Here is a 72,089-nt window from a genome sequence, read left to right as displayed (position 1 = left end):
TTGACAGACAAAAACAGAATATCCCACCCAACAACTTCAGAATATATATTCTTTTCATCAGTGCATTGAATGTTCCCTAGAGTAGAGCATATGTTAGGTCACAGAACAAGCTTCAGTAAATGAAAATATTTAAATCATATCCTTTATATCTTCTGACAACCATGGAATAAAGCTAAAACCATCACTAAGAGAAACCACAGACACTGCACGAAAACATGAAGACTGACTAACGACTTTTGAAAAAATAGTGGGTCATTGAGAAAATCAAAAGTAAATTAAAAATTCTTTGAAACAAATGAAAATAGTAACATGCTATACCAACTTGTGAGTACAACAAAAACAATACTAAGAAGGAAGCTTATAGCCAAGACTTCTTAAGTTTAAAAGACATAAAAATTTTAGTAACAAAGCCCAGTGATTCATTCAAAGACAGGGAAGCAAGAAAAGTCAAACCCACAATAGAGGAAAAAATAATATCAAAGGGGCAATAAATAAAGTAGCCACAATAAAAAATAAAATATAGGTGATCAATAAAACAAGATTAGCTATTTTAAAAGATAAATAAAATTGTCAAACTTTTAGGTAAAGGACACAAATTCTTAATAAATGAATTTACAGGCCTGTAGCATCAGTTAGTGGGATAGCACTTGCCTGGTTTGTGGGAAATCCTGGGTTTAATCACTAGAATTAATAAGGAAAATTGCTAATAAAATTATAGGTGAAAAGGAAGATATTACAACTGATGTCTTAGAAACGAAAAATATCACTATATATTGTTTGTAAACTGCATGTTACATTTTAAAATGTAGAACTGTGCATATTCTGTGTCCTGTCAAAACTAAACAAAGGGTTGGAGAGATGGCTCAGAGGTTAAGAGCACTGACTGCTCTTCCAGAGGTCCTGAGTTCAATTCCCAGCAACCACATGGTGGCTCACAACCATCTGTAATGAGATGTGGTGCCCTCTTCTGGCCTGTAGTCATATGTGCTATATACATAAAAAAATAAATAAATCTTAAAAAAAATAAAAAAAAACTGAACAAAAAGATATTTTTAAAACTTTGTAAAAACCAATAACATGTAATGAGACTGGATCAGATTTAAAAACTCACCCAATGGAAATAAAAGCTCATGGACAGGTGGCTTCATTATTGAAATTTACCTTACTTCTGAACTAACACCAATCCCATAAATTGAAAGAGAACCTTTTCAAACTTGTAAGTTCAGCATTATCCTGCTACTAAAACATGACAAAGACATACACACAAAATACAATATTGTAAATCAATATCCTGATGATCACAGATGCAAAAAATCATCAGAAAAAAATACTCCAAATTAAATCCAACAACACATTGAAAAGACCACATCCATGACTAATGAGAAGTTTAATATCTAGAAATCAATTAAAATAATAAACCATGTCAACTGAATGAATGACAAAATCAGATGAACATCTCAATAGGTGAAGGAAAAGTAATTGATAACAATTTACCACTCTTTAATGATTTTAAAAACTATGCAAATTAAGTATGGAAGAAGCTTATTTCAACCAAATGGACTCTATGTGACAAGGAGGCAACATCATACTGAATAGAAAAAAAAAATTGAAGCATTTTCTCTAAGATTAGGAGCAAGTCAAGAATGTCTGTTCTCAGTGCTTTTATTCCTTGAAGTATTAGAAAATATAGCCAGAGTAATGAGGCAAGAGAAAGAAATAAAATGAGTATGAAAAGGAAAGGGAGAAGTAAAATTTTACCTATTTGCCAATGATGCAATTCTATATATCCAAAACCTAAAATCTCCACCAAAACTTACCAGAGTTGGTCAATGAATTCAGCAAATCTAGACTCAAAATTAATGTACAGAAATCTATATTTTTTCTTTATACCATTAATTACTTTGGTAGGAAAGAAATAAAGTAATCCTCATTCATAAAGTCCTGGGGCTGAAGAAAGAACAACTAAGTCTAAATTAAGGAAGTGAGAGAATTCTGCCCCCAAAACCTGCAAAATCTGAAAAAGAAGTTGGAGAAAACACAAAATGCCAGAAAGAACTGGTGTATTCATAGATAGGAAGGGTTAATATTGTAAAAATAGCTATAATTCTCAAAGCATCCTATAGATTGAAATGCTAATGTCACTCTTCACAGAAATAGAAAAGACAATCTAAGCATGCATATACCATAAATGGCCACAGACCTCAAGTAGTGAAAGTGATCTTTAACAGACAGAACTAAACTGAGGACATCACAATGTCTAATTTGGTGATAGTACAGAGCCACAGTAGCAACATGCCATGCTATTAGCAAAAACAACAATGTGGAGCACACGAAGAGAACCTAGAAATAGAACTGTTAACTGATGTCAAGTGATTCTCAACAGTTTCCACAAGTACAGGATGAATGGTGGCCTTTTCAGCAGATGGCCCTGGGAAAACTGAAGGCTGATCACTCTCTCCCTGTACCAAAGTCTACTCAAAATGGGCCAGACTTTACTTTAATATCTGAGACTATAGAATTAATAAAGGAAAACATAGGAGGACAAATGCCTGAATATATGGACACAGGCAGTAGCTTTCTGAAGAGAATTTGAAAAGCATAGGAAACAGAAGTAAGTATGACTAAAGTCTTTCTACATAGGAAAGCAAAAAGCAAGGGAGTTTATACAAATTGCAAAACGAAAGAAAACATTTGCCAGATATTTATTTATATAGCAGAGAATTAATATCCAAAATGCAAAAAAAAACTCAAGAAACTTAACAAAACACAAATGAAACAATATAAAATTTAACAGGGAACATCTGAATAACCCTTCTCAAAAGTAGAAATTAAAGTGGTCGATAAATATAACTTGTATAAATACTATTATTGCAATGTTCAATATCATTAGTCATCAGGAAAAGGTAATCCAAAACTATGATGAAATTCTATTTCACTACACCTAGAAAGGTTATTATTAAAAGCTAAAAAAAATGTCTGTAAAGATTGCTCAGCTGTTAAGAGCACCTGCTGCTCTTGCAGAGGACTCAGGTTCTAGTCTTAGGACTCCATGGTGTCTTACAACTGTCTATAACTCCAGTTCCAGGAGATCCTATGCCCTCTCTTGGCCTTCACAGGCATAAGGTACGGTCCACAGACAAAACACCCACACATAAAATAATAATAATAATAATAATAAAGGAATAATAGCAACAAATTTGAAAACTCAGAAACTAACAAGCACTGCCAAGGTAGGTAGGTATGCAAATTAGTGCCAACACCATAGACAGCAGCATAGTGAGTCCTCTGGATCCTAAAAATAGAAGTGGTATATAATCCAATTTTTCCATGCACTGCTAGGTATAAATCCAAAGAAAACGAAGGCAGCATATGACAGAGGTGCTTGTTTATTGTGACACTATTCACAGTGGCTAAGGCATAGAATTAGTCTGGGTGCCTGCTGATAGATGAGCATGAAAAGAAATATGGTTATTTGCATAACTATTCTTCAGACATAATGAATGAAATCCTGTTATGTCCAGCAAAATGTATGTAACTGGATGATGTCATGGTAAGCAAATTAAGAGTGGCCCCAAAAGAGAAATATCTTCTGGGTATTTTTTTTTCTCTTTTATATGAGGAACTGAAAAGATCATGAAAGTAGAACTATTAAAGAGAAGGACCAGCAGCAAGTGGGAGAGAGGTAGGTTTAGTTAATGGGGACAGTGTAAATATAACCAAAGTATGTATGTGTACAGATGTGAGTACTGACATGTCAAAAAGAAATCCAGTAGTTTGTACAACTAATATATTCTGATTTGATTTTAAATAAAAATATGATCATTACTGCAAAATAAGATGAAGACAGCAGAAGAAAAAGTCAATGTTTTCAAAAGCAACTACAGAGCTGGGAAATTCCTTTTAAGAAGGCACAAATGTCAGTCCCAAGAGTGAATGTAAATACATTTCTTTCTACAACATGTCATCTTAACTTAGTAGTTAAGTGCTAAAGGCTATCATTCCCTCAATCATTCACTAAATCACTAATCCACTTATTCACTTCAGAAATAAATAATATTTATATATAAATATTCTAGGAATATTTCTAAATATTTAGAAATAAGTGAACAAATCTAACAAAATTCTTTACAGTGTAGCTTACTCATCACTGAGAAGAAACATTAATTTAATAATAGATATATAATATCAGGTGATACGTGATAAGAAACAAGAGTAAGCAATTAGAGAACAGTAACAACAAATATATAATGAATAAATGGGTAATACTGGATGCACATAATATTATCAAAATAATGAAAGAATTTCAAAGATACAGCTGCAGTCCCACCTCACAGGAAATGGAAGCTGGAGGATCAGAAGTTTAAGGTCATTCCTGCCTACATGTTCCAAGCTAGCCTGGAAGACAAGACACCCTGTCTCAAAAATTAACAAATAAAAAGAGTATGAAGAAATGTTTTGTGTGTGTGTGTGTGTGTGTGTGTGTGTATGTGTGTGTGTGTGTGTGTATAATTTGTGAGAACATTCACTAGTACAACCTTTGTGAAGGAAATCTATCAAAATCTGTATATATTTAACACAAAATCTACTCTAAAGTGTTTACAAACACATTTGTGTGGAATTCAGATATGGGTACGTAAAGGACTATTTTTACAGCCATTTTATATCAAAATGGAGAAACGAACCTGCAAACAACTTTAATGTTTCTTAATAGGCAACTTGTTAAATATAATATAAATATTCAAAGAAAGTGAAGACTATATGCATTTGATACAGAAAATGAAGTGAATGTGCTATGCCAATCAGAAAAATTTTCCAAGACACAAAGCACATGAAGGAGCAGTTTCTAAGTATTATTTAAAAAAAAAAAGATGTAGACACATATTTTCACATATGTTTATTATAGCTCTAAAAGGATACACAGCTTAATTCCAAAGAGCAAGATCATTTCATTTCAAGTTCCACAGTCAGTTTCCACTGTACAATTCTAAAATTTTACTGCCTACATTTTATTTTCAAACAAGTGAAAAGCACTGAGGCAGACACTGTTCGTTTTACACGAATGTGAAGTTCCTTTGTGCATTAGCTTAGTGATCAAAATAAATATTGACCACGTCCTGTGAGAATGGACAGTGCAAATATATTATGCCAAAAAATTCTCAATGGATTCCAAATTATATTGGCTGGATGTCTAAAGCAATCACATTAGAGTCATAATTAGCAAACTGCTGTTTCAGATCCTTATTTAAAGATAGAACGCACAAAGAAACTAGTGTTGCTGTTCAATGATAGAAATATTTAGGACACGACATGGGTATTTAATCTCTGGCTTGGTTATATCTGAAAAGTTAACTTTCACATAGCATGTTTAGGTATTTACTTCTTTCTTAGTGTACGTAATACATAATTACCAAAAGCACGAAAAAGTGGAGCAAGGTGCAGTGGCCCATATCTGTAATTTCAACACTTAAGAAATGGAGGCAGGGGGAACAGAAAATCAAGGTAATCCTCTCTCTCTCTCTCTCTCTCTCTCTCTCTCTCTCTCTCTCTCTCTCTCTCTCTCTCTCTCTCAAATTGTTCTTTTAAAGCTGCTCAAATAGGAGCTCCTATAATTCTTACGAGAGCTCTGTTTTGTCTGCCACCAAAGAGCTGTGCTCATGTAGCCTTGCAACAGTAACCAATTTTTACTCCAGTATATAGCTGTTGTACTCCTGAGAAAGCAATTTTTTGAAAATGACAGCAGTTTGGTGTATACTAGAATGTCCATGGACTGAGAAAACCACTGCTCTAAAGTTGTTTTGACAAAAAGCATTATTTTCCCAGGGCTGTACTATAATCTGATTAATAATGAGGAATCTGAGTGATTTGGAATCAAATAAAGTTGACATGCATCTCTGGCAACATAGCACTGCAAGGGCCTGTTCCATTGCAGGTGGCAATAAAGCCTATACAGCAACACATAAACTTAATACCCCAGCTTGATTCCATCCAATTTTTGATAAAGCTACACAAATGCTTTGTGTGTTGTTCTTACTTATTCAGCAGGGTGAACGAAGAAAAAAATTTTAAAGGTATGATAGACAGAAGATTATCTGATCATTTGAATATTCCTATAAAGACTTTGATAAGAAAGGTAAAGCATATGTTGGCAATTTTAATATCCTGTGACTGAGACTCATTTAAAGATAATATTCACATAAAAATTTTACCCAGACTGATCAATCAAATGATAAAAATATACATAAATTACATAACAAGTGTATGGAGAATTATGATTGCCATGAAGTGAAATATTCTACCTTGATAAAAATGGTATTATGTATTCATTACAGAATATTTTATGAGACCTGAGAGCAAGAGCAGACTTGTGAATGTTAAGAAATATGCCATGCAATATATTATTATTATATGCCATGCAACATATTATTAAACCGTTGGTTTATCCTCCTTATGACTCTCTACATTTACATTTACATGGTATTTTACCCTGATTTGTATTTGAGTCCCTTATGGGTATTTTTGCAGCTTTCAAAATTAACATTTACCTATAGTGATCTTATAAAAATTCCTCATTGATCATTAGTTACTATTCACAGATAGGATGAAGTGCTTGTGTGTTCTTTCAGACCACAGCAACCTCAAGCAGGATTTAGGCACATATGACCAAGGAGACAGATTATATGATAAAAACTCAAGACTCAAGTTTCTAACAATCTTCTATTTTATAGTGGGACTCCAGTCTATTATACAAATTTGGGCTATAGCAATTTACCTCTCCCTAATAGGAGGAGTTTTACCGGAATTTAGTACTGTTGGAAGATGTTAGAAAACTAAATTGTATTCCAGAATTTTAAGTATAAATTTTAAATTTTAATTTTAAGAAGGTGAGATATTCATCTGAATAACTAAGAAATTTCTATGTGAAGTTTTGAAGTTTGAGTCAGGTCTAGCATCATGGTTTGCTAAAACAGCATGGAAAGATGTATTCTGATATGACTGTGAGTTCCCAGTGGGCCCAAATGCACACATCAGGCAGATACAAATCTGGTTGGCAACAGAGTAAGGTTCCACATCAAATTTTGGTGAAAAAGTGCTGATAGACTCTCTCTGCTGGTTAGGGTTGAGTCTGGAGCATTACCTGGTACATGATGCTACCCTAGGAAGCTCGTAAAATCAAGAGCCAAATGATGATTCAAATGTGTTATAGTTTTCACAGTCCAAACTTTAGGGTCTAGAAATTGAAGCCAGGCAAGATGTGATGTCAACCTATCTTTTGGAAACTGCCTTGTATGAACCCTCTATAAATTAGTCCAGTAAATTTTGAAGCACATGTTTTTATGGCTTATCATTTTATGTGATTGTTTTCTCTAACATTTATCAGAGTATTAAATATCCTTCATCACCTCCCCATCTAATCACAATGTGTTCAGATAAAATGGTATATTTGAAGACCCTACTATAAGTTATCACTGTTTTCACAAAACATTCATTATGTACTGTTTTCAGTTACATTCCTTTCTTTGCAATCAATGATACATCAATTTATGACAAGTTTAATTTTTTTAATTATACTTTTTTCCTCTCAAGTGTTTGAAGAAAATTTCCACAATTTTAATTCACTTACTTATATGGGCTCTATGTTTAATATATTCCAAAAACATGTTTATTAAGTAACAGTTTTCAACTTTACATTATCAACAAACTAGTCCCACATTAATCCACAGATAACAGAAGCAATGAATTTCTTCTTACCATCATAATCATGGAATACATTGTAGCTTTCTTAATATACAGCCCATAAACAGAAAAATTTTTTAATTCCTTTTCTTCAAAACTGAAATAAGCCCTGCTAAGATTTTTAATTTATTTGAATGCCAGATTAGAATATTAATTAAAATACTAATTACATGAGAATTTAACTTAGCAGGTCTCTGTCCTTTTCTGTTATTATTGCTTTAATTAATGTTTCCATTGACAATATTGGAAATGGCTTGTAAATTAGGAAATAGTGGATATATTAGGGTCAGTTTACGATAGATGCCATGTCGGGGTAAATTAGTATTCACAGAAACAATTTCTCCGAAGTCCTTAGCTGTACATTAAACAAGTCTTCCTTGTGTTTAGAGGTGCTGTGTGGAAAACTAAGATTATTCCCTAAAGCTTCACACAGTGTTACTAGTTCCCAAGGGTTAACCGCAGGCATATATATTATCAAAGGTCGTGTGCTACAGGTAGCAAGCTTGCATTTCTTACAAGTATTTGTCATGTTTTCTGCGTTCTGATTTTCCTTCACATGTATTTTTCTCTCAGTGAGAAACAGATCCTCCTGGGCCTTTAAAAATGATTTAATTCTTAATGCTAAAATCTCAGCAGTTGTGAGCTGTTATTCAACACACACCATAGTATAGGAGTCAAGGCTAGAAGTACAGAAGTGAGAAATCTGAATTCCAAAGAGAGACTCTGGTGAAGAAGATACTATAAAATGAGAATCATTGTAAATGACAAGTTGGTAGTATCCCCTTTTGATATTCATTTCTCTCTTTCAGGAATGGACTGTTCCCTAGAGAAACAAACACATGTTTTGCAAGCTAAGCAGTAAGAACGCTGCAATTTTACAGGAGATAATAAATCTAGACTTATGTTGTTGGTATCCAGATTTAACAACCCAGACAGTAGTTTGGATTGCCTTTGTTGCCTTGGAACCATATTTAAATGACAACTTATAAAGACATTCAGGGCATATATATTCCAAGAGGTCATAAACATTCCCTGAGTGGCAACACCCTAACCCATGGAAAGAATTTCCTGGTCCTGTGAAGATCAAAACCATTTGAACATCTTTACTACCTAACAGACAAATTACACCTTCAAGTCACTTCTCCATAAGTCCTTGTAAATACAAGAGAAGGACACAGATGTTTCAGAAGCAAGATGATCAGAAAGTATTATCTAAAAATGAACACATTCATCACTCATAGTAGAAAGGGTTCTCATTTTTCAGAGATCAAAATTTTCCACAACCTTTTTTACCTGGAAGATTTGAATTTATTTCATAAGAAGTATTGCAGAGACTGAGTTGCCATTATGTAGCATGGGACACAGAGACAGTGTTTCCCAGTGCACAGGGCTGCCTGCTCCTTAAATCTGCGTTTCACTGATAAACCAACAGTTCTCCTCTTTATGGACTTTGCTTGTTCTTCTATAAAGCTGAGCAAGCACAAAAAAGCTACCCAGACTAGTGTTCTTGATATTTGTTTAAATTGTTTTCTCTCATCTTTTTTTATTTATGTTTTTGTAATTCTTTAAGAATTTCATATAGTATATTTCCACCATATTCTTTCCTGTCCTCTAAGTCCTCCTTCCTCACTTATCTAATTTCATGGGGTTTTTTTCTTTGAAAGAAGGGAAAGAGAGGAAGGAATGAAGTAAGAGAGTGGGAGAGAAAGAGGAAGAGGGAGGAAGAAAGGGAAGGAGGAAGGAAGGGAGGAAAGGAGGGAAGGAAGGAAGAAGGGAGGGAAGAAAGAGAGGAAGGGAAGGAAAAAGCCATTATAAAATATGGAGTCCCATTTGTATTTGCCAGCTACTCAGGAGCATGGAGCCTGGCCTGGAATTTGGTTTTTATACCCAGTATCTCTTGATTGAAGAAAATTAATTTTCCTTCTCCCAGTGATGATCATTTGTCAAAAGCTTCTTGGTTAGGGGTGGGACCCTGTGACTACTTTCCTTTCTCCATATGGGATTTTGTCTGAGTAAAGTTTGTGCAGGTCTTGTGCATGCACTGACAGTATCTGTGAGTTCATACACACACATCTGTCCTACTGTGTCTGGAAAATGCTGTGTCCTTAAAATTGTCTACCACCTCTTACCCCTATAATTTTTCTGTCCCCTCTTCGCATAGATCCCTACAGGGGTGTGATAAACACATACCATTCAAGGATAAGTACTCCAAAGACTCTGCACATTGTCCAGTTTTGGGGTCTCTGTGATAATTACTGTCTACCACAAGGAGAAACCTCTTTGATGAGGGTTGAACAATGCACTTGATGTTCAGAATTTTTTTAATCTTCCCAAAGTCATCTACTTTTTCTGTTTTGCATTAAGTATTATAACATGATTTCTAGCTTTAAGAATATGTTAAAAATAGGATACCAAAGATGGGCAATGGTGGTACACATCTTTAATCCCAGCACTCTGGTAGCAGAGTCAGGCAGATCTCTGTGAGTTCGAGGCCAGCCTGGTCTACAGAGCAAGATCCAGGACAGGCACCAAAACTACACTGAGAAACCCTGTCTCAAAACCGCCCCCGCAAAAAAAAAATAGGATACCAAAAGACCAGCACAGTTTCAATGAAATACAATTATTTTAGAGCAAATAGAAGGAACAGGAACACATTTTCATGTTATGTTTAAGCAAGAAGAAATGAAATTGGGGAATGGTAATAAAAAGGTGTATCAGTCAAGTTTTTAAGATATAAGAAATTGCGTGGCGATGTGAAAGAAGGCTGACAATAGAATGAAGGAGGACTTTATTGAAGTGACAGCCTTAAGCCAACAAGAGAGTACCTGCTGTGTTGGCTAAGTGGAAAGTTGGTCCTCAGATCGGTTCAGAAATACAGTTTGTCAAAGGAACATGAAGAAGCAAGTGTTGGCAGAACACAAAGGTAGATACTGTCGTGACAAGCTGTGGATAGCTTTCATGGTTGTCCCCAAGTTTTCAACAACAGGAATAAACATAATCAGATGAAAGTGAGAATGGAGAAAAAGGGAGATTTAGAAAACCAAGGAGAAAAATAAAGATATGAAAGAAAGCGTCTAAGATTTCTGACAGTGATTTCTGCCCCACGTGTCTGTGTTAGCTCTACCTAAATGTGAGTGCACCTACTGATTCACTTCTAATACACACAAAAGGGCAACCAAGGGAAACCAGCCCTAAAATTATGTTACAAAATGACTGTGATTTCAATTTCTCTTATCCATGTTAAAGTGTTCTTTGGGATGGTCCATATTTGAGGAAATAGTGTATTTCATGAGAAGCCAGTAAAGAATCAAAGCTTGTGACCAATTATGAGCTTAGAAACAGATCCACCCTGAAATAGGGAGGGGGATAACAGGATACAAGTGATCTGATGAGGGAGATGGGGGAAATGGGGACCTTAGTTAGGGAGAGGGAACAGAGACAAATACAGAAGTAGGGGGAGAGCTAAAGAAAGTAACGGTGTTTGAAAAGGTCATAAAGAATCACACTGTTAACTAGCTGCCTAAAACACATATAACATGTGTAAATTGGTATGTAAATGTACAAACATAGTTTAAATAAAATTTTCCCATTTGAGCTGATAATTCTGCCTCCAAGAGTCAAAGACCACACACCAAAAATCACAGTACAAGACATCAGAAGCCCTCTTTTGAGTTGGTCAGTGTTATCCAAGGTTCTCCCAAAACATTACAAAGCATGGATGCTTCCCTTGGTTGTCCCCAGAAGTGGAAGATAAGTCCCTATTGCTGAAGATACCATGAACTGTAGACACAGGCCCCAAAGGCCTCTGAACTATAATTGATCTGAACATCTGATCCCTGAGAATTAGTTTTCATGGTACCAGAAGTCACATTACAAGCTCTCCAGTGAGGGAAGCAACCGATAGTCCTACCTAGCTATAATACCTATGAGCCACAACCACCAACATGACAGGAGAACACTAAAGATGCAATAGTGGTATGCGTACCTTGGTAGTAACCAACAGCTCTCTAATTGGATCTAAGCCCAACTCAACCAGAGGGAAATCATGCCTAGATGGAAACCTAGCCAACTGCACAAGGCTATGGACATTATGGATATTGAAGGAGAATATACAACTACTACTTTACTAAACCAACATAATCTTTAACTACGTCTTAAGTACTTATCTTTATACCCAAAGATGAGTGTGGTTCTTACCCCTTATCAAGAAAACTTCTCTTTGTAATAAATGGAGACTACCCAAAACCACAACTGATCAAAATGCAGAGTTGTGGGTCCCAGTCCCAACTGATACATCTACAACACAAGTTCTGAACCTAAGACTAGGAATCATTGCAGAAACAGAGACAGGGAAATTATAAGAGCCAGAGAAATAAAACACTACACCAATGAAGTCTCACCAATATGTCTGAATGAGGATGACACCAATCTACATGTTAACAATGAAGGGTCCCAACCATAGGCTGGACCACAAGCAACTCAGGAATGTTGAGAACGGGAGAAAGTCTCTTCCCTAGGGAAGAAGACATGCATTGTGTGTCTAATACCAAATGATCAAACCTGAAAACATGTACATACAAGTCTCATTATATGACTGGGCTGTTGTAGTCATATATTTAGAAATGTGTGTGCCTGAAAAACAACAATTAAAGGAAGAGACCATGTATTTTTAAAGGAGCCTAGAAGAGGTATGTGGCAGGGTTTAGAAGAAGGAAAGGGAAGAGGAAAAATTATATAATTATACAATTATTGCAAAAACTTAGGAAAACTATATAGAGAAAGGAAATAGATACTCCCCATGGAAGCCTCAGAAGACTGTCGTCCTGGAATTTTTTTTAATCTGCATTCCAATTTCCAACCATCTGAACCTATGTTATAAATATTGTTTATACCATCGAGCTATCAAACATTACAGTAATGTGTCACATGGCCATGGATCACTAATACAAACAGTATGTAATAGTCCTCCAGGAAATAAACTATAATTGGAATCATGTCCAATGGTGAGAGTGCTTAAATAAAACTCAGTGGATATGTGTCTATTTCCACACACAGAGAAGTGATAATAAGTTTGGGAATGTTGCAGACAAGCATGTTAAACGAAAGCAAAGAAGCTGAAACATCTGAAAGGAATGAGTACGGTCCTTAACGGCAGGGTTCAATTTGAGCAAAGAGATCATTGAGAATGTGTGGAAAGAATGTGAGAGAAAAGATTAGAAGATAATAGTTACTGGGGGTAGATGTATTTGGAATAAAGAAAACTGGAAAGAGACTGTGGTGATGACAAACAAAGTTTGAAAATGAGTTTGAGGGCTGCATTGATGACAAGTTCTACAATACGACAATACAGCCAGGGAAACTGATGTATAAGTAAATGAAGGATAATGATGGCCCCACAAGAGATACCTCAGTTGCGCTTATCCCAGGGCATGTAGGTGTTAAAAGTCATTAATGCAGAACAAAAATTATAAAATATAGAAGTGTGAGGTAAGACTATGAAGCTTCAAGAACATTTAGAAATGAACCAGTTGGTGGTAGATCACTGAATGAATAGCAGATAGGAGAGGATACCATTAATAGCCTGAGAATAAAAGTTGGTTTTTCAGGAAACTGGATAAGATTTACTGCCTAAAATAAAAAGCATCATAAAAGATTTTTCTGAGTAAAGTAAAAATTACTACAAAATGTTACTATTGAACCATTTTTAACAAAAAAAGTAGTTTTCAGTATGTCCTATTGTGTCTAGGAATTCTTTTTTAACGCTTAAATTATAGGTAATTGTGCTAATTAGTACCATATACTCTCCCCCATTAGATTTGGATGAGTACTGTGTTATCTATGTTCTATGATTAGATCCTAAGTCATGGTGCTGTAAGAACTGTATGTACTGCATTTCAGTTGTATTCTCAACACTAAACCATGCCAATACATTTGGTGATTCATAAATGCTGGATATATTAAAAGAACAGCTATTTTTCAAACCATTTTAAAGCCAAGTGAACAATATATTATTTGCCATTGAGAACCATGTCAGGCACTATTACTTTGTGTGTGTGTGTGTGTGTGTGTGTGTGTGTGTGTGTGTGTGTGTGTGTCTGGTGTGTAGATGTATATTTGGGTGCATATGCATATGTGTGCTATGAGTGTGGAGGCAGAAAGTAACCTTAGGTGACATTACTGAGGCAGTCAGAAATAATTGTGAGACCTCCACATATCACTATTTATTTAATCCTCACAACGCCTGGTATCATGACCAAGCTCGTGACTATGGACAGAGCAGTAAAGAGGTTAAAAACAAATGCCCAATGCCATATGGTAAATAGCAGAGAGAACCAGGATTCTTATGCAAGCTCTTAGAGTAGAAACATTCAGTCGTTAACATAAAGGTGCATGGCAATGAAAAAGACTTATTTCACATGGTCCAACACACACCATTTTGGGATCATTAGAGATTGAAGGTGTTATGAATAGTAAGAGAATGGGAAAGAGATAGAAGAAACACTTCATTGATTCCAAAGTGTTTCAACCAGCCATGATGAAGCTGTACATAACTCAAACAACCTCAGAGATGCATAAAGGGGTCAACCTATGAATAAAAATCTCAACATTCTGAATACTCAATCACTAAAACACATCAGCAAGCTTGAAGCCATCTTTGACAATAGTTCTAAAATTGATCATTCAAACATTGTAGGGAATATAAATGAGCAGGTCATGCCTTGTGGTATGTGACTATCAGTGGAGATAATTTTGACAGAGATGAGACTAAAATAAAACCGCTTACATTCTTAATCAAACAAAGAGTCTAAAAACCTAATATAATGTTTACATTAGATAGTTTCAGCAAAATGAATTTTATTTTTAATGTTTGTTTTAGTATGTAACATTTTATTCATCCTTTTATCCTGATAGATATGCCTCTAAATATAAATTCCACATCTCATCCAGCACTCAAGAATATTGTAATATCCTGCAAACAGTACAGAAACATCTCTTTTTCTCACCTTCAAAATGTTACTCAGGACTTATAGAGCTGGCAGGGTTTTTTTCCATTTTTTCTTATTATTCTTCTCTCATACAATACATCCCTACTGCATCCTCCCCTCCCTCCACTCGTTCCAGCTCCCTCCCCTCAACTCTCCCCTAGATCCAGTGCTCCTCTGTTTCCCTTCAGAAAAAAGCAGGCCTCTAGGGATATGAACTGAATACAGCAAAACAAGATGCAATAAGACTAGGCAAAAATCCTCAGATCGCCGCGCAGTGGTGGTGCACACCTTTAATCCCAGCACTCGAGAGGCAGAGCCAGGCGGATCTCTGTGAGTTCGAGGCCAGCCTGGGCTACCAAGTGAGTTCCAGGAAAGGGCGCAAAGCTACACAAAGAAACCCTGTCTCGAAAAATCAAAAAAAAAAATCCTTAGATCAAGGCTGGGTGAGGCAACCCTGTAGGAAGAAAAGGGTCACAAGAGCAGATAAAAGAGTCAGAGACACCCCCACTCCCACTATTAGGAGTCCAACAAGAACACCAAGCAAAACAACCAAGTGAAACAACCACAGCATGTATGCTGAGGACCTAGCACAGACCCATGCAGGCTCTATGACTGTCACTTCAGTTTCTGTGAACCTCTATAAGCCCTGCTCAACTGATTCTGTGGACCACGTTCTCCTGATGTCCTCAACCCCCATGGCCCCTACAAGCCTTCCTCCTCCTCTTCTGCAGGGTTCCCTGAGCTCCACCTAATGTTTGGCTGTGGGTCTCTACATGTGCTCCCCATCAGCTGCTGGAGGAAGCCTCTCTGACAACGATTGGCTAGAATGGTAGTTTCTAATGACAATAAAAGCAATGGTCTGGGTTGTTCTAATTTCTCTTTCTGCTAGATTCCAAGACAGGTAAAAAAAAGTTATTCGTGACTGTGATGTCATTAGGATGTCTGCAAAGCAAAACTGCAACCTAAATGACTTGTATTTAACAGGTTAGAGCAGTGGTTCTCAACCTTCCTAATGCTGCAACCCTTTAATACAGTTCCTCATGTTGTGGTGACTCCCAACCATAAAATTATTTTCATTGCTACCTTGTAACTGAAATTTTGATAGTTATGAATCATAATGTAAATATCTTATATGCAGGATATCTGATATACAATCTCATGAAAGGGTTATCTAACCCCCAGAGAGGGTCATGATGTACAGGTTGAAAACCACTGGACTAGAGAGAAATCATATAAAGGAAAATTGTTTGAAAATGTTTGGTTTCATTGTAAACAGATGGAAAGACAAGGAAAAAATTGGGAAATACAAAACAATTGTCAGTACTCTGAATGCATTGTATGGAACAAGCCTGGTTTTAACAGGAGTAAACTTTTAACTATGATACTAAAATTTAAATTTAATTTTATGCACAAATTGCTGAGCTACTAACAGTAACTTATAGAAGTACACAGTATGCCTGCACAATTTTTTTCAATTGATAGCTTAATACTTTGACACAATAAATTTCAGCCATTTTCATCACCAGTTCCCCTTTCTCCTCTCTCTCTCTCTCTCTCTCTCTCTCTCTCTCTCTCTCTCTCTCTCTCTCTCTTTCTCTCTCTCTCTCTCTTTCCCTTTCACACACACACACACACACACACACACACACACACACACACACACACACACACAATCCTGATGGAACCCTAAATGCTTACCTTGTTTCTTGTAGAGATTTTTCCTAAGTGTGAGGGGGGTTAGTTATCTACTGGAGCAGGCTCAATTTATCAGTTTCTGCACCAATGAGGAAAATGATACCCCTCCTCCAACAACCTTTAACTGACAATACTCTCTGACAATACAAAGGGAAAGATTAAGCCTCATGGACTCCTACCCTATCCATGATCCAACATAATGTTGCTCCTGTGTAGGTAACTACCACTGCTGTGAGTCCATGAGTACAACAGCTTTGCCATGTCAAGAAGACATCATGTTCTGCACAGTTCCCTGGTTTCTGGCTGTTCATTCCTACCAACCCTCTTCAGCAAGGCTTCATTACGCTTGGAGATGCTAGACAAGATGTTCCATTTAGGTCTGAACACTCCATCATCACTTATTTCCAACACTTTCAATCAAATGAAGGCTTGGCATCGCACTAATCTATGTGTATAAACATAAAAATTTAGAAAGCATTGGTATATAACACTTTAGCAGGACAATAGTGCAGGTTTCTCAATAAGGCCTATGACCTCCCCAGACACTGGCTATTTGTCAGGTTGTTGGTTTTTATTTATTTTGTTTTTGTTTTTGTTTTTTGTTGTTGTTGTTGTTCTTTGTTTTTTCTTTACCAAATTTATAGACGCCGGTATGAGTTCTCTCCTGTGAAGGAGGCCTCAAACAGAATCACAACGTGCTTTGTTTCCCTACAACAGGCCTTGCCTCTACTGCACTAGAGGGCAAAACTTGCCTGGAAAATCCTTCACAGCTGGGTAAGACTGTTGAACTTTCTCCCCCCCCCCCAGAGCTGTCTAGCACCTTCTGGCAATGTGAAGACAAGCCTGTAGTGAGGAAGATTCCAGATCGTTTCCAGCTTCATTTCTCTATGTCCTATGACTGAAGCATGTGTTATCTTCAGCAGTAAGTCCTTGCCTTCAACCAAAATCAATAGCCATAGCCTGAATATTTGGGGCTCTTCTGGGGCCTCCCTGCCCAATAGTTTGTAGAGAAGCATCCCACACATGGCCAGGGATTATTGTCTAATAATTGTCTTGCTTCTAGAAAGAGCATTATGCATCCATTAATGATATCACTAATCAGCTCTTGTTTCTTAGATTCTTCTTTTAGTAGACATATAAAATGGTAGATTTCCATGTGGTATTCTTGTATATCCTTAGTTTGGGTTCCCCACCCTTATCTTTCCTCTTCCACTCCCTCTGCTGCTTAAACCTTTCTGTACCCAATATTTCTCCCACTCTACTTTTATGTACAATGTGTCTACTGTCCTCATTCTTTCAAATCATTTTCTTCCCTCCCTCATTTCTAATAATTGCCTCATTCTTCTAGTGCTCAATGTTAAACAAACTACTGTAAAAATTATAATTAATTGTAATTAAAACATATCTATTAGGGACATGGATATTAGTGTACTGAGGCTTGAGTTGCTTCACTCAGTATAGTATTTTTCAGGTCCATCCATTTTTCTCAAACTTCATAATTTAATTCTTCTTTACCAGTGACTAAAATTGAATCTGTATACATACCACACTTTCATCATCCATTCATCTTTTAATGGGTATTAAGGCTAGTTCCATTTTCTCTGTATTATGAATATATGCAAAATGAACATACAGTTGAAAATATCTCTGTTGTAAGGTATGAGTGGAGTCTTTGGGGCAAATAATCAAAAATGGTATAAATGAATCATGTAGAAGCTCTATTTTTAGCTTTTGGGGGATCTCCACACTGATTTCCATTACAACTGTATCAGTTTACACTCATGTCAATGGTGAGTAAGAGTCCCTCTTTCCTCACAGCCTCTCCTGCATTTGCAGTCATTTGTTTCATTGATGATACCTATTCAGACAGAAATGAGATGAAATCTCAATGTCGTTTTAATTTGTAGTTCCCCAGTGGCTAAGAATGTTGAACAGTTTTAGAATATTGATTACTATATTTATGCAGAGTTCTTGAGAAAATAGAGAACCGACAGAACGAACGTATATCTAATAGACATTACATATGGGATTTATTAGACTGGCTTACAGTCAGTGATCCAACTGTTCCAACAATAGCTGTCTCCCAAAGAGAAAATCTAAGAATCCAATAGTTGTTTGGTCCAAGAGGCTGATTGTCTCAAACAGTCTTCATTATTCACAAGAGTCCTGAAGAAGTAGTCTCTAATACTAGTAAAGGAATGAGCTTGCCAATGAGGGTGAGGGCAAGCAGACAGAGAGCAAAAGATGCCTTCTTCCATGTCCTCCACATAGGCTGCCAATAGAAGGTGTGGCCTGGATTTAGCTATTGACTTCTATGTGTTAACTTCTTCTATGTACTGACCTCTCTGCTAAAATGTTTGTCCGCTCCAGGAGCTTCCTAGTGGAGTAAGTGAGGCCCCTCGTGTGTATAATCAGATCATCTACAAGTAGAGACACTTGTCTTTTTCTGTTTTCCTTTTACCTTCTTTTATATTAATTGCTTTAACCAATACTTCAAGAACTGTAGTGCATTACAGTGGGGGAAATGGGTACCCTCATCTTGTTCCTCACCTTAGTTGGGCTGTTTGAGTATTTGTCTTCTTAGTATGGAAATAATTACCACTTTATTATAGTCTTTATTTAAAGTTGAGATATGTTCTATCCATCCATAATCTCTTCAAGGTTTTTATTATGGGACTATGTTAGATTTTGTTAAAGAACTTTACTGCTTCTTTTAACATGACCATGTGATCTCTGTCCTTGAGATTATTTGTGTGATCAACTATGCTTATTGATTTATGCATGTTGAACTATCCCTGCATGTCTGAAATGAAGCCAACTTGATCGTTACAAGTTATCTTCTTTATATGTTCTTGAATTCAGTTTGCAAGTATAATATTTCTTGATCTGTATTTTTTTTGTTATATCTTTGTCTTATTTGGGAACCAGGAATTATTGGCTTTGTAAAAAGAGTTTGGATGTATTCCTTTCTTTTCTCTTTTACAAAATAATTTTAAAAGTGTTGGTATTAGTTATTATTTGAAGGTGTAGTAGAATTCTGCATTGAATCCATTTACATCTGAGTACTTTTATTAAGTTGGTATTTCAAGTTGCTGCTACAATCTCATTGCTTGTTGTGGATGACTTTAAATTATTTATTTGATCTTGGTTTCACTTTCATGAAACAAATACTATTAGACATAAAGCCACAGATTCACTTCAGATGGTAGGCCATATGCAACAAAAACTTCGTCTGTTTTTTAAAGGTTAGTGGAATATCAGTCTTTTAACATATGTCCTGATTTATCTTGATTTCATTGCTATGTGTTCTAATATCTCCCTATTCATCTCTCATTTTACTAATTTGAGTATTCTCTCCCTTTTGGTTAGTTAGCTTAAAGGTTGGCCAATCTTTTTTAACTTTTGAAAGAAAGGATATCTTTTCAAACATTATATTTCATTGATCCTTGGTTTGTTTTGTTTCTATTTCATTAATTTATATCTTGTTATTTTGTTTCTCCTCATCTATTGATTTGGATTTGGTTTGTTCTTATTTTGCAAATGCCTTCAAGTCTACCATTGGTTGTTTAAGATCTTTGTTTTTCTAATGTAAACATTTAAAGCTATGAAATTCTCAAGCATAAGAAAATTTGTTTTATTCTTTATTTTTAAGAAGTTCATATATTTGCCTATGAAATACTTATATCCACCCCCATTTCCCCCCTCCAGTACTTCCAAAATAATTGCCAAAAAGGGCTCTTCTTGACATTATGGCCTTTTTTCTTTTTATAATCTACTAAACCCAATTAGTGCTATACATGTATATACATGTGCAGTCATCCACAGAGCATGAGAAATACAACATTGACCACATAGTTTTAAAAAACTGATTTTACCTCACCCAGCAGCTATCAATGCTAATAATGCCTCAGTAAGATAGACTTGGAGAGTATCTACCATATCAGTGCCAGAATTTTGTCAGCGCTGAGCTTCCATAGTTCTTGTACAGGTAGCTGATACAAGTTTGTGAACGTGGTACGCATGTCAAAGCACTCTTCCACATCCTCCATCTCTTACATTATTTCCTCTTTCATGATGTTCTCTGTACTGGGAGGGGGATGGGATGAGAAAGTTATCCTGTTTAGGGATGAACATTTAGTGTTCCTTCTCAATACTTTTGGCCAATTATGGATCTCAGCATTAACTATCACTTATTGGGGGGGGGAGTTTTCTGACAAAGGTTGAAAAGTAGCCTAGGTCTATGGCTGTAAACATAAATATTTAGAAGGCAAATGATAGCATGGCCATTTAGCACAATGACAAATAGTAGATTCTACCCTTGAGCCTATGACTTCCCTAGCTATGAGCTTTTGAACAAAATTACATGACTAGATATGGCATTTCCTCCTGTGGTTCAGGCCTCACATCCAACCAGAGAGCAGCTGCTTACCCCAGAAACAATTGTGTCACTATTGCATGAGTGGGGACATTTTACCTCATAGGTCATTATTGTAGCACACAGGATCCAGTGATGGGTAAGACCATTGACTTGTTTTCTTTGTCAAGTAAAAGCTAACCAACAGGGCAGAACCTTTGATCAGTTCAAGACTGATTTTTCTGTGTCCTGCAGCCCAGTGTGTGGTATCTCCAGAAATATGTTCTTAGTTTATGATTATGATGAGTAACAAAAGGCCATGGCAATAGTCTGTAAGTGTTTTTGAAGACCTCTAAGGCTTCCCTGACCAAATGGCAATTTCATTCAAAAACTTTCATTGTTGCCATTATTGTTGTGTTGGTGTATTTTGAAATGAACCTACTAACAAGTGAATTTGAATAAGGTATTTTCATATATCCTTAGTTTTAGTTATACTGCCCACACCTCTTTCCTATCCTCCGTCTCTCAACCACCATCTCCACTTAATCTTTTAACGTCCAGTATTTCCTCCCTTTGTTCTTATCTTATTTATCCTATTCTCTTTCTAATTATATTTTAATTGAATTGTGAGATAAGTAGGCCTCCATACCTTTTCTTTGGGCTGACCCTCCTTTCCTGTTTCCTCCACAGTCCCTAGTCTCTCCCTGTTTAAGTCATTCTAGCCCTGGATGCCAACCTCTCTTTATCTGTAATCCACTACCACTCTTTTTTATATGCCATCACCTAACTGCCATCATTTGTTTTTTTTTAAGTATTTCTATCTCTCTAGTATGTTCAATTTTCATATCTTGACTTGGTTTCCTTATTCCATACAGCTGTTTGTAGTGTGGAATATATCCATGACTTCCTTGAGTTATTTGATCACATTTGATCACATTTATTATCATTCTTTTGAATTCCTAGAATTTTGTGTTGGTCATTTTCATTAGAGGCCATTACCATGAGATTAGAAGTTTGAGGGAGAGATAGATTGTATTGTCTTTTCATGCTTCTGGTGTTTTCATTCTAGAACCTTGTCTGTTTGTCCATTGATACCTGGAATACTCCTCATAAAATAGATTGTAGTACAGCACTGTATATCTCAAGAGGCTAGAATAAATAATTTTGAACATTGTAAGTGTATGAAGAGACAGATTTTGAACCTAATGATTATGAAATTTATACATAAATTGAAACATGTTACTCTATCAATATATACAACTTTTATATTTATACATATCATCTAAAAACAAGAACACAAAGGAGAAGGGTAATCATCAACCAAAGGAACATGCCAGCTAATGTCAGATACTGTCTTCTCTATATGACAGAGAAACTGCACCCATAAAACTACAGCAATGTGGTAAGCCTAAACAATCACAGCATCAGTTCACCTCCCAACATGGATGGGAAAAATCTCACAAGACTCCACCCCTAGACAAAGAGCTACAGACAGTTAATAACTTCTGAGAGAGGGAGAGTAAGTCTTCCCCAGGTATAAACTCTCTACTAGGTTACCCAATAACCTTAATACATGAGGAAGTGCTTAGTCTTACTGCAACTTGATATGCCATGTTTTGTTGAGATCCATGGGAGAGCTGCCCTTTCCTGAACAGAAATGAAGAGTGGGTTGGGAGGCAGATACAAGGGGCTGCGGGAGGAGGGACTTGGAGGAGAGAAGGGAGCGGAAACTGCAGCCAGAATGTAAAATAAATAAATAAATATTTTAGAAAACTAATGTTTAAGCTTGTATTATTTTATTCAGTACTTAAACTTTAGGGTTTCTTTTGGTTCCTTTTACAAAAGGAATATTCTCCTTTGTCTGATTCTCCTAACAAATTCATCTCCAGAGCACTGGCAATGAGATCTGTTCATTATTCATACTACAAAGGCCATTCTGGATTACATTTAGGTCACTACAGCCATCAGTTATTTTGTGCTTCAGTGATTCTTTTCAATACGTTTATCAATCACAGCTATAGATTGCCACAATACTATAACAACATATTAACAAAACAATACCGACACATAAATGCTGTGAAATCCATTCTTCATTGGCAAACTAGTTAATATGTTATCTGCTATAAAAGAGTAACACATATTTAGTTTTTAAATCATTTAAAATCTTCAATAATTCCTGCAAAATCAGAAATAATTTAGTGTTCTTCCCTTCTGAAACTGGCATATTTATTCAACATTCTTTAAGTATATCCAAAGACAGAGTCTTTGTGAGGCATAGCTCTATTACACATGCAAATTCTTTTGGACATTTTTCTTCCTGAAATGCTATCTTCTGACAGCACAGAATCCATAGTTAACCAGAGAATATTCAATTTTATTTGGGAATTAGTTATAAATGCTCCAGTTTTGTAGTATGTGTTCAGAGTTCTAGATAAGCAAGTACTATTTCTTTTAATATTTCATCAAATCATTCAGTTTCCTCTGAGCAGTGATAACTGTTTCTTTAACAGTTCATTTAAGGAAGTATTTATATTTATTATATCTTTGGAATGATTCTCAATGTTTAAACCAAGTGTTTAGAAAAACTCCCAGGTAGTTTATATTCTACATATGGAGGAGAAAATCAGAATCAAATGTCTTATGAGGCTCCTCCAGGAAGAGTTCAGGGGCTGAACAAAGTCACAATATCATGCAACACATTCTCTCAGTGATTCAATTAAATAATGCTAACCATTCTATATTTTTTAAAGCCTCACACTTCTAAAATAAACATGTCATTATCTTTACTTTTTTGTGCTTCTGAAAAATGTTTTTCCCAGGCCTATGTGTACTTATTGTTTCTGGATACTGTGGGATTTTATACAGGTACTCTGAAGTTTCTATTACCTTTGTCCAAACTCCTTCCATAAGGTACTAGCTGATCAGACAGTCAAAGAAAACAAACAATCAAACAAAAACACTATAACAACAAACCAGAAGCCTCAAACTATCAAGATAAATTAGAAAATAATTCAATATTCTAATATATTTTCTGAAATTGTTTCCTTGAGGTAATAAAAACTCAGTGTTTCCTACACATATTTCAGTGTGCAGTGATGTTTTTTTCATAAGAGAGAGAGCTACTATCTCATCCAACAGAAGAAAGGATAAAGAAAATGTGTTACATTTATAGGATGGAGTATTATCCAGCTATTTGAAAGAAAAAAATATGCTGTGTGACTTGAAAATGACAGGAAGAAGACACTGAACCAGATACACTTCAAATTACACAAATTTTGCGTGTTTGTTCACTCTTAATATTTTTCCTGGAGATATCAACCTCAGAGGACAATATTATAAAGGCAGCACTATTTTCGGAAGAATCAAAAAGAAGAGGTCTGTCTGTATCTTTCCCAAGCACTTTCCTATAGTCTTCAAATTTGGAATTCTAAGCAAATAATTCTTTGTGTAAAACATCAGAAGTTCCTTTTGCAGTAAACTAGACTAAACTTGCCTGGGTAGCTCCCAAAAGGTGATACTGGGGATGTGACAGACACTAGTGGCTGTTGAACCACAGATAGGGAATATTTAAAATAATCTGATTTTTTTTTCTTTGCATTACTACAAAACCTGAAGGTGTGTGATGTGAACAAAACTCAATGATCTTAGTGTGATGTCACAAGTGGACGCAAGCTGGTTATTCTTTGCTTTACAGCTAGTATCCACTTATGAGTGAGTACATACTATGTTTGTCCTTCTGAGTCTGGGTTACCTCACTCAAGATATTTTCTAGTTCTATCCATTTGCCTGCAAATTTCATGACATTATTTTTTTTTTTACTGCTGAGTAGTACTCCATTGTGTATGGGAGTCCAGTCAATGAGAGAGGAGGGATTCTATGAGCAAGGAATATTGAGATCATGATTGGAAAATGTACAGAGACTGCCAGCCAAACTAGTAGAAACTCATGAATTTGGACCAATAGCTGTGGAGCCCCCATGGTACTGGACTAGGCCCTCTGGATAGGCGAGACAGTTGTTTAGTTTGAACTGTTTAGCGGGCTCCCAGGCAGTGGGATTGGGATCCATTCCCCGTGCATGAACCGGCTTTTTTGGAGCCCAGTGCCTATGATGGGACACTTTTCACAGCCTTAGCACAAGGAGGAGGGGCTTGGACCTGCCTCAGCTGAATGCACCAGGCTCTGCTGACTGCCCATGAAAGACTTTGCCGGAGGTGGGGATGGGAGGTAGATTGGGGAGCAAGGATGGGGGGTGGGAGGAGGGAGGAGAGGGGGACCTGTAGTTGGCATGTAAAATGAATAGAAAATTTAATAATTTTTTTTTAAAAAAGTGGAAGCAAGCACCTTGCTCAACCCAGGTGGCTATAGGGGTTCCAGCAGCAGCAGTAGCTATGGCCATGGCAAAGGCTGCAAACAAAACATAGCTGGAGAAGCGAATCTGAGATGTGACAGAGAAGCCTCAAGGTTACAATAGATTTGTAAGCTCAGCCAACCACAGTGGTAGAGCCTAGGCGCTGTGAAGAAGATGTGTTTTAGGCAATGCTCATGTATAAGGGCAAAAAAACACCAAAGTGCAGTATTGATCTTTTGATTGCTCATTTTAGTTTTTGGTTTGGTTTTGTGTTTTTTTAGGGTTTTTTGTTTCTTGGTTTGTTGTTGTTGTTGTTTATAGATGTAACCGTCTTATTAAATAAGAAACACAGAGCCAAATGCAGAGTTAAAAGCCCAAGAGGTTGGAGCAGTAGGTAAGAACCACCACCCGGCTTCTGCCATGGCTTGCTATTAGCTCTGACCCCCCAAGCAACTTTATTTATTAACATACAAATAAAATCACATTTCAGTACAAATGAAATATCACCATAGTTGTTTATTGTGTGTTGTTCATTTCTGAGAAAGACACACACAGAAGAAAAACATGAATTTGGGTGAGTAGAGAGGTGGGGAGGTGCTGTGGGATAATGGTTTTGTACACTGATTTAATAAAACACTGATTAGCCAGTAGCCAGGCAGGATAAGTAGACAAGGAGAATTCTAGGAAGAGAAGGGCTGAGTCAGGAGATGTCAGCCTGCCATCCAGGGAACAGCATGTAATGGCACACAAGTAAAGCCATGGAACATGTGGCAACATATAGATTAACAGAAATGAGCTGAGTTTAAGTGTAAGAGCTAGTCAGTGGTGGGCCTGAGCTAATGGCCAAGCAGTTTTAATTAATATAAGCCTCTGTGTGTTTGCTTGGGTCTGAGCAGCTATGGGAGTACAAGGCCGTGGGAGCCGGGTGAGCACAGGAAAAGTTTCAACTACAAGGAGGAGCTGGGAGGAGTGGGGAAGGGGAAAATATGACCAAAATATATTGTATGAGATATTTTTTCAATACAAAATTTAAAAGGTTGTTTTTTTTTAAAAAAAAAAAAAAAAAAAAAAAAAAAAAGGGCTCTGCTGCTCTCCCAGCCTTAACTTTCTCCTCTGCTGCACACTGCTCAGACATCCCCTAATGAAATCCCACAGGAAAGCTACACAGGTAATAAAAATAGAACATAAAGGGGCATTTTATTCTACTTTTTCTTAAGCAATATTTATATGGTTCTTTTACTCAGCATGTTACTTTTATTCAGGTTTGATGTTTCAGTAGTCAAAAGACCTGTTCCAAAATCAAGCCTGTCTTTGACGCCAAGGAAAACAAATCTGGATTCTGAGTCTTTCCTAATAAGACTTATGAAGTCCAACACACTGAACATACTCTAGGTTCTACATAATGTGGTATGTACTCCATGAAATCATGGGGAAAATTCCTTGGAAATTCCCCTATGAATTTTCTAATGGCTTTACTTATTTTGAATGTTCATGTTATATTTTTAATTAAATTTATTTCTTTATTTTACATCCCAACTGCAGTTTCATCTCCCTCCTCTCCTCTCATTTCCTCCCCCAACCTTCCCTCTGCCCCCTCCCACTCTACTCCTCCTCTGTTTCTATTCAGAAAGGGGCGGGCCTTTCATGGGTATCAACAAAGCATGGCATTTCAAGTGGCAATAGGACTAAGCACCCCTCCCTCCTTGTATCAAGGCTGGGCAAGGCAACCCAGTATGAGGAATAGGTCCTAAAAGTCAGCCTAAGCACTAGGGACGGCCCTGCTCCCCTTGTTAGGAGCCCCTCAAGTAGAGCAAGCTACATAACTGACCTAGGCCCTCTACATACATGTGACAGTTAATGTAATATTTTTAAACCACCAAGCCATTAGGAAATAAGCCTCAATAATAAATATGGCATTAACTCCTGGGACAAAAAAAAAAATAAAGATATGCTACAATATCTTAATACAACCTGATTGTCTGACACATGGCCTGGCATAAAGCAATTTTTCAAAAGAATTTAATATGCATGGATGATAAATGGATAGAGATATTTCTCAGTAATCCCAGGATTATTAACAGATGTCTGCTGACTCAAAGGTACAATTATCCTGGCCATGGTCACTTTTTACAAACCTGTACTATTACTGCTGTGTAGTAAGAGTCTCCTTCCGTCTTCTAGATTGAAGCACATGTGAAGTCTCAACAAGTTAATTCGTATGATGTGGGAATAAGATGTCCCAATAACTGAAGTTGTTTTACTGTAATATCTTGGCACACATCTTCAAAGATTTATTTTAATCATTAAACTATACACTGAATTATATATGTTTCCTAAGACATAAGAACACCATTATTTTTCCTATGATACTTGCTTTTAGGACATTTTTATCAAAAACTTATTTTTGTTGACAAAATTTACAACTAAAACACCAAAAACATTTCCAATTCTCAAAATAGTCATCAAAAGACAGATTATGTTACTGATCATTATTTTAGATAAAGTTTTAGGTATAACATTAAAAAATAAGACAAACCCAGAAAGTAGAAATAACCTCATTGTATTTGTTTCCCATGAACCTATTAAACAGTTTGGTTGGCCTGTATTTTCTGAAGCTTAGGGAATTAAAATAATATTGCCTTCCAAAAATATGATTAAATAGTGAATATTATGTCCTCAGAAACCACCCCCACAGGGCATGAAATCTCTACAAATATATACTTATAGTGAAATATAAAGAGATATGTGACAAGTTAAGAAAATACAGTGTGAGGGCGAAATGAGTGCTAATAGCTAATAAACTATTTCCATCCCCAGTGGCTTCATTTAAAGCAGTTACGACCTAGGAAACCCCACGCATCCCCTAGGTTGGCAGTGACAAAGCCAGTGATATGATGCTGTCACTGAAGCATATTTTATAGGAAAGTAAAAAGCCAAAGAACTGGTCAATAAAGATAGAAGACCAGGCATAGGCTCTGAACACTGTGGTTTGCATCACAGTCAAGCAAAAATTAAAACCGTGAAATGTGTGCATTGAATTTTGGCATCTTTACCTTCCCTAACCCCAGCCCAAGGAAGGACAGTATTCTGCGTGGCATTAGCTAAAATGAATCATTCATCAGTGAGCACCACCTTCCTAGCCATCTATGTTGGCAGCTGCCAACAGTTCTTCTGCTCAGCATTTCTGAAGGGAATCAGTCCAGTGAGGCTGCTTGGTATTCAGAACATCGCAGCCTTTGAAGAACTTTATGTACTCCCCAAAGGCCATTTTTCATCCTCAATACAAAGGACCTAAACTTTCTGGCAGACATTGACTTTTATCTTTTCCATCTTCTCTGGACTCCTGCAATTACCACAAGTGTACAAGGCAGCAGAAAATGGAGTCTCTAGCTAGTTGCACCTGAATTTATTTGCTTCTATTTCAACTCACCGCCCAGCAAGGCATATCTTATTCATTTGGCTGACACATTCAATCTCTGTCTCTGTCTCGTTGTTTCTCTCTTCCTCTGCATCAAAACAGAGTTTTTATACTTTGATTACCAGCACTACATACCAAAAAATCATCCTGCTGTTTGCAAAGGAAAATAAGATTGTTGCAAAAACAGAGATGAATAAGGAACCTTTCTTTTACCTAACAATTAAAAGAGCAACAGGAGACAGGCACCTTACCCACAAAGCACCATGATTTCCCTAATTAGAGGGGAAATAAAATTAAGCACATGTATTTGTTCAGCTTTGGAGTTTTCAAGAGTGTAGAGGTCAAAAACACACAGAATCTAATCAGCTACAATTTTTACAGGCTTGCCTTTTACTCTGCAGTATCAAAAAATTGCAATTTACTTTATAAATAAAATGCCTATTTTTAGACTGTCTTGTTCTACAATGAGGAAATTAACGTTCTCTGCAGAGTGCTGTCTGATGTGAGACAAGGATACTGAGGCCAGCAGCCATACTCACAGCTAAAACACTGCAATGCATCTACTTTCTATACAACCAAGGGACAATATTGAAGGGCAAGCATGTCAATAGAAGCTTATGTGTGATGGAGCCATTCAGTGCTTCTAAGTAAGGCTGCACTCATTTATAGTTTTAGTTCCTTAATAGAAACTTAACTCACTTCCTAATTTTGTCACACATTTGATCACAGTTCTAGTGTCCTAAAAGTCTATCCAATGTGACCTTTCTAGGATACAAATTACACAACAAATATAATACAAAGGGTACAGTCTGTGATTGGTGAAAGTCAGAAGCCACAAAAAAAAAAGAGCTGTCATATAAACCATGGGTCATCTTGCAGGATAATAAAATAGCAACCAGTGACATTGTCATCAGTGTTTTCACAGGTATGTTGGGGGGGTGGGGATCAACCCTTCCTAACCCATGGAGACCTGGGTTTCTCTCCAGGCAATGGAGGTGACCAAAGTGCCAAAACAGGACAGCAGAGATATTGATGCTTAACTGATCTTAAGATGAATATGTGGCTTACATTGGCATGGTCCACATCAGAAGTAGCAAACAAGCCCCTAGGTAAGCCTCAGGCTCAATAGAGGGCAAGTTGACCCATCCCTATCATTCACACTGTTGCCTGTCACTGCATCCTTCTCTATCATGATACAAAGCTCAAATTCCACCTCAGTTTGGCGCATTTCCATCATGAAGCTAAGGAACTGATGAGATGATTGTCAACCTGCCTTTTGCTATAATTTTTTCTTTTTTTTTTTTTTTTTTTTTTTTTTTTTTGGTTTTTTCGAGACAGGGTTTCTCTGTGTAGCTTTGCGCCTTTCCTGGGACTCACTTGGTAGCCCAGGCTGGCCTCGAACTCACAGAGATCCGCCTGGCTCTGCCTCCCGAGTGCTGGGATTAAAGGCGTGCGCCACCACCGCCCGGCTATAATTTTTTCTTAATGTGAACAAGATTTAATTAATTATAGCACCATTACCACGACATGGGCTTCCTATGGACAGGACAGGTAAAGACTAGTAAAAACACAGTTTTGTGCAGGAAATTCAGTCTTTTTCATACATACGTGCTGCCTCTGGCTTCTCCAACATTTGTGCATACCTGTAAAAAGAACAGAAATCATGTTGCCCTGATCCTTCATTTCTCTTTCCACCCATCTCTCTCCCTCTTCCTCTCCTCTCTCTCTCTCCCTTTCCCTCTCTCTCCTCTCCCTCTCCCCGTCTCCCTCTTCCTCTCCTTTTCCCTCTCCCTCTCTCTCCCTCCCCCTCTCCCTCTCCTCTGCCTCTCCCTCTCATTTTTCCTTTTTCCTTTTTTTCTAATAAAGTTCCATTCCAGTCTTGGCTGACCTGCACAGATTTTTCAACCTGCACAGTGTCTCTTTAATAACATTTTGATGATTTTCCCCTGTATATCTTCTCTCCAACAAAAATTCCCCAATTACAAAGTATAAGACTATGATATACTAAAATACTACAGAATCATTCATATTTTCTTGATGAAATTAAACTGCTTTAATGTTTCAAGGATAAATTAATTACATGCACTATCATAGGTGCAACCTGTAAGAGAAAGGTTTTCTTATGAGGATCAGCCTTGTGAAGGAAGTGGACTAAGACAGCCGGACATGGATGAGGATGGGTTTCTTGAGTCTGTCTCCCAGCTCTGCCATCTGACAAGCAGCCAGCAAGTTTTCAATATGAATTGCAAACAGCTCCACCTCTTACCTCTAGAAAGAATCGCTATTCACAGAATGTCCAACCACAATCTAAAATTCATCTCTGCCAGCAAAATAAATACTAAAAATCATTTCATTAATAAAACAGAAGGAAACAAGGGTATGTTTAGAAATGAGTCCTTGTGTCTCTGGACAACTGACTTCTTCATAGTACAGAGTAAAGAGGCTCCTCAATATAATACTAGCTCACAGTACAAAATTTAATGTATGCAGCTCTTAGAGGAGGCAAATTGTCTAGCTGTTTTACTTTTATCTTCTATAAAATGCAGATTATAGTCTACCCTGTCTGAAACAAAATACTGGCAAAATAGTTGTTGCAAATCAACTATTTACTAACAAAATAATTTTAATGAACACATAAAAATCAAAATAACAATTTTGGTAAGTTCAGAATCAAAGACATATTATCTAATCAGCTTGTGATCATGCCAGTCTTTGTTTTGGCTGGTATCATGTGGATGTTTAACTGGGGGAAAAAGAGTTTAAGAATCACTCAACACTTTTAGAGGAGTACACAAAAATACTTGTGGTTGAAATAAAGTCTTAGTAAGGCAAATAGGCCTGTTTCAATGTTTGCAGAATGAAGTGGATATTAACACTTTGAAATGTAAAATATTTACATGGATAATGGGTTACACATCTTCAAGCCAATTAAGTTTAGTAGAAGACACACAGGCTTGATTTTCCAATGCTTTGCTGATAGGATTGCTATGTTGTGTGAAGAAGTGGCCACAGTTACTTCTTTCTCATTCTATCTTATTGCTAATTTACAGCTGATAATCACATTATGTTTGTAGGGTGCAAGCCAACACTCTGGATTTGTGAGTACATATGGAAGGAATAAGTTAAGCTGATTAATGTACCTCAAACACACCATTCTGTGATGAGAACACTTGAAATTAAGTCTCTTAGCAATTTCGAAATGTACAATACACTGTTACTAAAAGTATTCATCACACTGGGCAATAAATCTTAAATAGCATTCTTCCAGTCTGAGGTTAATACCTTACTGCATTGTCTCATGATCCTTCCCACTTTCCTGCCTCTGCAAAGATCATCCTGTCCTGTGTCTGTGTACCTGAAGGCTTCAAATTCCACATAAGAGTGAGACCATGCATTGGGAGTCTTTCTTAGCCTAGCTTTTGTCAATTAGCATAAATTAGCATTATCCCACAGCAAGCAATATGTTTCTCAACAGTTTTAGAAATAACAGAAGGTTCTTCTTTTCAGGAGCTTATTATTAGTCCACTTTAATGTATATAGGTACACATACACACATATATATACATGTACACTATATACATAATCACATTTTCTTTATTCATTCACTTATTGATGAATGCAGGTTGAGCCCTACCTTTGCTATTGTATTGTGAGTTGTGCTTCAGTGAACATAGAAGTAAAGGCATGTCTTCTACAAACTGACCTCAAATCTTTGGAGTAAGTACCCAGGAAGGATATTACTAGACTCTATAACTGTGTAGTTTTGTTTTTGTGGTACTTACATTTCCAATAGCTAAAATAACAAGATTCACCAAGAGTGAGTGTTCCATTTTCTTGGCACTCTTCCAGAATCTTGCTTTTCTCATCATTTTAATATCAGCTGTCTTTCTGAGAACTGTGAAATCCCTATTTGTTATTTTATATACTGGGAATAGATTTCAGAAACTATGAAACTGGAACAATATTTTAAAGAATAAAACAAAATATCCATAATGAATAAATACTTCTTAGAAGTAATTTAGGGAATAAAATAATTTAGGGAATATGAAAAAACAGAAATTTGAGCAACAATAGGTATAAAATTTACATATAGAAAAAAAAGCTTAAAACACTGCAAAATTTGGTCACTAATATTTTTAATTCCTACATGAACAAAACTGATGATGACAAGCATAGATCAGCCTTTGTAGAAAAGGTTATTTCTACAAATACTTGTTATTTATCCAAGTACTTGTTAGAATTAATTGATGTAATCATTCTAGACCATCTGATGAAATGTTGAATGTGTGGCCATGTTATTTAAATCTGTCCCTAAAAAGAGACTATTGTCTTAGTTACACATGTTAACATTGTATATCTATGTAATGTATTGAAATATAATTTGAAAAGTGCTAAACCTGAAAATGTTCTCTTTTTTGTCAGTTATTTGTCAATAATTATATCCTCAAAAATATCAGTTTAGTTTAGATTATGTAACAAATTCTAAAGCCCCACAGGTTATATCATTTTACAACTTTCCTTAGTTCACTGTTGCAGTAGTTTTAAAAACTCTTTACCAGTTTACCAATATGACTAATTGCACATAAACATGCGTGTAGTATGCTTTCATCACATATATCCTGCATCCACCTTCATATTTTTAACCTAGATTCATTATATAGGAGAAAATGTGCCACATTTGCCTTCCTGGATTCTCTTAAGTAATATGATAATCCTGTTTTATTCACTGTTCTACAAAGAACACAATTTTGTTTTTCTTTGTGGCTGAAAAAACTCTGAAATATACACCCACTGTCCATTCACCTGATGTGACACCCAAGCCATTTCTCCAATGTAGTTGTTATGAGCAACACCTTGATAAATATAGATATGCAGATATTATGTCCATTGTTGCCCATTAACTTACATCCTTTTAAATACATAGTCAGGAGAAATCCACCTGTATCACACAGTATGTCTATTTTTAGTTTATGGAGAAATGTCCATAGTGGCTAGGTTTATTTCTAGCTATTGTGTATTTGGCTCCTTTTAGGTTTTGTTTTTGAGGTGACTGTGAATGGAATTATTTTCCTGATTTCTTTCTCAGTGTGTTCATTACTAATATTGATTTGTGTGTGTTGACTTCTTATGCTGTTATTTTGCTCAAAGTGTTTTAACAGTTCTCCAAAGTCCTTGGGGGTATTTTATATTTAGGATCTTGTATTTTGAATCTAAGATAATTTCACTTCTTCCTTTGCAACTTGTAACTTACTTCACTTTCTTACCTATTGCTCTGGCTGAGACTTCAAGGACAATACTGAGTAACAGTGGAGAGTAGACACTCTTATCTCATTCCCGATCACGGTTTCCCCCATTTGGTATGATTTTAACTTCAGGTTTGTTGTACATAACCTTTAGTATGTTGAGAAATGTTCCTTGTTTTTGTTTTTGCTTTTTTAGGGAAATTTTTATCATGACAACAAGCTAAATTTTATCAAAGACTTTCCTGTATCTATTGGAATCATGTGATTTCTAACCTTGAGATTAATTTCTGTGATATTACATTATTGACTAGTTTGTTGGACCAGCCTTATAATCACTATGATGACATCAACTAGATTACTGTTAGCATTTCCAGCATCACCTAGCCAGCCCAGGGTCCTATGGCCATATGTCATTATGTAGTCTGAGCAGGCACTACGTGGCTGAGTAGTCTCTATGCGCATGTGCTAAATCTGCTTATTAAAGGCAAATCCCTCCCCTCCCCCTTCCACCGCTTCTTCCTTTGCTTCTGCACTCCCCTTCCCTCACCCTCTCCTGTCACTCTTCCTCTTTCTCCTCTTCCTCTTCTTCCTCTGCTGTGGGATGTTCTGTATGGCAAATGTGTTGCTCTGATTGGTCAATAAATAAAACTGATTGGCCAATGGCTAGGCAGAAAGTATAGGCAGGACTAACAGAGAGGAGAAAAGAAAGAACAGGAAGGCGGAAGGAGACACTGCCAGCTGCCACCAGGACAAGCAGCATGTAAAGATGCCAGTAAGCCATGAGCCACGTGGCAAGGTATAGATTTATGGAAATGGGTTAATTTAAGCTACAAGAACAGTTAGCAAGAAGTCTGCCACAGCCATACAGTTTGTAAGCAATATAAGTCTCTGTGTTTACTTGGTTGGGTATGAGTGGCTGTGGGACTGGCGGGTGACAAAGATTTGTCCTGACTGTGGGCAAGGCAGGAAAACTCTAGCTACATTCCTCTTCTTCTCTTCCTGCAGCTTCTCATCTCCAGAGCCTGCCCTGTGTCTCCTTTCTCTGCTCTCTCCCCCCATCACCCCTTTAATAAAATCCTCCACGTAGCCCCGTGGCATGATGTTTCTGTCTGCACCTGCCACGCCATTTGTAAATTAAAGCAATTATAGTGTATGATCTTTTGGGACTGTCTCTTTTTTATTGAATTTATCCTTGGACAATGCCATACACATACATAATGCATTCTGATCACACTCACTACCCTATCCTCTTTGGTCCCCCTCCCCGCATCATCAACTCACCATCCTTTCCTTCAAGTACCTCTCCAGTTTTCATATCATTTTGTTTTGTTTCGTGACTCATTGAGTTTAAGAGTTGTTAGTGTGACAATGGATATGCATTTATCCAATGTTGCATGAGACTCACCCACTAAAGACACAGACCTCCCCCCTCCCCCAGTATTAATAAACACCTAAATAGTTGTCCTTGTGACAGACAAAAACCCATTAAGCTTCCCCCATTTTTTCTTGTTCAGATCCAGTACAAGCACTCACAACTGTTATTACATCAGATGTGCCATGCCCAGGATAGCAATTCACAGCCCTCTTCACCATCAAACTACCCTTACATTATTCCCACCCCCACTTTCCACAATGCTTCCTGTACCTTGGTGAAGGAGCTGTGGACGTCTAGCTTAGGGCTATGCACTCAGCAGCCACTTAGTCTCACAGAACCTTGAACAGCTATGTGTTTCTGCCCTCACCAGCCACAGCTACAAAAGGCACCTCCTGTGATCAACTCTCTCTCTCTCTCTCTCTCTCTCTCTCTCTCTCTCTCTCTCTCTCTCTCTCTCACACACACACACACACACACACACACACACACACACACACACACACACACTTCTCATCCCCAACCATGTAGCAAATTGCTAGCAGGGGCCCTGCCCTCCTCCCTCCATTCCCTGAAAGACTGTCTACCTGAAAACCAGTGGCCACACCTGGCTGGAAATCAGGTAGGTGATATTGACTCTCCTTCCTGCCCTCCATTACAGTTTCTCTAGTCTCATCCTCAGCCCTGTAGCGGACCACTTTCAGGAGCCTGTCCTCCGGTCTTACCTCCATTTCCAGAGTACTCCACCAAACCTCACTGCAGACCGAGTTCCTCCATCCTGTGGACCCTCTCTGTAGTCCCCCTTTCTGGCTTGTTTCCATGCCTTTATGTCAGCCACTCATACCTAGAAGCATTTTCTACCTGGGATCCTCAGGAGCCACACTGGACCTGGACTCAGATAGGTGATTCCCACTATCCTTCCTGTCCTCCGACACAATCTCTCTAATCTTACCCACATCCCTGCACGTATTGTGCTTACAGGGGCCTCTCCTCCCATACTATCTCCAGTCCCAGTAGATTCCACCGAATTTATGGCAGATCCACTTACCACTTCCTCTCATCCCTTTGTATCATCTGCAGCTACCTAAAAACAGTATCTGGGACCCCAGTGACCACAACCAAATGGGACCCAGAAAAGCAACTTTCACTTGCTTTCCATTCCAGTCCTTAGCCCAGTAATGACATGCTTGCAGGGGCCTGTCCTTCCTCTCTACCTCCATGGCAGAGGGGAAAGGGAGCTACCCTAAACCTCAGAGTGGCCCCAGATTTTCTGCTTCCTGTGAACTGCCTCAGCCCTCACTTCCAACCTATCACCACTCTTTCCGCTAATGCCTAGACACATTTCCTACCTGGGATTCCCCACCCCCAAATGGCCACAGCAGGAAGAGACTCTGATAGGTGAGTCACGCTATCCTTCCTGTCCTCCATTACCATCTCTCCCTTCTCAGCCTGAGCCAGATAACAACCTGCTTACAGATGCCCCTCCTCCCACCTAGGCTTCATTCACTGGAGACTCAAATTCTTGGTTCAGATTCCAGGTCCCTCTAGCCCTTTCATCTCTGTCTCCCCAGAGAGCTCGTGCAGGATCCCCCTTTTCCCAACTCACCTCCCACTCCCTATGGCCCCCACCTCTAGGTATGAAAGAGATCACTTAGCTCTTTCCTGAAGTCCCACTCAGCCTTTTCCACTAGCCTACATCTGTTCCTATCTGCCACCCAGTTGCCCACCAGAAGCACTCCCAACCAATAGCCACCACGCTTTCCTGAGGTCCAGAGAGGGTCTGCAGCTGGGCGACAATGATGATGACCTTTCTCTGGCAGTTTGTGGATACGTTGCAGCACCCAGTGCTATTGGATAGTGATGAAACTTCTACTTAGGCATCAGCTCGACTTCTCTGTATTTGAAGGCATAAGTAAGTAAGTGTTGTCCTCAGTAACAGGGTCTTACCCTCGGGTTGTGGAGAGCAAACCTGGCAAGAACCTGTGATGTTTAGGGGCTTCAGTGGGACCTTTTGGCCAATGATTCAATAAGATGTAACCAGTTCCTGGCATTTGAGTTTTTACTTGGTAGTATAAGATATCTAGTTTGGGCAATGTCTCGCCTTTATACATGTATGCATATATACATACATACATACATACATACATACATACATACATACTCTTTTTTAAACAAAGCTTCCATGGTAGTAGGTTTCCATACTGGTTTCTCAAATGACCTTAGTGTGCATTGAATCTCCTCATGTTCTCTCCTTTATTTGCCTCTCATTTTTCCTTCCCTATTTAATTAATCCTCCTATTCTAGTTTCCCACTCATCACTTTATAACAATATATTCTATTTCCTCTTCCTTTGGGAAATCCTCTCCTCCTTTCTCATCCTTTATTAGGTACCTAATCTCTGTGGTTTTTTGAACCTTAGCAATCATTGAAAGCTTAAAAACAATATCCACATACAAGAGAAAGCATACATTAAAATCTGGGTTACCTCATTCAGGATGAGATTTTCTAGCTCCAGCCCTTTACCTGAAATTTTCATAATTTCATTTTTCTTGAAGCTGTGTAATATTCTTTTCTGTAAATGTACATTTTCATTATCCATTCATCAGTTGATGGACATCAATGTTTTCAACTTCTGGCTATTGTGAATAGCACAGCAATGAACATGGATGAGGGAGTACCTCTGTAGCAGGATCTAAATTGCGTGTGTGGGTATATTCCCAAGGATGATATGTTGTTTGTTTTTGCTCTTGTGGGGGGACTACCACCCAGTTCCCAAATAAATCACACACAGAGAGGCTTATTCTTAATTATAAATGCCCGGCCTTAGCTTGGCTTGTTTCTTACCAGCATTTCTTAAATTATCTCATCTATCTTTTGCCTCTGGACTTTTTCCTTTTCTTACTTCTGTGTATCTTACTTTCACTCTTAATCCATGGCTGTCTGTGTGGCTGGGTGACTGGCTCCTAGCACTCTCCCCTCCTTATTCTCTTATTTTCTCTTGTTTTTCCTCCCAGATATCTCCTCCTATTTATTCTTTCTGCCTGCCAGCCCTGCCTATCCTTTCTCCTGCTTTGCTATTAGCCATTCAGCTCTTTATTAGACCATTCAGTGTTTTAGACAGGCAAAGTAACACAGCTTCACATAGTTAAATAAATGCAACATAAAAGAATGCAACACATCTTTACATCATTAAACAAATGTTCTACAGCTTAAACAAATGGAACACATCTTAAAATAATATTCTACAACAGTGGTATGGCTGGATGCTGTGGATATCTCTCTGTATGCTGTGAATGTGTTGCTCTGATTTGGTTGAAAAATAAAATTCTGATTGGCCAGTAGCCAGGCAGGAAGTATAGTATAGGCAGGATAAGCAGAGAAGAAAATTCTGAGAAGAGGAGGGCTGAGTCAGGATTTGCCAGCCAGACACAGAGGAAGCAAGATATGAAGGCAGAACTGAGAAAAGGTACCAAGCCATATGGCTAAACATAAAAAAGAATTATGGATTAGTTGAAATGTAAGAGCTAGTCAGCGGTAAGCCTGAGCTAATAATGGCCAGTTTTATATAAGCCTCTGTGTGTTTACCTGGGTCCAAGCAGCCACAGGGCTATGGGAGCCGAGCAGGACTGGAGAAAACTTCAGCTACACTGGATAATGAGGTAGATCTATTCCCAAGTTTCTAAGAATTGCCACATCGATTTCCATAGTGACTGTATGAGTCTGCACTCCTACCAACAATATACATCCCCCTTCCCCTAAGTCCTTCCAACATGGACTGTCGTTTGTTTCCTTGATCTTGGCATTTGCCTGGTGTGCAATGAAATCTCAAAGCAGTTTTGGTCTGCAGTTCCCTGATGGCTAAGGATGCTGAGTAGTTCTCTAAGTGTTTCTCATCCATTTGTATTTCATCTTTTGAGAATTCTGTGTAGTTCTATGCCTCATTTTTTTAATTGGGTTGTTTTCCTGAGGTTAAATTTTGTTACTTTTTTTTTAACCAAATGCTAACCTTCTCCAAGATGTATAATTGGTAAAGATCTCTTCTCATTCTGTAACCTGCCACTTTGCCCATGTGATGCTGTCCTTTGCTAAACAGAAATGTTTTGGTTCCATGAAGTCCCTTTGTTGATTTTTAGTCTTAGTGCCTATGCTATGTGTGTCCTGTTCAGAAAGTCTTTTTCTTTTCCAATTAGTTCAATACTATTACCCATTTTCTCTGCTATCACATTCAGGGAATCTTGTCTTATCCTGTGGTCCTTGATCCTTTTGAAGTTGAATTTTATGCAGGGTAATAGATGTGGATCTATTTTCATTCATATATATATATGAATCATTTCATTCACATATATATATACATACATACATACACACACACATACACACACATTGATATAGATAGATAGATAGATAGATAGATAGATAGATAGATAGATAGATAGATAGATATACCAGATTTGACCAGTGCTATTTGTTGAAGATGTTGTCTTTTCTCCAGTGTGTATTTCTGCCTTCTTTATCAAAAATCAGGTGTCTATAGGTGGAGAATTATTTTTGTGCCTTAATTCCAAGTCCATTGATCAAAACTTGTATGTATTTATTTTTTTGAGACAATACCATAATTTCATCATTTTCCCCTTCCTATTACTCCATCCAAACACTCAGATACATCTCTCCTTGCTCTCTTTCAAATACATGGGCTCTAGTTTCATTAATTGCTATTAAATGTATATGTGTTCCTAAATGTAGCCTTTCCGGTCTATATGATGTTATTTATATTATGTTTCAGGATTGATTATTCAATACTGGATAACCAATGAATACATTCTCCCCTGGAATGAACTATTTCTCCCATCTTCACCATTCCTTAGCTGCCTGAGAGGCCTCCTGGTCTTTCCCGTGCACTTGGGCATGCCTGTTGTTATTGTTCTTGTTCAGCACATGTTCAAGGCAGCTATGTCGGTGAGACTTTCTGACATAACAATGCTGCAGAGTCTCACAGAAAATGTCCCATTCTCTGGCTCTTAAGCCACTCTTCCAACGGTGTTACTTGAGCATTAGGCTCCTATCTCCCCCATCTGGGAGGCAACCGAGAGCCATGACAATAGCCTATAATGGTTTCCAAGTCTCTTGGAAAACTAAAATGAGGTTTTTATTAGATGGACTTGGGCTCTTGTAGGAAGCATTGTTAGCCAAAAAGGGGATACTTTATTTAATGTGTATAAACAGTTTGCATGTATAAACAAGCTTTTTTATTATTATTTATTATTTATACAGAAGAGGGCGCCAGATCTCATTACAGACAGTTGTGAGCCACCATGTGGGTGCTGGGAATTGAACCCAGGACCTCTGGAAGAGCAGCTGGTGCTCTCAACCTCTGAGCCATCTCTCCAGCCCATAAACAAGCTTTACATGTACAAATAGGTCGTAGTAATGTAAGTAGTAAATGGTGCCTTGTGACTTTGTCGGACTCTACACCCCTTTCTCATCCCTGGAGTCCCTCATTTTTCCCATATCCCAGATCAGATCCCTTGTATCCTTCTATTTCTCAGTGATAGTAAGTTCAACAAGACAGTAACAAATGGGGGAGTGGGTGTGGGGGGAAGATAACAGCCGGTCACAGTTGGTGAGTTTGCAAACTGTTGCAGCCACTCTAGAAATTGGTGTGGAGAGTTCCTAAAAAGCAAGAAGTAAATCTCCCATATGACTCAGCTATAACACTTCTTGGCACACCCACCAAAGGACTAGATCTCCCCCTCCACAGATACTTTCTCAGCTGTGATCATTGTTGCTTGATTCACAATAGCTAGGACATGAAAACAGACTAAATGCTCTTTTTTTTGTTTTGTTTTGTTTTGTTTTGTTTTTTGGTTTTTTGGTTTTTTTCGAGACAGGGTTTCTCTTTGTAGTTTTGGTGCCTGTCCTGGATCTTGCTCTGTAGACCAGGCTGGCTTTGAACTCACAGAGATCTAGCTGGCTCTGCCTCCCAAAGGCTGGGATTAGAGGTGTGCGCCACCACCACCCGGATTTTTTTTTTCTAAATGCCCTTCTACTGACAAACGGATAATGAAAATGTGCTACACATACACTGTGGAAAACTATGCATGCACCTGTAAAGAAAAATGAAAATCATGAACTTTGCCAATAAATGGATAGAACTAGGAAAGACAACATTGAGTGAGGTAAACCAGACCCAGAAAGACAAATGTTGCAATTTCTCTCTAGGTGGAGGCTTCTAGCTTTATGTGATTATGTAGCCTGGAGTAGCTTCAGAAACAAGTGAAAGGGGACCACAGCCAGGATGCAAGGGCTGGGGGGCAATATAGAGGGAGGAGCAGCGTGCTAGTGAACTGATCAGCTAAGTGAAAATGGCCGGGGCTCTTTAAGGAGAGAAGTAAATTCAGAAGAAGTGGGGGAGGGTAGAGTGGAATAACAGGATAGATGTGATCCCATAGGGGAATTGGGAAAGAGGGCTTTTAGGGAGGGAGATAAATAAAAAAGAAAGGAGTGTAAAATAACAAAATCACAATAAGAATATCTAAAAATGCCACAAGGAATCACACTACTTACCTAAAAAAATAGCTTATATACACATAATTCTGTGTGTAAATATACATATATAGGTTTTTTTACATGATTGATTTTTATTTTATAAAACTGAAAACTTTATAGCTCTCTTCATCAGTGTTCTATTGCTGTGAAGAGACACTGTGGCCACTGCAACTCCTATAAAGGAAAGCATTTAACTGTGGCTGACTCACGGGTTCAGAGGTCCAGTCCTTCCTTCGTCATCACGGCAGGGAGCCTGACAGCACCAGGCAGACATGGTGCTGGAGAGTAGCTGAGAGTTCTAAAACTGTATCTGTAGGCAGCAGGAGAAGAAAAACTCTAGGCTGGGCATGGGCTTTTTGAAATTTCAAAGCCCATGCCCCAGTGACATACTTCCTCCAGCAAGGCTACACCTCCTAATCATTTCAAATAGTACTATTCCCCAGTGATCAAGTATTCAAATCTATGAACCTATGGAGACTGTTCTCATCAAACCAACACAATACCATTTAAAAATCCTTCACATCATCTATGTACTATCCAACAACCATTCTATTGACTGATTCTATGATTTTGACTGTGTCAAATGCCCATACATGTGGACTTACACAGTATTACTTTTTTTGTGACAGACTTATTTGATTTATGTAATATTCTCATGGTTCATTTGTGTTGTAACCTATACAGAGTTTCCAGTCTTTTTTAAGATTACAATATAATTATGTAATATTCAATAATAGGTTGTAATATACAGTGTTATAATTATTTTGTATGGTTATATAATATATGTTATATTATAAAATATGATTGGATTGTTTGGTTTTATGATATCTAGTTTCTTGAGTTCTGTATATATTTTAGATATTAGTCCTCTCTCTGATGTGGAGTTGGTTAAAAAAAAAATCTTTTCCCATTCTGTAGGTTGCAGCTTTGTCTGAATTATGGTGTCCTTTGTCTTACAAAAACTTCTGAGTTTCATGAGGTCCTGTTTATTAATTGTTGATCTTAATGCCTGTGCTACTAGTGTTCTGTTCAGAATGTTGTCTCCTGTGACGGTGAGTTCAAGGCTACTCCCCACTTTTCTATCAGATTTAGTATATCTGGTTTTATGCTGAGGTCTTTTATCCACTTGGACTTGAGTTTTATGCAGGTTGGTAGATATAGATCTATTTTCATTCTTCTAAATGTAGACATCCAGTTTGACCAGCACCATTTGTTGAAAATGTTGGGTTTTTTTTTTTCCAGTGTGCATTTCTGGCTTCTTTATCAAAAATCAAGTGTCCATGGGTGGATTTATGTCTGGGTCTTCAACTCAATTATGTTGATCAACATGTCTGTTTCTATGACAATACCATGTGGTTTTTATTACTATAGCTCTGTAGTACAACTTAAAATCAGGGATGATGATACCTCCAGTAGTTCTTATTTTTCAGGATTGTTTTGGCTATCCTGGATTTTTTTGTTTTCCCATGTGATGTTGAGAATTGTCCTTTCTGGGCCTGTAAAGAATTGTGTTAGAATTTTAATAAGGATTACATTGAATACGTAGATTGCTTTCAGTAGGATAGTTATTTTACTATGTTTGTCCTACCTATCCATGAGCATGGGAGATCTTTCCATCTTCTGATGTCTTCTTCAATTTTTTTCTTCAAAGACTTGAAGTTGTTATTATATGAGTTTTTCACTTGATTAGAGTTACCCCAAGATATTTTATATTAATTGAGGCTATTGTGAAAGGTGTTGTTTCCCTGATTTCTTTCTTATTCCATTTGTCATTTGCATATGGGGGGCTACTGATTTTTTTAGTTAATTTTGTATCCAGACACTTTGCTGAAGGTGTTTATCAGAATTCCCTGAAGGAATTTTTAGTCACTTATGTATATTATCATATACATCTTTGACTTCTTCCTTTCCAATTTGTATCCCCTCAATCTTTTTCAGTTGTCTTAGACTTCAAATACTATATTGACTAGATATAGAGAGAATAGACAGCCTTGTCTTGTTCCTGAAGGGTGCAGTTAGTGGAGGTAATCAACAGCTGTCTAATTGATTTAAGATCCAAACAAGATGGGGAAACATGCCTACTATAGAAAAATCCTGCTAACTATTCAGTGGTTAAAATTAAGCTTAAAAAATTGTTGCTAATGGTTACTGTGTAATCCAGTGACAGTTTTAGGACATATTACATAAATTTTCATGCCTTCTGTTTTTGATTTCCTAAACCTTATCATGATGGAGCTGACCTTCAGACCTTCCTAGCATGTGATGAAACTCATTGCTGTTCATGACGCAGAGCAGTTATTTTGAGTAAAGATATAAAGATTCTCTATTCATGTCTTTCTATTCTATTACAGTATTTTCCTAACATCTACCAAGTGGCTTTTTTTATTCTAAGAATAAAATTATTTGTTGACATTTTAAAATGTATTATTTTTATTTGAGACAGTTTCCTCTGTAACAAACATTAAATAGAAACAGTCTTTTATCTGGGAATATAAATGACCATATTTATAAGGGGAAAATGGATAAAGCACAATTTTTCAAGCCTAGGATTCAGCTTTGCCTGGTCAATAGGATAGTTGCTACATAAAGGTATATCAATATTACAATGATTTATAGAAAAAGAGTAACAGATTGTAGTGAGTGTTGGTTATGACCATACGTAAAATATTATGAAAGCTTTGCGCTTAATACTGAGAGGCAAGCTGTTTGCATGTCTACTGTGATCAAATAGAGATCTAATCTCACTGGACTGGTCATACATAGCATAAAGGAAGATCGTGAAATAGCACTCTCTGTCTTATTTCTAATTAGTGTTTGCATAGCATCTAAAAAATGTCTTGGACAAAATTTTTGATTGACATTATGTTTTTTATTCCACATAACAGGTTAAAAAATGTAACATTAGATATTCATCATAATCTATGTTCATTTTAAAGAAAAACAAGCAAAATAATGAAGAGAATTTGTTTAAGATACCATATGGCAGCAATTCAGCTCTTCAATTTACTATAAATCAAAATATGGAAATTTTTTATAAAAACCATTATCTCAAGTATAATATTGAGGAATGAGGTCTATTACCAGATGGTGCATCTTATTTGAAGATGGCAGAAACATTGTACAGTTCATATATTAAAATTCTCTACTGACATTAGAAATCTTAGAATGTTCACTAACTATTTGGGAGAGTATTTCCAAACTAATCCATCAGGCTACAAACTCAATATCCCATGATCAATCAAACTGCATTAAGTCAAACCCTTATAGTCAACATTTTCTGCCTAGCATATAAAATAAAGCCATAAAGTTAAGAATCTTCATGCTGAAGATAGTAAAGGAAGAATAAAGAAAGAGTAAATTCTACCAAGCTCACAAGGATTAAGGAAACAAAATTTAGGCATGTGGTATGGTCCCAAGGCAATTAATGCAATATGATATATAAACAAAAGGATTAGCTTTAATTATAAACTTTATTTTAATAAATATGCAACATAATTATACTATATAATTAACATTTTTTAATTTTAATATATCCCCCTACTTATACAAAATAGAAAAGTGTACCTTAAAATTAGTCTTTCCATGTGTCTGAGAAGCCTCTCTATTACTATAAACATATTTCCTCATTAGCAGGATTTTTTTTTAGTTCCCACAGTCATAGCAAAAAAAATTTATTTAGTCATAATACTATAAGGGAATTTCTTTATTTCACTTTATTACATACAAAGAATGCTTCTCCACTTCTGGGCATTTTCCTTTCAGTTAAAGATGTCCAAGCCTAACACATTTCAAATGCACTCATAAATTTCTTCAAGGCTTAGTAAACATAGAGGAGCACATACTTCCAGACCAGAAGTTTAGACAATTTAAATTTCAACTGAAACCTTTCAACAAGCTAGTCATTTTTTAATATTCCCAGCAAATAATTTTAACAAAAGAAGCAATTTAAAAATCCATTATATTTCCGTGGGTCATTTGATAAGAACACGGCTTCAAGTCAGGTGTTTGGATGGCTTCAGATATAACACCAAGTTTTTGGTATTTAACTACATTTGGTTAGAGGTACAAACAAAAATATGCAATGATCTTGCTAAAGAAAAATAAAGAATTAATGAATGATCTCCAGATTAACAAAATATAAAATATACATAGTACTACAATGTATTCTTGTCAGAATTCATAGCAAGCAGTCATTCTCATTTCTGTGGAGATAAAAGGACTCTCTGTTGGTGATGATAGCCTTCCTTGAGACATAGAAGATACAGCAGCCATGAACTCCCATGTAGAAAGCAGGCAGCTATGAAATGGAGAAGCCAGGCTTCCTAAACCACTGTTTAAATAGACCCATTCCCCTCTGAAAAGTATCTTTTGTGTACTGAGTAGGCAAAAGCCCATCAGACACGTTATCCACACGGGAGTTTGGTTTCTGTAGCACCTATCATGATTTTCATTGTTCTCCTAAGGACAAACTATCCTCTTCTAAATCTAATGTGACAGAAATGTGACTACATTTCTTTATTTTCTAGAATTTCATATATGGATATAATGAAATATTATCACAGCTATTGTCCCATTTCTCTCTCCAGCTCCTACATATTTCTCATTCAAGACCCCTCCCAACTTAATATATATTAAGAACATTGTGTGTGTGTGTGTGTGTGTGTGTGTGTGTGTGTGTGTGTGTCTTCACTAGATCTAGTTACTGCCACCTATATATGTATATAGGTATGTGACCATCTACTGGAGCATAAGACACCAACCAGCTGCTGTAAGAATGATTCTCTCTCCTAACAATGATAAACTGTCAACAGCACCTCAGTACAGTGTGGAGCTGGGAAATCTGAACAAAAATATGATTATAAAAGTTTGTAAATCTTTTTGGCATTCACACATATTGCTTTTGATGATTCAGCTTAATTAAACCAGGGAGAAAGGATTGGGAGGACCATAGGAATTTTATATTTACATTAGTTCATCTCATGTAAGAGTTCCAAATACTTTCAATTTTGGTCACCCTGGGATACCAAAATTCTATCAGTGCAAAAATACTATGTAATTTTTCTCGGGGTGAAATTTTGGCACCCAATCCACTGATTACCTTTAAGTGTTATCCTCAGAGGTGAAGGTTTACATTCCAACTGTGTTGGCAAGCTACAGATATGTCTGACATTTTAAAGTGCAATATATCATGAAGCAAATTCTATTGTGTATTGACCAATGTAAATGCTCAATACGTTACTAAAATAGCAGTAATCTTGTGCTTTCAAGACATAAATAAGATAAAAGAAAGCTGAAGAATGAGCAGTAGTGAAAACTATATTGTCATGAGAGGGTTTCCAAATGTGGGATTTGACAGGCAACTAGGCAGGATTATTGAAGCAGAATGTAACAAGCTGGTCATAACAAAGTAGTCATAACAAGGTAGGGTTGCCATTTCCTGGAACAGGCAGACCTGAACCACTTGTAGTTAATGTTACAGGTGGAGCATAGCCCAATCTTTGAGAAACAGAGATCCAATCATAAGTAAGAATGAACCTACTTTGTCTTTATTATAAGATGGCATTCAAGCCTAAGAGGGAGGTGAGCTGGTTCATCACTACTGCTCAGGGAACATTGCAGAAGAGGGGATGGAAAGACTGTAAAAGCCAGAGGGTCAGGGTGTTTGCTGTAAGACTGTGTTTCCTGGTAATGTCAGAAGCTACACCCATAAATTCTCACCAACATGGTTACCATGAGCTGAACAAAGACAATAACAGACTTAGTAAAGTGGACAGGGGAATTCCGTGAGGCCTCAAGCTTGCACAAAGAATTACAGGCAACTCAGGAATGCTGTAAGTGGGAAAAATGTGTGTGTGTGTGTGTGTGTGTGTGTGTGTGTGTGTGTGTGTGTGTGTGATATTAACATATATAACAGTAGTTATATATACTGTTAATATAATTAACAATCAATCAGCTTTTTAAGGTTTTGCTTATATTCACAAATTCACAAATAATTCCTTGTGACAACTACTAGGGGTTATAAAAATTACTAGCATGTGACTGTACACAAAAAAGGAATACTTTGGTACATGTGTGTTCAATTTGGTAGTTGTATGAATCTATTTGAAAACAAAGAAACATGGGTAGTTAACAATATTCTGAATGGAGGAAAGGCATGAAATTGTCTTCTTTCCTAATAAAAAGTTAGATCCAGCCGGGCGTTGGTGGCGCACGCCTTTAATCCCAGCACTCGGGAGGCAGAGCCAGGTGGATCTCTGTGAGTTCAAGGCCAGCCTGGGCTACCAAGTGAGCTCCAGGAAAGGCGCAAAGCTACACAGAGAAACCCTGTCTCGAAAAACCAAAAAAAAAAAAAAAAAAAAAAAAAAAAAAAAAAAAAAAGTTAGATCCATGGTTCACCACTTGAAACTGTGGCGTTTAATCATGCTAATAAGAACAAACATTTTTAGCCTTCCCAAAGCTTTATTTAATTGATTTAATTAAAATTGGTTATCAAATAGCCATAAGTTCATTTAAATCTTCTATGTACTTTAGAGAGTTTATAAAACCAAGAAAGTTTGCAAATGATTTTACTCTATAATTGCTTTTTTATGTTATAATATTTATTTGCTAAAAATTCTCAGGGAAAATATTCAACTTTATAATGACAAAAATAAACCTTTACAATTATTGCCATATGCACCTTGATATAAGTTTATAGTAGAAAAATCAATATTGTACAAAATGGTTAAAGAAACAGAAAGATGCAAAATCAAAGAGGAAACTCGAAAGCTCATGGACCAGCATTGTAAGTTGCAGATTACTACTGTCAAAGGTGTTAAGTCAACTATTCAGAAAAATCCTGGATGAATAAATAATAAGTGCAATAAGGGAAATGGTCGTGTTTTCTGCTAATGAAATTAAAAAGTTGAATCTAAGCTCATTACAAACTTGAAGAACTGTCTTTTATTAAGTGGATTAACTGAATTAGTACCTTCAACTGCATTAATTTCCCTCATCTAAAGCAAGCTAGTGTCAACAAATGAAAGCATAACATGGTCTAGTGTAGCATGAATATTCAAAGTTCTTATTAATAAAATCAAACCTGAGCCAGTTATTGGGGTGAATGCTGGAAGATGAGAGAACCAGAACAAACCACAGCTATCTCACCTTGCCAGATCCTCACCTGGTCTTATTTCCTCAGACTGGAGGCCTCTGAGTCCTCATCCAGAATGGGTCTCAGCTGAACTGCTGCTCAAAAGCCTGAAGCTTAACCAGCTAAAAGCTTAACCAGCCAAATGCTTCTAGTTTCTGGTCCTCATGCCTTACATATCTTTCTGCTTTCTACCACCACTCCCTGGGATTAAACGCTTGCTTTCTGGGATTAGAGGCGTGATGAGTCACCATGCCTGTATGTATCCTTGAATACATGGATTTCTGCCTCTGGAATGCTAGGATTAAAGGCGTGTGCTACCACTGCCTATCCTTTATGTTTAATATTGTGGCTGCTCTGTCTCTGACCCCAGATAAGTTTAATAGTATGCACAATATTTGGGGGAATACAATACCACAGTCCAGGTCAGGTTTTATCTGTAGCAGCAATAAGAATTTATTTTTTTAATTATTAAAGAGGATGAAGACGTTTACCCATCCCATCACACTACAAGCTTGGGAAGCAGGTGCTTTTTGATAGAATCCCTATTGGTATAACACTTATTATCTTCATTTTGAGATATTTCTATAGCCTAGCCTATTGATTAGATATACCATATGGGTAAGCAGTAAACTGTGTACAGTTCAAACACCAACTTGATGAATGAATTTCCATAACCTATTAATTTATAGGAATGCTGAACTTTTATATTTCTTTTTCACCAAGGAAAAACATTGAAACTCTGGTGCATATTATTTACCACATCCTATGGATTATTATAGTAAGATTTAAAATAAGAAAAAGATGACTATTTTACATGTTTAAACTTAATAAATTGTACATAAAATAAAAACTATTGTTAATAATATGCATGAAAGATGTGTCATCAGCCTTAATGTGATCAAAATTATTTTCATAGAGTACAGAATCTAATTCCCTACCCTATTAAAATGTACATCCTGTGCTGGCAAAATATCTCAGTGGGTAAAAAGTCACTTGCTGCACACATCTGACACTTGACTTCAGTCTGCAGAACCCACACTAAAAGAAGAGCTCCTACTCCTGAGAGATGTTCTCTAACCTTCCCACTCAAGCCATACATAAGTACATTCTCTTTCTCCCTTCCCACTCTCTCTTTCTCTCATAACAGTAGTAATAAACTTAAATTTAAAAATTAAAGCTCCAAAATCTTACAGGAAACTCCCCTCTTACATGAGAAATAATGGTAATATTTTATTTTAAGTCATGAATGAAAAAGGAATAGCAAGCACTTATTTTCATTCAGTATTATAAAAGATAGCCCACCAAAAGCAAAGGGGGAAACTAGAATGCATAAGCATTAGAAAATGTTAACATTTTTTAACATGATTGACTATCTTAAAAAAAAAAACTACTTAAAGTCATTTACAGCAGAATAAGAATTAGAATTCAGTAGAGATTTCAGCTAGGTTATAGATTTCAAACCAAAACACACAAATGAAAGCCAAGTCTCTGTATTGGAATGTTTATGTAACACTGTTGGATTAGTCATCTATTAGTCATAACAAATGACCTAATACTCCATCTAAAACAAAAGGTTATTATCTCACAGATGCTGGAGTTCCGATTCCAAATGTAGCTAGTCTTTTCATGCTGGATCTAAGCTAAAATTTGCAATCAAGGTGCTGGCCAACTAGCAATTATTGAAGGCCCATGAGGAGATGGTCTTCCCCCAAATTCACTCAAGGGTTCACTGGCAGGACTTGTATACTTGCCGTCTATTGGATAGATGCTTCCATTGGTACTTTGCCACGTGAGCTTCAGAATGATGATACTAGGAAGCCATAGAAGGTGTACGTGCTGGATCAACACAATGTGGAAATCATTTTCCATAAAGAAGAAAATCAGTAAACAAATGGAGGCATATCTGTAGAAGTTAGTATATTGTTTCCTAAATCTTTAAGATAATCAATTTTTTAAAACTATTTCTTTAATTTTGAGAGATGCAAAATTGTGACGTTTTCTCTTTCTTTCATACAAAAAAAATGTTCTGGAAGAAAAATAAATTATTTCACCATCAGAACTAAGTAATTATGCTTAGTTATCTTAGATAACTGAAGAACAGGGCTGAGCTCCTACATCAAAGGATTTCTTCTATTCACCTCAAGTCGGTGGTTACCATAAAGTAACAGATAATTTATTTTAAACTCCATTTGTTCAACTGACATCTTACATAAAAAAAATACTTGTTTCTTATGCCCTTTATTAGATATAAGGATAGTGAAATTAAACCCAGAGAGATAAAAGGTCTAGCGGGCTACTTGAATGATGATAGGAAGTGTGGCAGAGCAAGGCACTGACATTTAAATATACAAAATTTTTCTACATTTATTGATAGAGAAATTACAACCTACAAGTAAATGTTTTCTTTGTAATTTCTTTTCAGACAGAATCACAACGTGACTCAGACAGGCCTGGAATTTACTACGTAGCCCAAGCTAGCCACAGATTCTATAATCTGAGCCACCAAGTCTGGATTCCATGCAAACAACTTTTGGAAGATCTTTTGTGTTAAGGAAGATACGTTTATATTGAACAATTAAAGCTCATGAGAATCATCATAATGAAGCCATTCATCTCCATTCTCTTTGGAGATGTCAATTTGCCGGCCACACCCTAGTAGAGAATATTTAGTGTAATAGTGTTTTTGAAAGTACCAAAAGCAATAATGAGCATAACTGATCTCTTTGAACCTGGCTGGTTCAAGAAAAAGATGAGGCTTCTTAAGTTACACTCATTCTCCCTATAGAAAACTCAAGTTACATAACTCTCTAGGCATCTTATTCTGTGTGTGTATTTTATGTGCATTATTTAGCACCTGCCTTTTTCATACAATATTCCTATGAAATAATCATTATTATTTTATACATGAATATAAAAAGGCTCATAAAGTTTACATAACCTGGTGTTTACCTACTAGGAGGTAGAAAGAAGTTTCCAAGTTCTTTACATATTGTTTAGTTATAAAGTTACTTACCTTCAGACTCAGTACAAGATTAATTTCTAGAACTTCCATTATCATTTTGGAATTTTTTTTCGTTACTAGATATTAGTTCTATTTATTCAGATAGCATTACGGAGGTTGAAAAACTAAGACTAATATCTATCCTGCATTCTAGAAATACAAAAATTAGTAATAGGTAGTTCCACCTTTACTGAACTTGGCATCTAGTACAAAGAGAGGGATGGTGGGGAATATTATCTTAAGGTGTGTTATTTTTGTTTATGTTCCTTTTGTTTAACTCTGTGGGGCTGTGTTACTGTGCCTGTATAAAACACCTGATGATCTAATCAAGAACTGAACAACCAATAGCAAGGCAGGAGAAAGGATAGGCGGGGCTGACAGGCAGAAAGAATATATAAAAGGAGAAATCTGGGAGGAAGAAGGAAGTAACCAGAGAAAGAGAAGGACTCCAGGGCCCAGCCACCCAGTTACACAGCAAGCCATGGAATAAGAATAAGATTTACGCCGGGCGGTGGTGGAGCACACCTTTAATCCCAGCACTCAGGAGGCAGAGGCAGGCGGATCTCTGTGAGTTCAAGGCCAGCCTGGGCTACTAAGTGAGTTCCAGGAAAGGCGCAAAGCTACACAGAGAAACCCTGTCTCGAAAAACGAAAAAAAAAAGAATAAGATTTACAGAAGTGAGAGAACAGGAAAAGCACAGAGATAGATGAGATAATAAGTTAAGGAAAGCTGGTAAGAAACAAGCCAAGCTAAGGTTGAGCATTTATAATTAAGAATAAGATTCCATGTGTGATTTATTTGGGAGTTGGATGGCGGGTCCCCAAAAAGAGCAAAAACAATCAGCTACAGGTAGGCGTGGCTGTTGGAGAGGGTATTACCAATACTAAGATAGACTCATATGCAGGACTTCTTATTGGAAGGTCAGATTTTCACAGAGGAAGTCTATCTTATGTTGAGTTTTAAATATATAAATAGATAGACAAAATAAGGAAAGTACCAGATTCCAGAGCACAAAGAATCACAGAATATGATACAACGGGAAGTTTAAATGGTTTAGTAGGTTTGTGTATTGGCTAAACTGTTTTCAAATGGTTAAGTGTCAAGTAGGTCATTTGTAGCATGCTAAATAGCACACATATGCCTCTTTATGGTGCTCTTTGAAGTGCTTAAGTAAAACAGTAACAATATAATTTTTTTAAATAAGTTTATACAGAAATGTGAAGAGTGAATCCTGGAACCTGAAGGCAGATTTAGTTAGAAGAATGTATGAATGGTACAGGAACGAGTTAACATAAATCAGCACATATAAAGTGAAGTAAGAGAGGAGTAAGCATAACTGATAAGAGAATTATCCACTCCTGATCACCAAGTATCTTTTACAATTAAGAGAAAGAAGGAACTGATGGCAGGTCCAGCTTCTGGTTTAATATGAAATATTTCAACAGCAGCTCAAGTATATAGGGAATAGAGAAGAAAATGAAGTTCACAAGCAGAAGTGACTGGGTTTTTTTTTGGTTGTCGCAGCCTCTACCTCCCGAGTGCTGAGATTAAAGGCTTACAACAACAACACCCAACTGAGTGTCCATCTTGAATAGGTTGATTTTTAGGAAATCAATATATTAGACCATGGAACAGTAGGTCTGAAGCTCAGAAAAAAAGTTATTGTATAGTCTGTACTATACTCAGACTGTATATACTGAGTATATATATTCCCTCAGAGTATACCTGACCTGACGTTTCTGAAATGTGGTCAAGGCTTGTTGTTAATCTTAGCCTCGCTGACAGCTGATATAAAAATTCGCTTCTAAATTTGCCAGAAGTGGAATAAGTCTATCTTTCTCAATGATGGTAGGCTTGGTCTGCTTGACTTGAACAAGATCCTATGCTCAGTACAGCAATCCTAAAATACACATAAGATTAATCTCAGCTTTTCTACTTATTTTCAGGCCAAATTACTTTGTAACTTCTTGTATTTCAGTAATCTAGTTATAAAATACAAATACCAAAATACAAGCTAACAAACATGGCCAAGAAAAATAAAACTAATATAAACTTTTGTAAAGTGATTCATAAAAATAAAAAATCTTATATAAATGCTAAACCAACTATATCCTTCCATTTTCTCACAGTGTCAATAATAGTGTAGAAAGAAAGGTGCTGAAAACAACAATAGACTTGGTTCCAGAGTGAGAGGAAGACAATGGGATAAAATATACAGTGCTCTCTCATAAATTACTTGCATACTATTTTGACACTTTTGACCAGCCCCTAAAATAATCATGAATTTCCATAAGCTATTGTGAAGCGATTGTGAAATCATTATCGCTTACTCTATCTTGGGGACACTTGTTCTCCTGCATGTGGAAACAAGACCCCTTCTTCTGCGCGTTCAGTTATTTACCAAGACGTGATCTCACACGCAAGCAAAATGGGCAACTTCAGAGCAGCTATCCAAAGAGGCAGAACTCGGAGAACTGGGAACAGAGTGAATCTTGGAAAGATGTAGAGGCATCTGCGTACACAACCTTGAATTGCTCTGTCCTGGAAGCTCCAAGGGAGCTGGCTTGACGAGTCATATTCCTAGTTGTTCCACTTGGTGTTCACTCCATTTTTTCTCCATTGCTTCCCTGAGCTGCCCTTGACAGAAATCAAGAACGCAGAAAAGTAAAGAGGCCAAATACCAGTGAGTCTGTGAAAAGGGCTCTGGAAGGGGCTTCTAGTGCCAGAGCAGCTGTTTTGAGACAGAGATCATCCATACCCTTGGCATTCTTAGAAAGAAATCGTGCTTTGTTGTTGTTGTTGTTGTTGTTCTATAAATATTTAAGAGACCATATAATTTTTTGTTTTGTGTGTGCACTTGCCCAAGGAGGGGTACATGGAGGCCAAATGTTAACATGGACATCTTCCTTAATCGCTCTTGTCTTAGTTAATTTTCTCCTTGCTGTAACAAAACACTTAACAATAGCAAATTAAGGAAAGAAGGGTTTGTTTGGTCTCACAGTTCCAGAAATAGTCAATTGTGGAAGGGAAGTTTTGGTTGCAGGAGTTTGAAGCAGCTAATCACATTCTGCTCTTAGACCACAAGTGGAGAGAGATGAATGCCTATGTTCAGCTAGCTTCCTTCTTTTTATACAGTTTTGCACCCAAGCTAAGGAATAATTCCCCAGCCTTTAGAGTGTGTCTTCATATTTCAATCAAGATAATACCTTACAGACATTCCCAGAGTGTGGTGATATTTTGAACAAATAAAATTTGCTTGAAGATTAGAAGACAGAACAAGCCACACTAGATTAAACAGAGGCCAGGCAGTGATGGCACACATCTTTAATCCTAGCCCTCGGGAGGCAGAGATCTGTCCAGATTTCTGTGAGTTCAAGGCCACACTGGGCTACAGGAGATTATTCCAGTCTAAAAGAGAAACAGAGCTAGGCAGTGGTGTCACACACCTTTAATTCCAACACTTGGGATCACACATCTTTAATCCCAGCACTAGGAAGGTTGAGAAAGAAAGTGATGGCTGGACAGAGAAAGGAATATAAGGTGGGAGGAGACCGGAACTCGGTCTCTTTCAGGCTGAGGAGTTGCTGAGGTAAGAGGTGGTGGCTGTGGCTTGCTCCGCTTCTCTGATCTTCCAGCTTTCACCCTGATATCTAGCTCCAGGTTGTGGTGATAATGTGTCCCCCAATATGTTGTACATCCTAATGAACTTATCTGGGGTCAGAGAACAGAACAGCCACTAGACAGACATAGGGGCCACAAAATGGTGGCACACACACCTTTAGTCCTATCACTTGGGAGGCAGAGAGCCATCCAGATCTCTGTGAGTTCAAGGCCACCCTGGAGACTTCCAGGCATGGTGAAACACACCTTTACTCTCAGGAAGTGATGGCAGGAAGCAGAAAGATATATAAAGGCGTGAAGACCAGAAACTAGGCTGGTTAAGCTTTTGGGCTTTTAGCAGCAGTATGTACATTTAATATTCTCAACAAAATTTTAAATTGAGAGGTTTTTTTTTTAAGCAAATTGTAGAGCCTCTTAATACAGAGGAAACTGTCATGTTTGTTTGTTTTTTCAATACCAAAAAATAGTATCTTTCAGCCTCTCAAATTCCTTAGAGGAACACTCCCATCTGAGGGTCTGTGGAAAGTCCCTTGCTTGCTCCACACATAGATCCTCCATCTCAGGGACTCTAACACCACCATCCGAGACCTGTGCCTTCTTACTATATAGAGGTCCATGTACACCTACTGGAAGCCCTCAGCTCTGCTTATTCCTGCCATTGTAACTTGGAACAAAAACGTTTGTCCCATTGGTGACATTTTAAGAAATTATAGAAGAAAATCATGTTTGAATTATAATATTGAGATCCAGTACTAAGAGGTTAAAATGTGGTAAAGCCCTTTAATTAGAGCATTATTTAGAGAGAGAGAGAGAGAGAGAGAGAGAGAGAGAGAGAGAGAGAGAGAGAGAGAGATAGCCAGAGAGGTATAACAAAACTTCAGTTTGTCAAATCTAAGGGGTCTTATTATTATCATTATTATTAAGAGATTTTTCTATTCATTTTACATACCAACCACAGATTACCCTCTCCTCCCTCCTCCGGCCCCCCCAGCCCTCCTCCCTAACCCACCTTCCATTCTCACCTCCTCCAAGGCTTGGTCTCCCATGGGAGATCAGAAGAGCCTTCTGAGAAGCCACAGGGAAAATATACTTGCTGTACGAAGTGCCCACTAATGAAGTTAGAGGCTGCAACCTTCCTGAGCAGAGCTACAATTAGCTCTGCTACATTTAACATGAATCAGCACAGAGCAGGGACTCTGACACCTTCCGGCCTCCACAGGCAGCCACGTGCACATGTGCATATCTGTACACAGATATGCAGACATATAAATAAAAATAATATCTCTAACATTTTCACAGAGAATTGATTAATTAAGTGAATGTTAAAAATAATTTTAAAGTGTACTGAAAGAGGATCAGAAAAGGTACTTTCCATGTCCTATCTCCTCAGATTTTATATTACCCAGTGGGCTGTTTGCAGACGGTGAAGCAGAGACAAAGGTAGCTTAAGGTAGCTCCAATTTCATGTTCACATTTGCCATATTGAATTTTGGTAATAACAAGTTCATATTCTGTCCTCTAGATTTTTCTGGAGCTAATATCTTGCACAATGGCATAGAAGAAAGAACAGTGGAATGAACCCAATATTCCAGCCCAGATATTCCTGTCTACTAAACATATGTAAAGAAACCCATTTTTCACAAAATGAAGATCAGATAGAACCTTTGATACTCCCATCATTATGTTTTGAAATAGATCTATTTCACACTAATAGTTCAAATTCAAAATTTTAAATTCATTAAGTGTGTCAGTTTGAATAAGATGTCCCCCTAAGTCTTGGATACTTGATTTTCAATTGGGAGCTGTTGGGAGGGAGTAGGAGGTGTGGTCTTGCTAGAGAAGGTATTTCACAGGAGGGGCAAGGTATGAAGTTTCAAAAGACTCTTGTCATTTTATGTGAGCTCTCTACTTCTCATTTATGGTCCAAACTGTGAGCTCTCAGCTACTGATCCAGCTACCTGCCACCTATTACCTCTAACCCTCTGGAACCATAAGCCCAAAATAAACTTTTTTAAAGAAAAAAAAGAAGAAGAACTTATCTTTGAAGGCTGTAGCATAAGTGTCATGAGTTTGAGACCAGTGTAGGATACATATTAAGGTCCTATCTCACCAAAGGGGTGAGGTGGGGGGGAATATTTTCTCACCTCAAATCATACTCTAGGATCCTATGATAGAAAAAAAATTAAAAAGTGCTAGAGAGGCCCACAAAAATCCACAAAGATACCCCCACAATAGACTGCTGGCAATGGTCGAGAGATAGCCCAAACTGACCTACTGTGGTGATGGGATGGCCAAACACCCTAATTGTTGTGCTAGAAACCCCATCCAACGACTGAGGGATCTGGATGCAGACATCCATGGCTAGACCCCGGGTAGAGCTCCGGGAGTCTAATTAGCAAGAAAGAGGAGGGTATATATGAGCAAGAATTGTTGAAACTAAGGCTGGATAAAGCACAGGGACAAATAACCAAACGAATGGAAACACATGAACTATGAACCAATGGCTGAGGGGCCCCCAACTGGATCAGGCCCTCTGAATAGGTGAGACAGTTGATTGGCTTGATCTGTTTGGGAGGCATCTAGGCAGTGGTACCAGGTCCTGGGCTCGTTGCGTGAGTTGGCTGTTTGAAACCTGGGGCTTATACAGGGTCACTTGGCTCAGTCTGGGAGGAGGGGACTGGACCTGCCTGAACTGAGTCTATCAACCTTTGATCTTAGCCCTCAGGGGAGGCTTTGCCCTGGAGGAGGTGGGAATGGGGGGTGGGCTAGGGGGGAAGAGGAGGGAGGCAGGAGGGGGGAGAACAGGGGAATCTGTGGCGGATATGTAGAACTGAATGGTATTGTAAAATAAAATAAAAGGAAAAAAACTTTAAAAAAAAAAGAAAAAGATTAAAAATTCCTTTTATAATATCTGTTGTTTCCACCCACTAAACCTTTTCAAGAAAAGGGCAGAAGTAATAGCAATATATCGAATCTGAAGGCTGATAGTCCTATAGAATTGACGATTTTTCTTTGAGGTTATGCTATAGGGAGGAAGGCCCAATATTAGTACTATTTCTTATGTACCTTTTCCAACAAGGTTTACTAAACAGTCATCTATCTATCTATCTATCTATCTATCTATCTATCTATCTATCTATCGATCGATCTACCTACCTATCTATCTAACTATCTATCTCTCAAAGCAAAAGCAAGTAAATATAAAAATGTATTTGTCTTGTTGGGCATTTTAATACTGTTATTTGGAGGAGATTTTTACTTTGCATCAATGACTGAATAAATAGTTGGTATTGAAATTCTACTCTGCAGAACACCAGATGGCAAAAACACAGAAATGACACCTGCAGAAGGAATTAAATAAAGAAGGAATGTTCCCTAAAATTTGCCTTCTTGTGGCTGCCAGCTGTGTGAATAGGAACATGCAAAACAAGTTTAATCGCCAATGCTGGTTTTCTTAAAGACACCACAGGAAGTTGTTAGCACAGTGTCCAGGGACTCGACAAATATTAAACCAGAAAGAATGGATGCAGACAACAACATTTGGTCATGACTTGCAGAATTTTCAGTGCTAGAAAATTAGACTAGGGTTCTCTGCCACTCATGGAGTTGTTTGTAGTGCAAGTGTGGTCATTGACCTATAATTATTCAACATTCATTTGGGAGTAGAGTATAGCTGGAGTTTTCTCCAGTCCTGCCCAGTCCCATGGACGCCACAACCATTTATAAAATAATCACTCAGACGCTCATATTAGTTAAACTGCTCAGCCATTAGCTCAGGCCTACCATTGTCTAGCTCTTACACTTAAACTCAGCCCCATTCTGTTAATCTATATGTCACCACGTGTTCCATGGCTTTACCTGTTGCCTTTACATGCTGCTCCCTGGACAGCAGGCTGTTGTCACGCCCCAGGCTTCCACCTCCCAGCCTCTTTTCTCTGTTTGTCCTGCCTATCCTATACTCCCTGCCTGGCTACTGGCCAATCAGCGTTTTATTTATCAATCAATCATAGCAACATATATTCACAACATAGAGGGCATCCCACAGCAGTAGAGAGTGCAGGCACATATGGATTAGATTTTTACAGAAAAATAAAGGAATGTGGTTAAAATGTGGATCTTACTACTTATGTACTTTTAAGGACAACTGCTGTGGGTCTCAATGGCCTTATTAAAAAAATAGATCCAATAGGAAAATAAATGTTTTATTTGATTATGACTGTATACTACAAATCATCAGGATGTGTGTGGGTCTCTCATGTTGATAAGATTATTTGTGAGTTATTTATCTACATACTTTGCATTAAACCACGCTGCCATATATCTCTAAGAGTTACATAAGTTGTTGTTTTTTGTCAAATCAATGTATTAACATAGTCAACTATCACCCGAATTGCTTTGCCTAATATCACACATTTCACAGGGTAAAATACAAAGCTCTGGTTAACTTTTATACTTGATCATAAAAAGAAAATATTTACTGCATTAAAAAAATGAAGTAAATGCATTTATTTATAGAAACCTCTTTGGACAAAACTAGACCAAGACTGAACCCAGTAACCAGGCAGAGTTGGAAGATTTTGATTCCTAAACAAACTGCTTGTGAAAGAAAGCATAGACTATCTGGTGATCTTCTGTGCCCCATAAGAATGGTCAAACTTCCTGGAGCCAGTGGGTAGATAAAGTATACATGTGAAAGAGACCTGGCCTGCCACAAAGCCATGAGACCATGGAATGATTCTTAGGGTCCAGGTCCATCTAAGGGAGCAAAGAAATTGCCTAAGATGTCCATCTGTCTTTACAAGGAGGGAAGGGGCTCCAGGAAGGAGTTCCCCAGTGGAATTATTTGTGTTATCACACTCAGAACTATGAGAAAGTGCAGTATAGTCAAGCCATCTAGAGGAGAAGAGAGGCAGCGACTTGGGCTAATAGGGAATGTTAATTCTTGCTCAGCACAAATTGAACAGATTCATGTGTGAACAAGAGTGTGTGTGTGTGTGTGTGTGTGTGTGTGTGTGCAAGTATGTGTGTATGTTGCAATCATAATAAATAAAATTGTACACCATAGTGTTTTTAGGGGCAATCTCATTCACAGAAAAGAATTTTCATTCAGTTTTTATGCTATACACCATCCTGCTCTTTCTCTTCCTCATTTTCTTTTTAGCTTTCTTTCTATATTGTTACTTTATCATTATGATTACTGGTATTCAGCTATATATTTCTCTCTCTCAGTAGAATATCTTATGTTAATCTTACCACTGAATAAAACCTGGGAGAGCTCAACTGATAGCTGGATGGCATTGAACCACATTGCTCTTCTTTGACAGGCTTTCACACTACTATTTTTACAAATTAACTATTTTCTAGCAGTGCTGGAAGCCAAACCCACATCTATGTATAAGCAAGCACTCCACCACTGAACTACATCCAACAACCCAAGTAGACTCTTGACAAGAATTTCTCTAAACCCTGAGGGTGCAATAGTGGCCTTCATGTCTTTCTAGTAACCAACAACTCTTTAACTGGAGTTAAGAGAAATCATGCCTGGTATGGGAAGACTAGCCAATACCTATTATAGTTATGGATTTTAGAGAAGAACACACAGCAACCACTGTTCTTAAACCAGCATAATCCCTAACTACACCTAACATTTGTCCTTATACCCACAGATAAGTATAGGTCTTACTCTTCATCAAGGAAATATCTCTTTGTAACAGATGGAAACTATACAATAAAACCACAACCAGTCAAAATGCAGAGTTGTGGGGCCCAGTCGCAGTACTGAATCCACAAACACTATTGAGGAGGAGGCAGAAAGACTGTAGAACCAGAGGATCCAGGGGTCTGCTGTGAAACTGTGTCTCCTAGGAATGTCAAAATCTACATTCATAAATTCTCACCAACATGACTGCATAAACATGACCCGAATAAGATCAAAAAGAATAGGCATTGTAAAGTGAGCATGGGAAAAACCCACAGAGCCTCAACCCTACACAAAGAACTACAAGCATTTAAAGAATGCTGAGAGCAAGAGAAGTAGTCTTGCCTAGGGAAGAACATATCAATGCATACCCAATGTGAAATGATCATCCCTGAAAATATACATACAAGTAGCATACAGACTGGGCAGGTTGTATTTAGGAATATATATATGAATATACATAGAAATATAAATCATATATACATACATATATGCATGTAACAACAATTAATTTAAAAAGAGACCATGAATTTGATAGAAAGCAAGAGGTATATGAGAAGGTTTGGAATAAGAAAAGGGAAGAAGAAAATGATGTAACTATATTATAATCTTAAAAGTAAAAGAAATTTTCCATTGCAAATTTTACGTTGAAAAATAAAAACACACTGCCACTTGCTAAATGTTATGTACAAATGGCTCTAAGTATCATAAACATTCACTCATATTTTTCTTTTAGTTTCTTCATCCCTAAAAACTTGTAGTTAATGAAATTCATAACCAAACTCTTCCTCGAATCATTTAATGGCTATAGCATAAGTAAAGAGAAATGGTCTGTTCTGAATAGTACTCGCTGCTGTCAGTACTTTTACAATATGATATTTCTAAAAAATCTATAGCCATTATAGAAAACATAAAAATTCAAATCAATGAAAAAGAAAATGAAACTCATAATCTTGTTTGCTTGGTTGGTTTGGTTTGCATTATTTTTTGTTTCATTTCTAAGCTGTTTTTGTTTGTACTTTTGAGATTATAATTTAATTAGGTTTCTTCCTTTCCTTTCCTTCCTCTAAGCTCTCCCATAAACCTCTCCCCATTCTCCTTCAAATGCATGGCCTCCTCTTTCATTAATTGTTGATGTATGAATATATGTATATGTATATACATATGTATTTATAAATATAACCTGTTGAGCTAATTACATGTATGTCTCAGGACTGACTTGGCATTAGACAACCAATTGATTTTTCTCTTCCCTTGAAAGGACCATCTCACCTGCTCCAAGAAAAATACAAGAGAATGATGGAGGGAGGTTAAAATAGCAATATGGATGTCTGAAAAAGCCACAAGGAATCATACTATTATTTTAAAAAAAAAACCTATAATGTGTGTAATTCATTGTATAAATATATGTTTAGTTTTAATAAACTTTTCTCATCTTGGCTGAGCCAAAAACTACCTAACAAAACCCCAATATGAGACATGAAAAGCCCTCCTTTGAGTTGTCTGGGGATATCTAAGAGACTCCCAAAACATACAGCTTATTAATGCTGTCTTCGGTTACCCACCCCCTACCAGAAGTCGGAGGTAAGTTCTTAGAGCTGAAGACACCCTGCCTTTCAGACACCAGACCCAGAGACCCCATAGCTGGAACCTACCTCAGTGCCCACTCCCTGAGAAGTAGCTTTCGTGGTACTAAAAGTCATAATGCAAGCTTCCAAAGGAAGGAAGCAACCAATGAGTGTAGTAGTGGCACACATACCCTGTGGCAACCAACAGCTCTCTAATTGGATTTAAGACCCAATCAACAAGAGGAATGCCATGCATGGTACTGGAAACCTAGCTAACTACTAAGTGTTAACAAAATCATGGTTATCTACACAGAAAAAAATGTATAACTACTAATTTATTAAACCAGGCTAATCCCTAACAACAGTCCATAAACATTTGTCCTTATACCCACAGAAGTGTAGCCTTCACCCCTCATCAAGGAAACTTCTCTTTGCAACAGACAGAGACCACTACATAAAACTACAACCAATCAGAATGCAGGGTGTTGGAGTCCAGTCCCAAAACACTCCAATATTCTTTTTTAAGATTATTTATCTTTAATTATGTATGTGTATAGGTAGGAATGAGTGTGCCCTCAGAGATAAAAAGAGGGCATAAGAGTCCCTGGAGCTAGATTTACATGTAATTGTGGGTACTAGGGAGCCCTGCAAAAACTGTACACCGTCTTACAGGCTGAGCCATCATCTCTCCTGCCTCACATCTAAGCATTGCATTTACATGTATCTCCTATGCTATTCATATACACAAACATAATAATTCTTATTTTCACTTAAGCATTTCTTTCTATATTCATTTAGTAAATATATATTTAGAGAGCACAATATTTTAGTTCTCATGCTGGGTGCATAAATTTAGGAATATGATAGTTTCTGGCTCCTTAACCCTTTCCAGTAAAAGAAAATGCAAAGCAGAATCACAGAAGTTTTACAAATAAAATATCCAAAGGTTGATGTGCAGAACTACTAATGCATCTGTGGATACTTGTGGGAGCTTGGTAATCTACATTAAGTTGAGAATTCAAGAGTATGAAGAATTATCTTTGGAAGTTCTGGTACATGGATCATTCCCAAACACAGGAATCAGCAAGTTTTCAACTTCTACAATTGTTTTTTCTTTGTGAATCTTGGCAAAGTAGAATCTCGTGTTATTCAGTCAAACACTAATTTAGGTGTTGCTGAGCAAGTATTTAGAGATATGATTAATGGTAATAGTCATTTATCTGTATATAAAAAAACAGTATCCACATAATTTGCTGGAAAATGAAGAAAGTGATCCCATCACTTGAAAGGTATTAAGAGCATAATTGATGTTTTCCTAAAGAACTTCCTCTGTTCACTGCAGCTATAGGCATATGTAAGTTCTCACCTGCCTTTTTGACAACTGTGTCACAGTCATGTACACCAACATCTTGTAATAAATCAAGTAATATAGATCTGCCTTTGCTTCTGTACATCAGGGTGAGCATGGGCACACAGACCAGTTGCTGACTATTTTGTGACCTGCACGGTTCTGAGTGCTGGGATGATGCCTTTATTATTTCTACTATATTGCAAAGAAAGCAAAGATGCAGCCAGGTGCTACCCACAGCTACGCACTCCATCATGGTACACACCCCATCTTGGTAAGAACTCAGTCTAGGCATATGAGAAGCAGCTGCGGAGCTGAGAAAGAGCAGTTGGGCAAGAGGCAGGATGAAAAACAGGACGGCTTAGAAGACAGCCGTATAACAAATCATGTAGACCTAGTTTGCCTTGCAGAAAAATACTATTTTAATACTATTAGATGAAAGTGAATTACTGACTTTCTTTACTGTTCGTTTGGTTTTATTGGGAATGGATTTTGTTTCATACAATATATTATAATTACAATTTCCCCTCCCCCAACTCCTGCAGGATCCTCCCTACTTTCCCACTCTCCCAAATCCACACCCTTCCTTTCTCTCTCTTGTTAGAAAACAAATAGCTGTCTAAAAAAATAATAATAAAAACAAGCAAGAATATGTAACCAACCGTCTTATTAAATAAGAAACGCAGAGCCAGCCGGGCGGTGGTGGCGCACGCCTTTAATCCCAGCACTCGGGAGGCAGAGGCAGGCGGATCTCTGCGAGTTCGAGGCCAGGCTGGGCTACCAAGTGAGTTCCAGGAAAGGCGCAAAGCTACGCAGAGAAACCCTGTCTCAAAAAAAAAACAAAAAAAAAAAGAAACGCAGAGCCAATACAGAGATGAAGGCCAAGAGGTCAGAGCAATAGCTAAGAGCTAAAAACCTTACCCTTCACTGTCACGATGGTCCTACCTCTCCGCAAGAGACCTAGTTCCTATGTGTCTGTCTTTTTTTATAGAGTTCCTGTTCTGCCTTCTCATTGGTTGTAAACCCAACCACATGACCTCCTAGTCACTGCCTGTCTGTACAGACCTCCAGGTCTTCTATGGTTGGTATTGAAATTAAAGGCATGTGTCTCCATGCTGGCTGTATCATTGAACACACAGAGATCCGCCTAGCTCTGCCTACCAAGTTCTGGGATTAAAGGCGTGCACCACCACCACCCAGTTTCTGCTATGGTTTGCTATTAGCTCTGACCCCCCAGGCAACTTTATTTATTAACATACAAATAAAATCACATTTCAGTACAAATAAAATATCACCATATTTCCCCTTTTCTATTTTAATAAAAAGAAAAAATGAAAAAGGTTATAACTAACATAAGAAAAACTATATATAAAAGTACAATAACTATATACCATATACACAAGTAATAAATACCTAAACAATGTCTAGTCCATTTGTATTTGAAAAATTCAGAGAAAATAATTCCATTATCTATCCTATTTTGGTAAGTCCAAAATGTACCTAATTTACTTTCTATCCTAAATAATCTTCAACTATAACTAAATAATCTTCAACTCCCTCAGAGACCTAAGAAGGAAATAATATTACCTAACAAAAATAAAAACAGGAAGTGCATGCAAGCAGCTTCCAAAAAATTGTGAGTTGACTGAAACAGCCAGCTGCCTGGACAGTCACCTGAGGTTTCTGCAGTGTTGGGGCATCATCTTCAGCCTATAGGCTTAGTGTATCTGACAGACTCATTGTAAAGTAGAATATACACAAGGTCAACAGTTCAACCTCACATTGCATGAGAGCAGTCCATGTACCAGAAACACCTGAATTCCACTAGTGTCCTGTCATGATTCAGCATTTTAAATTCTGGAAATTGTTGGTGTTTTTTTTTTTTTTTTAATTCATCTGTCCATTCTTCTTGGCTATGTGTGTGTATGTGTGGCTTCATCTCAGCATCCTGTTCTTCTCCATATCCTTCTGCTAAATGCCAGTCTACTATTGAGAGGCATGAGCTTAGTTACTCTTCAAGAATAACTGTTTCAGCTGCTGTTCTACTGCACATCAGAAGCCATCGGCCCACTGCCTGTTCAGCTGCCTTCGAAGAAAAGGGATATAAAATGTACCTTTTCCGATTGCGAAGGCCACTTCAGGGATGGTGCCATGTTGTCCTGGCCTCAGAAGATACCTTTTGATAAAGCCATAACCACACTTGTTTTGGCAAGAATCAGTAGTCCTTTGTTTCATGTCCTGTCTGTCCTGTTTGTCAGCAGTTGATTCGAGTATACTTTGTTGTCCAGTGGCTAACTTTTGCCACAATGAAAGTTAATTCCATATGCAATTTCTTCAATGCCCATATTTTCTCTGAAGTAGATTGGTACTGCCAGGAGTCGACATGTCTCATAGTCATAACGAAAAAGAAAAATTTTCTAAGTTATTAAAACATTTTAAATGCCATATTCTGTAGATCTCTGAAGGGTTTGAATATGACCTGTCTATCTAAAATATATCTGCTCAATTTTGAAAACATACTAATATTACTACAAGTTCTATTATAATGTCTAACTACTAACTTTCATTTCTTTATATCCTAATAGTTGGTAATAATAACATTCAAGGATCGGAAAATTGCATTACATTGTTAAATGAACGGTATAAGTACAATTAGGAATATACATAAAATCTAACCCCCCAGGCAACTCTATTTATTAACATACAAATAAAATCACATTTCAGTACAAATAAAATATCACCATAAGAATAGGGCAAAAAAAAACCAAATAGAAAAAAAAAAAACAAAGAAAAAACATACTGAGACATTCACATTCGTATTAACTTCTTTTCATCACAGAGATGCATTATCTGCTCTAGCTTTCAAGAGATCAAACCAGTTGTTGAACAGGAAAGTGGAACAGAGGGGTATGAGCACAGAGAGACTGGCTGAAGGTCACCGCACCAGTCCAAAAGGAAGGACATGCTGCAAGATTTCCATCAGGAAATGTGCACAAAAGTGCATAAATCAGACTTTTTTGAAACTTGAGGTACATGAGAAGGATGAAGAACAGACAACTTTAAAGGTGACCCTTTGAAGGACTGACTAATAATATCCTGGTATTTGTAAAAATAAACCATGTTAGCATTTGATGTACTTACAGGTGTCTCTGGGATTTACATGTTAAGACATACTGTGTGAAGCTTATTGGTTTGGTATGGAAAAACATAATAACGGATATATTTAATAAAGCACATGATACATCTATGCCAGTGACATCTTTGAAAAGGTAAGTAAAAGCATGATGCTGAATGCCTTCAATACCAGCACTCATGAGGCAGAGGCAGGTGGATATTTATGAGTTTGAAGCCAGCTTGGTCTACATAGCTGTTTCCAGGCAGCCAGGAATACACAGTGAGACTTTACATTGACAGGAAGAAAGAGAGAAAAAAGAGACAGAAAGGGGGTAAGCAGGTAGACAGGTGGACAGACAGACAGGGAGGCAAGCAGACAGGCAGACAGGTAGGGAGGGAGGAGGGGAGGGAGGGAGGTGGGGAGGGAGAGAAGGAGGACTTTCAGGTGCTTCCCTCCTTTGGAAGTTTGCATGACTCATTCTAGTACTATGAAATTTAGTCCTTGAGGAGGGAACTTTCAGGTCCTACCCAGTCCAGGTCCTCTGAACTCCATTTCTGAAGTGCATGGTATCTGCAGCAACTGGGACTTACCTTCCACTTCTGGGGCAATCAAGGGCAATAGCAGTGGCCTATCATGTTGTGGATTTTCTTCTAAAACCCCAACAACTCCAAAGAGAGCTTCTCAAACATGATGTTGGAAGTTTTGGTAAATCCCCTAAGAATCAACACTTTATTTATACATTCATATATATATTAATATATATATAAAGAAAATTCACAATATCAGACACCTCCACGCTTCAGTTTCTGTCCCATCTGTTCTGTGTTACAGCTTTTCTTATCTTCTTTTCTAGTATCAGTTTCAATCCACTAGTGATTTGAAACATACGCTCCCTGCTATAATTCTGATAGTTTAAGACATTTTCATATTTTATTATATATATAATATCCACATGAGATCAGTTATAATGTACATATACGTTAACTAGAAAAGATGAATATAAAATTTATTCAATGTTATAAACAGCAGAATGATAAAGTGAAAAACTAAAAATGGTTAAATTCAACCTTACTAGTGAGGAAAATTAAACGCTAAAACAATAAAATACATATTTTATTTGCTAAATAAACAATTATAAAATAGCATTACTGGATTAAGTATTGCTACACAGATGCACTCACACCCTAGAGAACGAGAAACCTGTGAGCAGCAACAGCCTCAATAAAAAGAAAGATTTTCCATTCCAGAGCAGCTCTCACTTGCCAATAGCCCTTCAAGAAGAGGTAGGGCCTCAAATTTACCTCCTAATTACTGTCTAATCAAAACACAAACCTACACCTGTGATAGAGTCCTGGGCATCTTCAATACAACATACACTTTTCCACGGCTGTCTTACTCTATCAGAGCTTGAGGATTTAGTGTCCCGGGCTCAGGCAAAACAAATTTTCTTTCTCTGTTGCTAGTAATGCTTTGTTATTCACAATGGTTGCTATTCACAGCCATACGCTGTGGAAAAAATGAAAAAAAAAATGGCAAAAGACAGACTTGAAAGAAAATCTTCAGTTCATATTAAAATATTATCTCAAAGCAGACACATTCATTGAAGGAAAATTGGGTTTTGTTTGTCAAAATTTTGTTTTTCAAAATTCATGTTTGTATACTTCTGTCAGCATACAGTGTCTAAACTATTGCCATCAAAAATATTTAAAATGTATATAAGCAATTTAAGAATGTTCATCACAGTATCATTTATGATTGTAAAAGATTGTAAACATGATTACAGTACAAATTTGTATCGTAATCATTGTGTATCTGTTCAATAAATTACTATGAAACTATTAAATGAGGTTTTGAAAAAAATATACAGTCACAAGGGACTATTTCAACACTTTGTTTATTGTAAGAATTAAAACATACTGTAGTTTGAAAAATAACTGTCATGCATATGCACATATTTTTGTTGTTCATATCCAAGTAATAGTATTACCATTAATCTTTATTTTCTTCTCACATCAGCTCTTAACTTTTTTGGAAGTAATATTCCATTTTATATATACTTTATTGAAAATATAATCACATCACTTTCCCCATTTCCTCCCTCCAGACCCTCCCAACTCACCTCTTTAAAACATATTCCATCTGCCCCCTTCACGCTCACATATTGTATTTCTTTGCTCATTATTGCTACATATATCTATAGATATATGAATGCATAAATGTGTAACTAAGGCCTGCTGGGTCTTTTTTTGTTCTTTGTGTGTATATTGTTTCAGGAATGACATCTTTTGACTGGATAACCAATCAGGGGGCTCTCCTGGGAGAGGCCAATTCTCCCTCTCCCTGCAGGCACTAATTCCTTGTCTAAGTGGTTGAATCCCATGAGAATGGCATTTCTTTATTAGTAAAGATCTTCTGAAATCAAATGTCATTTGAATAACATTAAGAAGAAGGAATTTTTTTAGGGACTGAATTGAATCTGTACATTGGTTTTGTAGGATATCCAATTCATAATGTTAAGTTTTTTCCAATAGATGAGTGTGGTAGGTCTTCAATGTTTTCTTCATTTTTTTTCCCCTGGATGTTTTAAAGCTTTCATTATAGAGGTCTTTTGTTTACTTGGTTAGACATATCCCTAGGTATTTTTTTAAGCATGTGGGGAGTATACTGTGAATAGGATTGCTTTACTTCTCTGTGTATTTACCATTGGTAAATAGGAAGGATACTGCTTTTTATGTTAATTTTATATCCTGCCAACTGTCTGAAGGCATTTATCAGAGTTAAGAATTTTCTTGTGAAGACTGGTCAAAATTCAGAAAACAAGTGATTGTGGGATGCTTAGCCCCAGTTGGTTCATCTACAACACAGTTTCTTCAGCTAAAGCTCAGGTCACATTACAGAAGACAGAGCTGAATTGTAGGAGCCAAGCACCAGGAAAGCTGCTATAACACTGTATTTCCTATAAATGGTAGGGAAGTTGTTGGGTTTTTTGTTGTTGTTGTTGTTGTTGTTGTTGTTTGGTTGGGTTTTTTTTTGCAGATTTTTTTTATTTTACAATACTATTCAGTTCTACATAATAGCCACAGATTCCCATGTTCTCTCCCTTCCTGCTCCCCTCCCCTTCCCCCCAGCCCACCCCCCATTCCTACCTCCTCCAGATCAAGGTCTCCCCCGAGGACTTACCCATGATAATTAACAACCTAATACCTTGTGAAGCAGAAACAGTAATTAAAACTGTAACAACCAAAAATAAAATAAACACACGCACACACCCCCAAGGTCAGATGGATTCAGTTCAAAATTCGAACAGATTGTCAAAGAAGAATTAATGCCAATAATCTTCAAATTACTCCACAAAACAGAAACTGAAGGAATATTTCCTAATTCTTTTTATGGAACTGCCATAAGCCTGATACAAAAACCATACAAAGACTCAACAAAAATAAAATTATAAAAACCAATATACTTTACAAATTATAAGTAAAATACTTGCAAACTGAATTCAAGAATATATCAAAAAGATCATCCACCATGATCAAGTTGATGTTATCCCAGAGATTCAGGGATGATTGAACATAAATAAATCAATAACTGTAATCCATCACATAAGCAGACTAAAAGACAAAAACCACATGATCAACTCACTAGATATAGGAAAAGCCTTTGACAAAATCCAACATCCCATCATGATGAAAATCCTGGGGAGACTAAAGGAAAAATGGACATATTTCAACATAATAAAGGCAAGCCCACAGCCAATATCATCATAAGTTAACAGATACTCAAAGCATTTTCACTAAAATCTGAAACAAGTCAAAGATGTCCATTCTATCTACCTACTTAATATATTCAATATGATTCTTGAAGTCTTAGATAGAGGAATAAGACAACTAAGGAGATGAGGGGCATAAAAATAGGAAAAGAAGAATTCAAATCATCCTTATTTTTAGGTGGTATGATTTTATACATAAAAGACTTGAAAGTCTGCACCAGAACACTGCTGCAGCCGATAAACACTGTCAAAAAAACCGGTGGGGTACAAAACTAACATGTCAAACTCAGCAGCCTTCCTTGGTGGGAATGCAAACCTGTACAGCCACAATGGAAATCAGTGAGGTGGTTCCTTGAGAAGCTGGGAATAGATCTACCTTAAGATCCAGTTATACCACTCTTGGACACATAACCAAAGGATTCTATATCTTCCTTCAAAGATACATGCCCATGCATGTTCATTGCTTCTCTATATATAATAGCCAAAAATTGAAAAGAGTCTAGATGTCTGTCGACTGATGAATGCAAAGTGAAAATGTGGTACATTTACACAATGCAATATTATCCATCTGTCAAGAAACATGAAGTTATAAAATATACAAGTAAATAGAAGGAGTTAGAAGGAATCATCCTGAATGAGGTAACCCAGACCCAAAATACAGGCATTGCCTGTTTTCTCTTATACGTGGATGCTAGCTTTTAAGCTTTAGATATGTTTGTTTCATAGCCACAGAGGACAGGTGACCAGGGTGAGGAGGAAATCTTCCAAGGAAGTCATAAGCCTGAGCTAATGGCTGAGCAGTTTTAATTAATATAAGCCTCTGTGTGTTTACTTGGGTCTAAGCGGCTGTGGATGAGGGGGGTGGGACACCCAACTACTTCTAGGAATGTAGACTGAGCACATAGATCCCCTTATTGATATACTAACCAAGCATTAGCTCTCAATTGACCTTCTCCTTTAATCACTCCATTTTCAGATTGTAAAAGAAAACCTGATGGTCACTGCCTGAGGAAAATTCCTACCTGCTTTTATGACCCCATAAGAATCCAAGCCTAGTGGCCTTGCTCTGCCAGGGGATCATTATTTCTTAGCTTTTACAACTGAGCACCTCAGAGACTTGAGAGGACTTGGAGGTATAAGG

This window comes from Peromyscus maniculatus, chromosome 13 (assembly GCF_049852395.1).
Source record: "Peromyscus maniculatus bairdii isolate BWxNUB_F1_BW_parent chromosome 13, HU_Pman_BW_mat_3.1, whole genome shotgun sequence".
In the NCBI taxonomy this organism is placed as follows: domain Eukaryota; kingdom Metazoa; phylum Chordata; class Mammalia; order Rodentia; family Cricetidae; genus Peromyscus; species Peromyscus maniculatus.
Note: the sequence above shows the minus strand (reverse complement) of the source record.